At 39.3% G+C, this 72,089-nt stretch overlaps 1 protein-coding gene across 1 annotated transcript; it reads left to right on the forward strand.

The window, feature by feature from the left end:
- The first annotated feature begins 2,467 nt into the window (after nt 1-2,467).
- On the forward strand, nt 2,468-33,583 carry LOC135259664 (interferon-induced very large GTPase 1-like). Its single transcript, XM_064344264.1, has 2 exons — nt 2,468-2,732; nt 25,357-33,583. The coding sequence occupies exon 2, from the start codon at nt 25,612-25,614 to the stop codon at nt 32,320-32,322; it is 6,711 nt and encodes a 2,236-aa protein (XP_064200334.1). The 5' UTR covers nt 2,468-2,732; nt 25,357-25,611; the 3' UTR covers nt 32,323-33,583.
- Nucleotides 33,584-72,089: the final 38,506 nt, after the last annotated feature.

Consider the following 72,089-nt stretch of genomic DNA (forward strand, 5'->3'; position numbering starts at 1 on the left):
AATGGGAAGGAGGCTGGGTTGACAGGGCTTCATCCTGGTCTAGTGCACTGAAACGGTTTGAGAGGTGAAGTGGTCTTCCTGAGCACCTGTCTATCTGCTGCCAGGCAGATGGCTGAAGCGTGGAGTTGGTGGGGAGGCCAGGGTGAGGTGGGCTGCTACTAGGAGGAGGAGGTTTTCTGTGGGTGGAGGTGACGACACTGGGAGGTTCCTGGGCTGGAAGAGTGGTGGCAAATAGGTCAGAGTGGAGGGGGCCAAGCCCAGCAGCACCAATTAAGATAGTGGAGTTAAAATTGTCTTGTAATCTGGAGTGTTCCATTAAAAGTGCCGTTCGGTCAATGAGTGTTTTTATTTGTTTCATGAGTTCAATGACTTTGTCCTGTAAATCCATGATTTTAATACACTTGGCACATTTAAAAGCAATGTCCGTAAAATCCTCTTCAGAAACAATTAAGAACATGTCACAGAGCTCGCATTTCATGACTTTTTCATGACCTTGCTGATCAGCCAGCGAGGTGTGGGGAGTCATAATAGCAGTAAACGAAACATACTTATAAAAACAAAGTGAAAGATAAAATCAAAGAATAAATAAGATTAAAAATAGTTGTAAGCGAACCATTCATAAAAATAAAAATGGAATAATAATAATAATAACAACAATACACTTACATTAAAAATAAAAAAAATAAATGAAACTTACACGTAAAATGAGTAAATAAATAAGGAGTAAGATTTAAAAGACTTAAAGGACTAGAAACAACAAACAGAAGAAAACATACATGTCCAAGCAGAAGTCCAACAGATAATGGCTCTAGGCCACAATGCAGGGTATTGTGGCCCAAAGTTTCAGGTATATCCGGCGACAGTGAATAAAATCAGGTCTCACCAGTACTGTAGCTCCCTGCTGTAGGTAAATTTGAGGACTAGGCCTAGGCCTCACAGGTGATAAGGCTTCTGCTGGGAGGAGCTCCGGCAGCACTCATCCTAGCGGTGCAGTAGCAGTGCAGAGAGCTCCTCCCAGCAGCAGTGGTGCATGAGGCCAGACACAGCAGGAAAGCAGCAGACTGAGTGGTAAGGCCTACACTCAATTGCCACAGGGATCTGTGTTAAGGAGAAGGCCAAGGCTATTTTCCTAACTGCTGAAGAAATTCAGCTCAATCCATCCTCTGCTTACCAACCCACAAATACCTCTTTTCCACCAACGCGAACCTAGTTCTGGTTCTGGGCTGGTGCTAGTGCCGGTTCACAGTTGGTTCAACTTGCGAACCTTCTAAGAACCGGTTTGCTTTTCCACGGGTTAGAGAGCCACGTCATTAGGTCACTAATTTTGATATCAGTACTTTTAGTGGCAGGCCTAGATTTTTCAAGTGTGAATGACTTATTGACAATGCTTTGTGCGTATGAGTAACTTGGCATTTTTGTATGTTGAAAACGTTTTTCTTCAGATATAATTTCATTTGTACTCTGTTATGAGTAGTTGATAACAGCAATGCATATAAATTGGCAGGATGGCATACCTGCCATCCCAATCTATTTTGCTTGCTCATTTATCTAGTTCCTGTGGTCATTTTGTAGTTTGACCATGCATGCACGTACACACACACACACACACACACACACACACACACACGCAAACACAGTTGCTGTATACACGCACGCTCACAGGGGTCACTATGACCCTTTCAATTATGAATTTCACAGTTTTATCACAATGACACAGCAACTTATCACCCAGGCACCTACAGGGGGAGAAGGTTAAGCAGATAATATGAATCAGAAGATGCACAAAACTGTATGATCCATTCAATTTCAAGTCAGTAGCTACCCACTTCCATGTCATGAATTATCATTGAAAATAAAGAACCGTGATCTGCATAAGTGTGTGGGTGGCAGTCATAGCCCTTACTTATGTGATATTTTGCCTGTTGTAAATAGGCCGATTTTACTCTGTCAACAAATTACTCAGGACATCTGCAGTGCTGTGGTAATTTAAAAGTGCTTGGGGATGCGGATACATATCTTAAGGTATTACTTGCTGTTAGCAAGGAAGCAATAACAAGGAAATGGTAAAAAACTGAGCATCCTACTCAGGAACAGTGGTTTGATAATATGGAGGAAAGCTTTTTGATTGAGAAACTCACATATGTTTTAAGAATACAAAAATTTGAATTTGAAGATAGGTGGGAGAATGTATTGCTTTTAAATCACAACACACAAAGGGGAGACACCAACAATAGAAATGGAAATGTGACTGTAGAACAAGATTATTTCAAGAATATCTGTAGGTTGTGACGATGATGTGTTAACCCTGACAGATGTGTTACATTGCTTTATTATGTTATTATGCTTTTTATAAATTTGGAAAAATAAAATAGATATTTAGGTGCCAAAAAAAGAAATGGAATAATACTTCTGGCCACACTCACCAGTAGGCGTGGTCCTCTATTGCCCTGAATTCATCCTGCAAACTGAGCCCTGGCACACTTTGAAAGCAATAATACCAGGAAGTATGGCTATTCCCAGAAATGAGTCACCCCGCATCCAATGCAGGTAAACATGACCATATTTGGTATGTATTTTCAAAATAAAGCTTGCAAAAACAGAAAATGACAGTTAAGTGCTGAGTATTTAATCCCCAGACAGCTAGCATAACAGACAGGTCTGCTGGGATATGGACAACAGAACAGAGGAACCTTTGGCTCTGATTGTGGATTTCAGGCTCTGAGTTTCTGCAGGTTAGTGAAAATTTAACTTTTTTTTCTAAGCACTGTGACTAAACTTAAATGGCACACTGGGTTTATCTCACTTTCTTGAACTATGTGCTCATAATCTAAATTGCATGCTGACTTACAGTACCTACTTCTTGCTTATCGCTGATCTTACAATTGTGTACACAGACGAACATTCATGCATACTCATTCAAATATACATTACAAACACTTGATGTATACACACACACATGCTTACACATACATATGTATGGATTCATATGGCCTTTTATATGAATATGAATTTTGCTCACTTTGTCTCAGAAACATAGCTGCCTGAAGGTGGGTAATTAAAATCTGATGATACACTAAAGATATCAAATTTCCTGTCAGCAGCTGCCCTCTTCCACGCCACTAAATATTGTTGCAAACTAAGTAACATAGCTTACATAATTTGGTGGTAGGCTATCATGGCCCTCCTGTTATTTTTTTGCCTGTTATAAACATAAAATTTAATCGAATTTATGTGCATAGCGGTTTGTACAGAGACACGGTTGCTAAGACACTTTGGGGAAAAACAGCAAAAGGAAACAAAAACTAGGCTTGGATGCCCCAAAATGAGGAAATGACATTTAAAAAATAATAAAGAAATGTGTATGCCATATTTTGAAATAGAACTGTTTTTAATGGGCTATATTGTACATGATAGACCTACTAATTGTTTGTATGCCAGTAGAGGATTTATATGGCTAGCTTACATTCATTTAGAAATTTTTATTTATTTTTCCCATGGCGTGCAGTAACTGGCACCGTGGGCTATGTATGGCAAATTGTGGTCACTCACTCATTCACTCACTCACTAACGGACAACCTTTGAGGGACATTTAGTAGGACGCATGGGCAGGTGGTGCTTCTTTTAGTAGGAGTAGGCGAAACGGGATGCATGCGCCGGTGGCACTTCGTTTAGTCGGCGCAACGCGAACATGTTGGGGTTAGGTAGGAAATGTTAGGTGATAAAGCTGTGCTTAAAAATGTTGTGCCATTCCGCAGGTCCCTTGTGAAAAAATATCATGCTGAAGTATACTTAATTTAGTATATTGTATACATGTACATCAAGCATACTTGAGTGTGCTCTTTTGACCCACCTTAATTTGTATTTAAGTTGTAATAAATACATTAAATATGTGCTATATCACAATTTTAAGTACACCAAAGTATGTTAAATTGGACCAACCTATAGCATATAATGTATATATATGTACACTTCTGAGTGGTAAACATGAGCATATTAAATTTGTGTTATTAACACACTCTAAGTGTATTGCAAGTCACATTTCAGAGTATTGTCAAGTGGCAATAAGTATAAATTAAGTGTACTAAAAATGTGCTATTTGAATACTGAACTTATAGAAATATTTATAAGGTGGTATCAAGTCTCCAGTGAAAATATTGCCCTGGCTATCACGGTCGGAGTTCAAGTTGCGCCGTGGGTCTGGACGTTTTCGTTCTTGTTTATTTAACCTTTATTTATCCAAGGTAGGTTTGCTGAGCACAGATGCTCTTTTGCAGCAGCGCCCTGCTTCACACTCATACAAATTCACACCTGGGAGCTGCCCAGTACAACCACAATCCTCTATTGTTGGGCACTGAGCTGCTCCACTGGAGGAAGAGAACATTTTTTTCAGCCAATTACATCAGGGGATAATTAGGTGGCAAGTTTTTGTGAGAGTCACATCTGGGATTTTAGCCAGGACACCGAGGAACCCCCTACTCTTTGCGCATAGTGTCATGGGATCTTTAATGACCACAGTGAGTCAGGACCTCGGTTTAAGGTTTCATCCAAAAGACAGCATCTCCTACAGCAGTGTCCCCGTCACTGCGGCATTGGGGTTTATTTGACCAGAGGGAAGATTGCCCCCTGCTGGCCCACCAAAACCACTTCCAGCAGCAACTCAGTATTCCCTGGTGGTCTCCCATCCAAGTACTAACCAAGCTCACACTTACTTAGCTTCAGCTAGTCGGCAGGAGCAGAGTGCGTGGTGGTATGGCTGCTATGTAAATGTGGCAGTGCAGGGTAGCTACAGCAGTTTAAAAGTAGTTACCAGTACAGGCACAGAGGTGAATGTGAATCGTTTCGACTTAAATAAAATCAATATACCTGCCATGATGTCATTATTTTGTGTCAGTTTCTATATGACCGGTAATGTTACCTAATGTCAAACTCTCAGCGCTTTTTAGGTATGGGGCATGCCGACCCGCCAAGGCGTAACTATGCCATACCTATGTAGGTACTGTAGATGCTCACTTTCACTATATTTTATCTACGGCTCAGTAAAACTAAGAAAAGTAGGAGGTTAGCTGGCACTTGATTTGTGTAATATACATGTGTTTATCACACTCTCCAACACTGGCTCTTCTCTTCTGCAGTCATCCTCCTCTTCTTCTTTGGATTTTAGGTGCTTTCTCTTCCACATTCATCATGCAAGTTCCTGTGCGTGTCTCATCACAATAATGCTTGATGGGACTGTGGCACCCAATGGTACTAATGGGAAGTAATTCCAGAGCAATTCCAGAATGCAAATTTTGCTCCAAAAATGCCAGTGTGATAACATATTTTTATTATGAACAAATTAAGGATTGGCACTTAAACATTTAATTAAAAAATTGACAACAGTTTGCAACAGAAGTGGAAATGATTTTTGTGTTACATAACAGTGTAAATTAGGATGTCCAAAGACAAGCAACCTAATCCTAATCACAAAACCCTATCCCCAATCATAACTTTCACTCCAAACCTATGGATGGTATGTGGACTGTAGTTATATAGTGCTTTTTTCACTATAGAAAAACAAAGTACATTACAAAGTAATTTACAATTAATGCCTCACATTCACCCATTCACACATACACTCACGCACCAATGAAAGGTAAAAGGTAGCCATGTAAGGTGCCAGACAGCTTGTCAGGAGCAATTATGGGTTGTGTTTTTCTCAAGGACATTTCAACACTTTTCGCCCAAACTGTCTGATTGACAAAAGCCACACTACCTCCTGAGCTTCTGCCACCCCCTAACCCTATCCCACAATGCTAATCGTAGGCCTAAGTCATGCTCCTTACCATGAACCATAATCTCCTGGTCCTAAATTCTAATCCCAAATTTAAATTTTAACCGTAGTACAACTGTCCAGCCCAAATCAAATAGTCTCATAAATGCTTTATATAACATATCATCAAATCATACAAAAGCAAATGTCATGCTTCATAAAGAATGATATGAAAACTTCTTATGCAACATATGACAAATTTGCCATAATCAACAATGTCACCGGGCAAAAGGCCAAATATTATAAAGGGTGATATAGAACATGCTTATATAGAATGATAAGCTAACTGTGACGAAACTCATGCAACTTGAAGCATCATGTGACATGATGTCATGAAACAATTCAAATTAGCCATATTAAAAGTGTGCCACACAGCTGTGCACAATAGTTAATGGTACTTAGTGATAACCTTTAACACTAGAAAAGGCCAGAGTCGACGGCATCGGATGTTTGGAATTCAAAATGCAAATTACTCCAACACCACAAATGCAATTCCCTCCTCCTTCCACAACTTTTCCTAAATAGCTGGACATAAAATAACTGCGTTGTTAGAATAAAAAAAATAATTGACTCATTAAATAGATACAGGCATTTTGTGCCATTTTCTTTACAAAACCCCCCTGCCAGACAATAGGTAACTTGCTGATGTGTGAATGGGTTGATCTCTCCTCCGGCACACTATTAGGCTACTGAATGACCGACGCTTTGATAGAAATTACTGGGTCAAGCGCCATCGAAACTAATTTAGCAAATATAATCACAAAATTAACTGAAATCATTTGATGAAGATGATTTACGTTGATTATTGACTACAGCGTGGGTATGAATAATTGCAGGCATTGTAGTCACAGAAGTGATGGGTTTATGTATTCTACGTGGAGAATACGCCTCTGACATACTTTCAGTTTTTTCACTGAAATGGCGGCTTCGGATAGAGTACTCTGAATTGACTACAGGATGCCAAAATAACGCAAGCAAATGGGACCAGAGTAAGCACTGAAATTACTGATGAATGACTTCATCATGGACCTGGCATGCAATCTGCATGAAAATAACATGAAGTCGAAGGCAGAAGCGGAAGCCACCAAAGCAGCCATGGTTGCAGCATCTGTTCACACACCCATCACTCCTGGGAAAAAAAGCACTGCTAGGTCGGCAAATGCAGACAGAATAAGGCTAGTCAGCTGTGTGACATGCAATCGATTTGTGTGCAGTCCCTGCTCACACAAACAACAACAGCTGTGTGTTCCATTTGTTCCAACTGATGAGTAAGAGGAAACTGACAGGTACATTACATTACATTACATTACAGGCATTTAGCAGACGCTCTTATCCAGAGCGACTTACACAGCTTTTACATAGCATTTTTACATTGTATCCATTTATACAGCTGGATATATACTGAAGCAATTTCGGTTAAGTACCTTGCTCAAGGATACAACGGCAGTGTCCTTACCCGGGAATCGAACCTGCGACCTTTCGGTTACAAGCCCAGTTCCTTACCCACTGTGCTACGCCGCGACATACTGTATGTAAAAGCTCAAGCGAGGTAGCGGGAGCAAGGCAAGGGAGAAGCGAGCAGAATTTGTAATGACTGAAGAAATGACTTCTTATAAATATTGCACTTTGTATTTCTTTAACTATTTTCTCTGTTTTTTGTTTTACAGATTTTAATTATTTTCTTAATGTGCCTGTAATATGTCTTGGCACATTTTCCCTTACCTATATAACAAAACAGACAAATCAGCAATAAAAATGTTCAAATTGATGCATCCATCGCCTTTATTTCAAGAAAATAGTTTTGCAACATAATGTTTCTTTCATCTTAATGAAATTAGATCACTGTGGGTTCTGAAACCGATGCTGTACTGCTGGATGAGCCTGACACCACTTGAGCCAGGGTTGGTGGTTTAAGGTAGTCAAAAACGTGGCCTTTGTAATGTTAATGACTCTCACCTTTAGCTCACATGAACCTTCGATCCTTCTAGTGGACTCTGTGATGTCCCAGACTCTGCACTACTTATGCTTTTGTTCAAAATCATATTACTTTCCACCCAAATACCAGAGATATAACATATGCTGTACTTTCATTCATGAAGCATTAGCTATTACTATCAGTAGTATATTGTTGTACTGTGCAGAGTCATGAATCCTGTAAAGTGACAGCCTTTTCAGTTTCATTGTCCTTAAGCTGAGATATTGCTTTATAAATCATTCATAGATGCATTATGTAATATTCCAATGTATTTCCAACACCAGCTTCAGTATTCCTAAAGCTAAAGTATTGCCTTATGATACATAAATAGATGCATCATGTAGTGCTCTGCTGTATATCCTTTAACATTAATTAATTAACATTCACAAGTTTGTGGTATTGGTTTCAAAATAATTCAGGTGATTTAGATGCTTTATTATTATACTGTACATCCTTAAAAGTGAAACAATTTTCAGCATCCTAAATAATGAGGGATCTCTTTAAAAATTATTCATATATGCTTTATGAATGTTTTACTGTGCATCCTTTAAAGTTATATTTTTTTCAACATTTATAATGCTAAGGTTTAGCTTTATAGTCCACACACAAATGATTAACAAAGTGTTGTACTGTGCCTACATTAAAGTACTGAAGGTACCACAAGCATCTGTACAAACAATTGTATGAAAATATAAAAATGTTGGGACCACACAGACACTGCATCATTTAAGGAGGCACAAATTAACTCCCAGGGCTAAACAAACTTTGGTCCGAAAGGTTCAACTGAACCCCAAGACAACAACAAAGGAACTGGTGAAGGAGGCATCTGGTACCAGTATCTACATCCACCATTAAGAGAATCTTACATCCACCATGGCCTGAAAGGCTATCGTGCAAGGAAGAAGCCCCTACTCCAAGACCGACATAAAAAATCCAGAATGAAGTTTGCAGGTGATCACGAGGACAAAGCCTTTTGGAAGAGTGTTCTCTGGTCAGATTAAACAAAAATTGAACTGTTTGGCCATAATGATCAGTGCTACATATGGAGGGTGAGGATTTTAATCTGTAGAACACCATCTCAACTGTGAAGCATGCAGGTGGCAGCATCATTTTGTTGGGGTGTTTTGCTGGAAAAGGGACTGGTGCACTTCAGAAAATAGATGGCATCATGAGGAAGGAGGATTGGGATGGCAGGTATGCCATTCTGCCAAGTTACGCCTTGGCGGGGGCATGCCCCATACCTATACAGCACCGAGAGTTTGGCACTTTTCTGGGTTCGCCACAGAAATAACTACAACAGCCACAGACACTCAGCCCTTAAAAACATTAAATTCTGTACATTATGACCCCATTTCAACAGACAGATTTCATAAATAACTTCACATGTCCACACAATAAAGCCCCAAACTAAGGGGATTTTGTGTTTTCTCCTTCTTCTTCTCTTTCTTCTTCTTCTCATTCTTATTTTTCCTGCCGCCTATCCCACTAACAACATGTCTCCCCATTGGACATTTCACTGACACCAGCCAAATCTTCACCTACACGACCCAATCAAAAACGCGCATACACACGCAAAATACCTATACCTTTTTACTCTGAAACATTCCCAGGTTAAATAGCTAGTCCGCCTGTGGCCTAGTGGGCAAGGTTACAGTCTTGGGAACACGGGGTCCTAGATTCAAGCCCAGCTAGGAACACCTTTCTTTAAAGGAGTACCATGGTGACTTTCACACTTTCTCGGTTTTATGTGCTATTTCCACAAGAGGCATTGAAGAAACACAATGAGTAAAGTATTAAATATGTCCGTTCTGTATTTTTGGAGAAATATGCGTTTTAAATTTATCGTCCTATTTTCAACCGGTTGAGAAAGTTCTCAACTTGGTGCGTCATGAACACAGTAACCACTCCCCTTTTCACGCCCCGGAAACCCATGGATAACTCGAGACCCATAGTTTGCGCCGCTGGCTTACGGGCAAGACAATGCAAATATTTCACTAACGTTAGGTTCACTTAAATTAGAGTGCCCTTTAAGGACTATTAGATTATTTCTGGTTATATTCATTTAGCTAGCTAGCTAGCTAACGTTAGCTAACTAGGTAGTTCGCTTTCATAAGGCAATGTTATCGATAACGTTAGCTAGCTAGTTTGCTTTTATGAGGACGTTATAGTTGTGCTTTTCTCTTAACTTGGCTAGCTAGATATATCCAATTGTAATTTTTGCTAAGTCAACATCCTTATCTTAGCTATCTATCGATACTTCATATACTACTAAGCTAGCTAGCTTGTGAAAAGTCTCCCAAAAATAGCGCTTATCATGGGGGTAGCTATGGTAACGGGGCATGGTCTGTTAATCATAGCTAACTGACAGTTCTCATTACCACGCCCAGACGGTTCGGGTGAACTTTTATAGTGGGAAATTTATGCTTAGAAAAATACGTTTTCAAGTACATTGAAATGACTGAATAATAAAACAAATTATGCACATTTGTTTTGTTGTTGCCTAAAAACAACTGGGAAGTGTCACGTTCAATCACCATGTTACTCCTTTAACCTGCTTCGACCCTCACTAATAATTGTCTACTACTTATCAATTATTGCTTTCGCACCATATCTACCCGCCGTTCACCGTTCAGTTATTAACCGGCTACAATATTGCTAAGCCATATGCATTATGACGTACCGTCTGTACGTTCAGTTATTAACCGGCTACAATATTGCAAAGCCATATGGATTCGATGAGAGCTCTTCTGTGCTTACTGGCCTGTGTTCTTCTTTAAAACCACCGGCAGGTTTGCTAATGATATTTCACGCATTGCATAGCTATGGCATGGTGCTGCACTAACGAAGTCACAGACTGGTAAACCTCCGTTTTAAGGCTTGAATCCCACCTCGCCCTCAGTCAGATCATTTCCTCTTTTACACTAACGTTTTCTTACGCTTATATTTGCTTTACCAAAACTCACTCACGGCCACCCATATGCATTTCATGACGGCAAATGTATTCCTGTTATTAACAAGTTACACCAGTTCACCACTGTGCCATTTCTACTAACTATATTTCTTCACTTGGCTACCGTAGCCTACAAAACCTTCTCATCAGCAAACGCCACGTTTTTACATTCATGTTACCTCGCCCTGTTCTCTATCTAGCCACATACAAACAATTACTATGTATGTACGTTCTGCAACTCCGCATTAAAACATTACATTTAAAATCATGATTCACTCATAAATATAACTACTAGCACTGAACATGAGAAAAACACATTAGTGCAATGGATTGCACACGTTATTTAACCCTCCACTTCAACAACCAACATTTAATACAGACTGTTATATATACCGTTTGATAAGGAAACTAAGCTCGCTCATGGTCACTTCATTTACTTCACACTATAATCTGTGATCATGTCAACCTTCACCTACATGCCCATTCTGCTAAAAACATATTGTTTCAACTACGCAATTTAATCATTTCGCCTAATTTATCTCACACTGTTGTTATTTTCTCATATGCAAAGCCTGCTGGGACATATGCGTCTGCTCCTATTCTCCACTATCAACTTTTCCGGTTCTAGCTTAACAAAACAGCAAAGAGGATTCCTACCTGCAGATGAGCCTATCAAAATGCCTTATAAACCTTACAAACACTAAAAGTGCATTTTCACGAAATAACAGACAATGGAGCAGGACAGAAGGGTACACAAGTTGTGACCTAGGCAGCTCTAATTCTACAGGCTTACTGATTCTTTTGTCAATCAAGGCTCGTTGGATGCCCGTCAAATCCGTGAGTAGCCTACATACACTGGCCATATTTCACCTTTTCGGATGCGTTTTTACAATTACGCCACCGCACCAATTGTCACAGCCACTGTTTTACATATATAGCAAACCGAAACTGCTAAACGTACACGCTCATCAGACTGTACAAATTCACACAAGGATAGCCATAATCCACAACCGTTTCTTACAGGGTCACTTCGCATTTCTCACTCTCGTAATAAAACGCTTTGCAAAAAAAATGATATCTCATAAAAAACACGTTTTCAACGTACAAAAATGCCAAGTTACTCACACATACAAGACATACACCGTCAATAACTCATTCATTCAGACTGCCAAAATCCAGGCCTGCCATTAAAAGTACTGATATCAAAATGATGCCAAGTTACGGTACTACAAACAATATAGGCTATCTTGCCTCACCGAAATTTAATAACATGTATTCCAAAGCAATCCTACCCAATATTTCCTCAATTCTTTCAAGTCATTTGGCCCTGTGTTTTGTAATCTTACCATATTACAATGTCATGCAAACTTTGTGTCAGATGAAAGTGTCAAATATTTCGTATTGCCTCATGGAACACATTGAAATTCATGTACGGACGGAGGGGACGGAGTGTAGCACAGTGTGTAAAGAACTGGGCTTGTAACCGAAAGGTCGCAGGTTTGATTCCCGGGTAGGACACTGCCGTTGTACCCTTGAGCAAAGTACTTAACCGAAATTGCTTCAGTATATATCCAGTTGTATAAATGGATACAATGTAAAATGCTATGTAAAAGAAATGCTATGTCGCTAAGTCGCTCTGGATAAGAGCGTCTGCTAAATGCCTGTAATGTAAAAATGTAATGAAGAAAACTGCTGGTCAGTCACAACAGGAAGCATATTTCTCCAGAAAACATATGTTTATACTTGCTTCTGAACTGAAATTGAGTAAATGTACAAGTGATTGTATATTTGCAATGTACAATAAATACATGTAAAATACATATTGTAGCCTACATACATACATAGAGAACTTCTTTATCCCCATGGGGATATTTCCCTCGCAGCATGTTACATTCACATTTACGAACAGACATTTATACCAAGAAACATACAATCATTCACGCAACAGAAAGGCTGGGCACCAAAATACATACATACCAATACAAATTGGACATATAGATGCCTATTCAATCAAGCTTGATTGTGAGAAAGCCATCCACACATATGTTTGGCCTGTCCATGTACTGCACGCTTATATACACACAGGGCCAAGTGACTTGAAAGAATTGAGGAAATATTGGGTAGGATTGCTTTGGAATACATGTTATTCAATTTCGGTGAGGCAAGATAGCCTATATTGTTTGTAGTACTGTAACTTGGCGTCATTTTGATATCAATACTTTTAATGGCAGGCCTGGATTTTGGCAGTCTGAATGAATGAGTTATTGACGGTGTATGTCTTGTATGTGTGAGTAACTTGGCATTTTTGTACGTTGAAAACGTGTTTTTTTGAGATTATATATACCATTCCATAAGGAAGCTAAGCTCGCTCATGGTCACTTTATTTACTCTGCACTATAGTCTGTGATCATGTCAACCTTCACCTACATGCCCATTCTGCTAAAAACATATTGTTTCAATTACGCAATTTCATCATTTCGTCCTAATTTCTCTCACCCTGTTGTTATTTTCTCATATGCAAAGCCTGCTGGGACATATGCGTCTGCTCCTATTCTCCACTATCAAGTTTTCCGGTTCTAGCTTAGCAAAACAGCGAACAGGATTCCCACCTGCAGATAAGCCTATCAAAATGCCTTATAAACCTTACAAACACTAAAAGTGCATCTCCACGAAATAACAGACAACGAAGCAGGACAGCAGGGTACACAAGTTGCGACCTAGGCAGCTCTAATTCTACGGGCTTGCTCATTCTTTTCTCAATCAAGGCTTGTTTGATGGCCGTCTAATCCGTGAGTACATACACTGGCCATATTTCACCTGCGTTTATGTTGCGTTTACACTCATGCCACCACACCCTTTGTCACAGCCACTGTTTTACATATATAGCAAACCGAAACTGCTAAACAGTACACGCTCATCAGACTCTACAAATTCACACAAGAATAGCCATAATCCACAACCGTTTCTTACAGGGTCACTTCACATTTCTCACTCTCATAATAAAACGCTTTGAAAAAAGAAATGATATCTCATAAAAAAACACGTTTTCAACGTACAAAAATGCCAAGTTACTCAAAAGCATTGATATCAAAATGATGCCAAGTTACGGTACTACAAACAATATAGGCTATCTTGCCTCACCGAAATTACATGAGATGTATTTCAAAGCAATGCTACCCAATATTTCCTCAATTCTTTCAAGTCACTTGGCCCTTAGCCTATATTGTTTGTAGTACCGTAACTTGCCGTCATTTTGATATCAATACTTTTCAGTAACTTGGCATTTTTTTTACATTGAAAACGTGTTTTTTTATGAGATCTAGATATACTGAAGCAACACCTGAAGACATCAGCAAGAAAGTTAAAACTTTGTCGCAAGTGGGTCTTCAAGCAGGACAATGATCCTAAGCATACCTCCAAAGTTGTAACAAAATGGCTTAAAGACAACAAAGTGAAAGTATTGGAGTGGCCATCACAAAGCCCTGACCTGAATCCCATAGACAATTTGTGGACTGAACTGAAAAAGTGTGTCCAAGCAAGGAGGCCCACAAACCCGGCTGAGTTACAGCAGCTCTGTCAGGAGGATTGGGCAAACATTCCAGCAAAGTATTGTGAGAAGCTTGTGGAAGGCTACCCCAAACATTTGATCCAAGTTAAGTAATTAAAAGGCAATGCCACCAAATACTACCAAAAAAGTGTATGTAAACTTTTTACCCACTGATATAGTACATAAAATATTTTAAAAATCTGACATAAATCTGTCTTAAGCAAATATTTTGAAATGATCTCTTATGGAAAGAAAGTAGATACCCTAATTGACTTGACACAGGAAATGTATGAAACATGAAATGTGCGGAGTTGTGAAAAATTGATTTCACTGATTCCCAACTTTCATATCACCGGATCGTGCCAATTTCACTGGGTCTGGCTATTAACAAGAGCTGTTTCCAAACCCTTATCCCTAATTCCTTGAGCTCTGTCAACACAGTGTTGTTTGGTGTGATATCCATCTCAATTTCCACAATGCTGGGATAAAAACAGACATACTTTGAATGGTACTCTACAGCAGAATAACAACTTCCCCATCTGGTTTTTGCATGGTTCAGGAGGAGTTTTATTTACAGAGAATTTTATTTATATGGAGCCTATCCAGAGCCCTGTACACATTATGTAATAACACCCGCATTTTGTAATAAACAGCCTTATGTAATAACCAACCAAAATGGATGTCTTCATTCATAAAAATCGTTATAACATTATAACAACGTTTATTTAATGCATTCTAGCATATATATTTCCTTTATTTAAACAGGTAGTCTCATTGAGATCGAGATCTCTTTTTCAAGAGACCTGCATGTACATGTAAAAACACATATAAAACACATTCAACAGACAAGTGCATAAAAAAATAAAAAAACATTGGACAAGTACAGATCATATCATAGGTACAGGAGTCAAGCTGCAAACAAACATACCAATCAAAGGAAACAATCACAAGCAACATCCAACATATCAGAGGTCAATATTTTAAAATCCTCCAACGGAACGAGACATTCCAGATTTAAGGTAATGTAATTAATGTAATTTATTCCATTTGTATGGGGCATCGTATTTAAAACCGGTTTTGCCTAGTTCAGTTTTTACCTGTGGTACATCTAAAACTAAATAATCTTGTGACCTAGTGCCATATCTGCTGTGTTTAAATGCAATCAAGGAGCAGAGATAAAAGGGAAGCTTCGTAAGCAGGGCCTTATAGATAAATAAAATACAATGGCATTCCCCTCTCTTAGTTAAAGAGGGCCGACCCACTTTTTCATATAAAATATAATGATGAGTGAGAAATTTATCTCCAGTAATAAAACGCAGAACACTATGAAATACAGCATCGAGGGGCTTCAAAGTAGAAGGAGAGGCATGCATGTACAAAACGTCAGCATAGTCAAGCACAGACATAATTGTTGATTGTACAATGGTCTTCTGACTGACAGTAGAAAAGCAAGATTTGTTTCTGTACAAGAATCCAATCCTTACTTTCAATTATTTAGACAGGTGTTTCACGTGGGTGTGAAAAGAAGTCTACAATCTAACCAGATGCCTGAAATATTCATAAGATTCTACAATTTCAATTTGGGAACCCGGAAGTGTATGAATACCAATATTAGGAGTATTGCTCACGCGAGACCTTGAAAATAAAATACATTTTGTTTTGTCGAGATTTAAAATAAGTTTGTGGTTAATGAGGGATATTTGAAAGGCATCAAAAGCAGACTGTAAATTTGCAGTGGCCAGATTAAGCCAGCAGCATACAAGATTGTATCATCTGCATAATAATGTGCATCACAATGTGGAGACGAGGGTACCATATTATTCACATATACTGTAAATATGAATGGACCCAGAATAGACTCCTGTGGGACACATTTACTAATTTCAAGAGAGCTGGATTTAAAGTCATCAGCAACAACAGCTTGAGTTCTCCCTGAGAGATAATAATAACCAATGAACTGCGAGCTCATCCAATCCTATGGAGGATAGCTTGTTTATTAAAATATTATGATCAACCATACCAAATGCTTTTGATAAATCAATGAAAAGTGCGACATAATGTTGATGGTTATCAAGATACTTCATAATATTGTTCACTACAAGTGTTGTTGCTGTAATGGTACTAAACCCTGATTATTGTGGTTGTAGAATGTTACATGCCTCCAGGAAGGCCCGTAACTGAGAATTAACCAAGGATTCAAGGATTTTGACTAAGCAGCATAGTTTTGATATTGGACGATAGTTATTTAAATCACTGGAGTTACCACATTTATATAGGGGAACAACCTGTGCAGCTTTCCATACAGTCGGATTTTACCAGAGATAAATGTTAGATTGAATATGTGAGTGAGCGGAGTGGCAATTATATGAGCACTAAGACGCAGGAGGCAAGGATCTAGATCATCCTCAACCTTTGACTTCTTTGTATTTAAATGTGTAAGGCATTAAAAACTGTAACTTACGGGTCTAAACGAGAAACTGTTACCAGAGTGATAACAGTTGTATGAGTTCTCAGTTACCAGGCTAGGAGTGTGGATTATTGGAACCGTATCAGCAGACAGCCTATCAAATAAATGGCCAGAGGATGTGAAGTGATGGTTAAAAGCATCGCACATATCTGTTTTGTTTAAAATTAAATCATTTTCTCTGTCAATCTGAGAAGGGAGAGAGGAGGTGGGCTTGGTTTTTAGTGATTACATGATTTTCCAAAAGCTGGCTGCATCTCCATGGGAACTTGCCAGAGAGGACAAGTAGTGATCAGATTTAGCTTTTCTGATCATGCTAATACACCTATTCCGCAATTGCCTGAAGTGCAACCAATCTGTCGGACTATCAGTGTATCTGGCTTTTGACCAGGCTTTATCTCTAACATGAAGAGCTTCGGTAAGCTCTGTAGAAAACCAGGGGTTGGAACAATTTTTTATTCTAAAATACTTATAAGGGGCATGTTATTCAGTAAAAAATATAAAAACGTGAGAAAACTGATCAAAAGCTAAATCAGAATCAGGAATTGTGCAGATTGTCTCTAGATCTGCATGATGCAAATCATGTAAAAAACCCTGTTCTACAAAATCTTTAACATTTCATTTCCTGATAACCCATACTTTATATTTGTGGCCTTTGACAGTTCTGACCCATGCAGTTGGGCACTGATCAGTAATATCTTGTGCGAAAACTCCACTGGATGGGTATTTAAGTGGTCTGTTGGTTAATATAAGGTCAATTAAGGTGGATTTAGACTGATTTTTTGTATTTGGTCTCGTGGGATAAGAAATAAGCTGAGATAAATTTAACTCTAGGCACAGTTCTTTAAGCCAAGAGGAGTTCCCACATAACCAATCCAAGTTTAGGTCACCTAAAACAATTAACTCTGAAGAGGCATAAGTTGATAGCAGTTAGCCTGTTTCCTCCAAGGCCATAATTGTTGCGGAAGGGGGACGGTAAATACCAATGACAGTTAAGTGCTCATCACCCCCCAGGCAGATGTCCTACACAATATATTCAAATTTCTTAGTCACTGAGGAAACTGCAAGTTCACGTACAGACATTTAGATTTCCTATCCATTCTAAATAGCTTGTATCCATCAATAGCTACATCTGAGTTAGAAACTTTCCCCGTAAGCCAAGATTCTGTCAGGACAAAGATGGAGGAAGGCTTCATTAATCAACACATTAACAAAATCCAATTTAGGTCCTAATATTTAAGTGCAATCGTCTTAAACCATGATGTAATTGAAAGTCTTATGGTGATTTTAAGTCCGCTGTACTAATAATGGTAGGGGTAGACAAAGTCTCAGTTGAATATTGATTTGTACAAGACTATTTGTAGTGACACCATTCGGTCTGTATTTCTGACGAGGCAGACGTGCAATACGTGGTGTGATGACAGTAATACTATCACCATCTGCAGTATCCGTACTATATGTTGTGTTTAAATGTGTAAGTGCATTAAAAACTGTAGATGACAAGCGAGGAGAGCTCTCATGTTGAGAGACAGCATCGGGGGGTGGCAGCACAAGAGAGTGGCTTGAACCGGAACGGGAAGTGAAGTGGAATGTGGTAAACAGTCATGCACGTGGACTAGTGAGGATGCAGTGGAAAATGTTAGCGGAGAGCTTACGTGAAACCCATTCGGTTCAGGTGCAGACCATTTCGTTTAAAAAAGGCAGTACGCTCCCAGAAAAGGTTAAAATTATCAATAAAACCGAGGTTTTGTGCCTCACACTGCATCTGCAGCCAAGAGTTGAGGCTAAGAAGTCTACTAAAACGCCCAATCCCGCGACCCACTGTGGGGATGGGACTGGATATAAAAATATTTTTCCCACTGCTCTTTATAAAATTAAAAATATCCATAAAATACTGTTGAATTAGTTCGGATTGTTGCCGGGGGTTATCATTTGTGCCAACGTGTACGACGACTTTTTTAATCGTGGAATTCTGTGTCAGCAAGCCGGGGAGTTCAAACAACAAATCAGCGACTTTAGCGCCTGGATAACAGAGAGTCATTGCCGACTTCGACTTAATGTCCCTGGTAATAGAGTCACCGATAATGAGCGTTGGAGCAGGCGAGGATTGCGACCTAGGTTCCCACGATGGGGATGGACCCTGGGAGCTATCCGTAGCCCTAGCTTTGTGATCAGGAGGACGGGCTAGCGGCTCGGAGCGATGGGCCAAGGGCGGTGGGCAACGCTGGGCTAGGGGCCGGGTGCCTTTTGACAGATCGGAGCGATGAACTGTGGACAATGGAGATAGCCTGGCTACAGACAGATTAGCCCCAGGAGTGGAAGGAAATGAACATTGGGTCTGGCTAGCCAAAGAGGGGAAATCCTGCAAGTCCAATATGTTAAATCTGCTCGCCAGTGGGATGTGTTTTGGTGAAGATGGGCGAGAGAGGCGCTTATCAAGGCATGAATCATACTGACTCAAAATTCATTTTAAAAAGATACTATTAGTTCAGTAGATTATCTTTCATTGGTCAAAACTACATCAAGTGTCACTGTATTCCTTAGCTTAATAGAAACTGTACTTGAGGGTTCATAGAGACACAAAAACTGCATGACACTGAGTGTTATAGCCCTGTCAAAAGACCATTGAGGTAGTCAACCCTGGTAGAAATAAAAGCGTCAATGAGTTTTTCCAGGTCGGCTTTTGACATGAAGTCCCTGAGTTTGGCTGTATTTGTAAGATAAATATGATAAAAAGCTGATCTTGGGGGAAATTTATTACATATTGCGTTCAAGCTGTGTATTACAACATACGGAAGATTATTACAAAATGCAGGTGTTATTACATAATGAAGTGAAAATTTATTACATTTTGTCGAGTTATTAAATAATGCGTTGTTACAAGCCCAAGGTCGCTTAACAAAGTTAAAAGGGTAAAAAACAGTATGCACATAAATACAGAAGGCAGAAAAGATACATAGGACAGTAATACAGAAACAAAACGAGTACAAAATAAAGCATAAACACAAACAACAAATGTACAAACTGAGGAAATAGTGAAGCTAAAGTTAGCTCATGCTGAAGAGGTGGGTCTTCAGTAGGGATTTTAAAAACATTCAACACTCTGATTCCCTGATGTTCATTGGAAGAGCACACAGAGAGGGAGCAGCCGCAGAGAAAGCTCTGGTTTGGTAAGGTTCATTTAGGACAACCAAATCTGAATTCTGTACGTCTGCAGAGCCCGACTTTGTGAAATAACATAGATATAGTTACTTTGTGTTATGGGTTAGTGGCACACTACTCTGCAGTACCTGTTCAGTTTGTTTATTTAGTCTCAAAAAACTATGTTTTAACAATGTAAAACAATAAGGTCAAGAAATTTGCTATTACAGACCAACACACGCATAGCAAAACAAACACAACTACAAAACTGTCTTACCTTACTTATAATATGTGGTTTAAAGACTTGCACTAATATCAAAAGACACTTGGATGCACAATACAATCCTATTACAAACTTTTCCAAACTCCACCAGACTCCTTCCACTCTGGCTCTCTCCACCACAAGCAGGATGTGTGTCAAACACAAGCAATTGAGCGGCCAAGAGCCAGTACTAAAGTTGAAACACAAAAGTAAATCTGCCTCGTTAACTCATACAGTATAACTGTCTTCCTCACACAGACATGTGCTTCCTGCTATTCTATTTCAAATGCAGAACAGCCTATATGGTATGGCTGCCATCTTCTCTTCTTCATTTTTCCATCTCTCCCACATCTTTTACCTCACATTATTCCTGCCGCTCGCCCAATGCATGCTGGGATAGCATGCCGCGACCCTGCTCAGGATAAGCGGGTATAGATAATAGATGAATGGATGGAAGTTCAACATAACAGTGGTTTTATCGTTGGGACTTCTATTTTGAAAATTACCTTGTGAAAGTCCAGTCCTTGTTATTGCTAGCTTCACACCACAGGTAACATAAGCTACTTACAGGCCCAACAGAAAACAGACCAAATCTGTGTTGCTTTTCATCCCCTTGACAAACTTCAGCTCACACTATCAAGGAAAACACCACCAAGGAAAAGAATTCCAAGGTTAACCAGTTCATGAGCAAGCCCTGTTGGCTTTTTTCTTCACTGTATCGCTGTTGCCTCCACTGAAATTAAAACAAGAGAGGCCTATTAAGATATCATGCTAGATTAATCTGAATGGTTTGATTGAATTAAATTAGAACTGCCAGGATTTGTTGTATACCTAAAACCGCCAACAGGTAAACTTTACCTGCACATCTATTTTGCATTGATATTGCTAAAAAATGTATTCTATCACTGTAATAACACATTTGTTTCGCAAGGGGATGTCTAAAATCATGAAATAACTATATATGCTTAATCATCTGTTGTGTTTTAGTCCTATTGTTTTAGGCTATATTTAAGTGCAGCGAAGGCCGGATTGCATAATCAAGCATTAAAACGTGCACATGAACAAAGTCGCGTGTGAATAAACGAAAATCACTAAGAAATATCACAAAGAGTTAATCCATTCAACAAAGTTGTCTTTATTCATAAACACCATCGATCGCAACAATAAATCAACACTATCTATACAACGTTCACATAGGCTAGCAAACTGAATGAAATGGCCGAACAGGGGCAAAACATAGGCATCAGGCAAATTAGGCTAAATAGCCTACAATACAATATACTAAAACAATAAAACAAGCGGAACAAAGTCATGCACGAAAATAAATAAATAATTATTAGTTGTTATTATTAATAGCTAATCCATTCAACAAAGTTTTACATTTATTAATAAACATGGAATAGAAATACATAGAAATAACCTCAGTGAAATAGGCACCTTAGGCAAACTGAACGAAAAATATGAATTTGCCTTTTACGAACTAAATCATTGGTCTATTCACAGTTAGCACAAACACTCAAAACCATGACGGTACACTTTCCACATACTGCTTTCTGTAATTTCAGACACTTGGTGAAAGTTTTGTTCTGTTTTCACTGCACTTTCACCATACACGTCATTCTCTTCCGCTCCTCCGACTGTGCAATGTAAATGGGCACGTCCATGTGCGGTGCCTGTTTTGATGCCATGAACTCGCCACCAGCTCCTGTGCCAGCTGAAGTATAAAGTCCCTTCTGTGGATGTTGTCTTTGGTGCAGCTCCTGTACAGGACACAGGCATTGATGGCAGCCAGATCGAGGATGTTATAAAATACAGCAACGGGCCATCTGCGCGTGCTGCCTTTCACAGTTCTTCTGTGCCATTTTATCAAGTACCTCCACCCCGACTTTCGTGCTGTTATAGTAGGTGACCGTTTCAGGCTTCTTCTTGGTGTCGGTTGCGATGGCCACATGTTGATGCTGAGTGCTGAGGATGCTCACATTTCTCCTTGGCTTGCACTGGTACACAGTCAGTGTGGCCCTCTCACTCCTTGGTGCTGAACAGCTCTGCTCTCCCCTGCACAGACAGCGGCAGGTCCCGCTTGTTACAGTTGATGGTGCCCACCAGGCTGGTGCTCTTGGAAAGGAGTTTGTTGGCGAGTGGGGGAGAGGTAAAAAAATTGTCTGTGGTGATGTTCCTCCCCTTTCCCATATAGGGCTCCACTAGCTTGAGCACCACGTTCTCTCCCAGGCGTTGCGTGGCAGGTCTGCTGTCATCCTTCCCCAGATATGGGAACTCATTCACCATGTATTTGGTCTCAACATCTGCTGACAGCCAAACTTGACACCAAATTTATCGGGCTTGTTTGGCATGTATTGAGTGAAGCGGCACCGTGCTTTCGCCGGGAACAGCTGTTCATCCACCGTGATGTCTGGGCCCGGTTTGTAGCATGTGATGCTGTTGCGCACAAATCTCTCCCACACCAACATCAATGCGAACTTGTCTGTAGTCAGACGGCACCGCCTGCTCTCTTTCCGGTCAAAGTGTACGAAGCGCATTGTCTCTCGAAATCGGTTCCTTGATGTGGTCGAGATGAAGAATGCGTTCCCCCATTGCTCGGACCAGAAACTCTCATATGTCAATGTTCTTGCCACAGTATGCTCCCCTTACATAGAGAAGTGCGATAAAGGCCTTCAATTTAGCCACTGAAACATCCCGGGAGGCTTTATCTTCATTTTCCGTGCGTGCTTCGGCCACTGTGCGTTCTCGGATGTGCTGAGGCATAACCCCATCACACAGACACAAGAACGCACTCAGTTTGTCTTCAATGTTTTGCCTTGCGTGTGCTGTAGGGCCAGTGGACTTCATCAGCACATTCTGGGACTGCTGTCTCCCTACGCCAGAGTCGATAATCATCCACGCTGTCCCATCTTTCCCAATCTCTTGCCTCTGGACTGCAGAATATTTCTAATCATAATTAGGATTGTGCAAAGCATAGCCTAGCCTACTACTTACAGTTTGCTGTAGCCTACACTACACTTCTCATGTGATGAAATGAGCGTGTATTGCACAATATCCATACCTGGCAATTCTCTCTCTGTGGAATGCTGGGGCTGCGATGATGGTGAAGCTGGCACAGTGGAGGATGGTTGCACTGTTGATGAGAAACCTAATGAGACTGTTGTAAGTAGGCATGTAGTCTAAGCCCTAACCTAGACAAGGGCGTAACACTTTGTCATTGGAAGGAAAAAGTTCGCAACACTGATATATGTTCCCACAGTCTAAATTTGTTAACGCCACAATGTAGTATAATGTGGCTCCTTGCTCGAAACATTACATTGTAATGCAAAGCTCCTTGCTCGAAACGTTACATTGTGGTTAGATAGGCACTGTGTAATCTTGTGAAATGGAAAAATACAAGCGCTCTTTGGAATTCAGGAACAACTGATAGCAACAAAAGGGGAAATATTTCAGCTTGAAAATAGGAAGAAAAATTGTACAAAATGAAAAATAGAGGTAGCTAGCTAGTGCAGATGTAGTAGGTTGGAAATGCTATATGTTTCGTTTTTATTGAAAACAGACACCCCCCCCCCCCCCCCCCCCCCTATTTTTTGTTAATAATGGAACTATTCTTTATAGTCTTTACATCAAGGTAATACACTTTCACATCAGTAGATGGTACTCTGGCGCTGCTGTGGATCCACTAGGGAGACCGTAGCTACAAGCTTAGCCCATGCGCAGCTCAGAAATAAACAAGCTCTGGCTTGAGCAAGACGCTAACTTTGGTCATCTCTCTATCAATCCACAGGTACTGCAAAACTCATTTTTCTACCTTTAGCTTGGTTCAGGATCTAATGTGAATGCAGTATTAGTTGTTTTGTAATGTTTTAATATGATTTTGAGAGTGTGTAGCAAGCTTCGTTTTGTAGCTAATTGTTCCGATGGGCGTTGTCATGCTGAATTGTTATTTCCATGAACTTCAATTTTACACAGTAGTTTTATAAACTGTTTATATATACGCTACACAGTGCTTCCTAGCCTGTGTAACCCTTGCGCCGGTCTTGATTTACTCTCGGTCTGGTGCCAGTAACACAGACATCAATGAAATTGAGTTATTGAGATTTGCCTTATCGATAACTAGCTAGCTAGGTACAATGAGAGTGAATGTGTTTATGCCTACCTTGCAAAAGTACTGTACATATGCCCTTAGTTGACACTGCAGGCATAACTTGATCCGACCGTCTCAACGATACTTTGCTCCTCTGAGGCTTTGGCTCGTTGTCAGATGATCCATCCGATGCATCTTCCTCACCGACCCACGACACATCGCTCAACCCGGAGACCTCCCCATCACTCAAAGCATTCAGCAATGCTAATGCCTCATTGACATCCATGAATCTTTTTTGTCGATCCATTTTGTCTATCGGTTTTTTTTATTTTATAATGAATGTCACAAAAAACGCGCAATTCCTAAATAGGCTACACAACTTTGTTATACCACTCAAAGGCACGAGAACAATGGAATGGGATATACAAAAAAAAAAATGTTGCGTGGCAACTGAAATTCACGAACACAAACCGTGCGAAAAGAAATGCCGTTATATGTTAATAGGCTACGCCAAAAATAAATACTTTCTACGGTGGGTAAATTTTACCTGCTGGCGCTTATAGGTATAAATGCCTCAAACCTTTTTCTGTTTTTATCTATAACTTTCTTACATTAGGAGGTGCTTAACTCAATTTTAGGAAAAGTCAAGAACTGGGAGACATGAATTTTTTTTTGAAACAGAGGCTACATATACTTGAAAAACAGAAACGGGTAAATTTTACCCCGTGGTGGTTTTAGTGTTAAATGGTATTATTAAAGTTATCTTTAGGTTGCAATAAATTTCATTATACATGTGATTTAGAAAGTGCTTGTGAGGAATGGGTTTCAGTCTGTCACATTTGGCTAACATTTCCATGTTTTTTCTCTGGCAATACACACAGGCTGTAGGCAAAGAGATTTTTTAAAAATTATTTTTAATTGGGAGAAATATCCCTTTGCATACTTGGTTCTAAGGCACATGACTAAAAGGAATTCATTAAAGACATGGGTACTCAATGAACCCCATCATTTGAAAGGAATTATTTCAATATAAATAATTGTATACTGTTTAATCAGTGCCTTTAAATTGTAGGTAAAACATGTTACATTTCAATAACATTGGATTTATTTTGTTTCTCTAGGCATGTTTTGTGGGAAAGAAAATTATTGTGGATGAAAAATTGTTGAATGAACTTTGGACAGACTTGAGTATTTGATTGACATCCGAAACGACTGGAATACTTCGCAGCACAGAATAGGAAGCCGACATGTTCCCCAGTCATGGAGCAAAATACTTGGAGAATGGAAAATACATGGGATAATTCTCTGTCACCAGCAGAGGAAAATAATTCAGAGAAGTGTCTATAGAATAGAAGAAGCCGCAGATACATGAGAGAATGGATCTACAAAAGCTGTTGAGACAGGAGCTTACTGAACTTCAAAATTTGTATAAGGATGGCAAGGATCGAAATGACAATCCTGTCAAAATTATAGAGGACAAGATCCGCATCGCTTTGAATGTACCACAGGGATGCTGGTTTCCTGCTAGTCATTCTCTAAAGGGTCTCATAGAGGACATCAGTGGACAGTTAGACACACTACAGAATCTCTCGCTCTCAGTCAAAATTATTTCAGATGAAGATGTTTTAAGGAATGCATCTGGAGGTCTAGCTTTAGAAGGGATTTACAAAACCAGCAATCCACAGGACTTGCTGGCAAAAAGAGAGCAGCTCATTGAGGTTCCAGATTCATTTTCAATTACTGGTCCGCAACAAAGTGCCATTTATGGGCAGAAAGAGTTTTCATCCCAAAAGTCCCGAACTGTTTATCAGGAAGTCATGGAGAAACTGGGCTTAAGCTTCAGCGACTTGGTAAAGGCAGGATCCCTGGGCATTGAAGAGGAAATCAAATTAAGCGAGATAGAGGAAAACAGTGCTCATTTAAATGAAGAGACATACATCTGCAACACAAAGTACAGCTACATCCCACTAGCTTCCAGCATTATTGAGAAAAATCAAGTCAAACTTTCCTCTAGAGCACTACATGCACTTAAAGACATTGAAGCAGACATTATGCATAGTAAAGACAGTGAAACAGTAATTTCTAGAATTGCCAAATTCTATGACAGATTTGGTTCACATGTGAACCAGGGCCCTATACACTTTGGAGGGATTTTCTGGTGGAGAGCTTCTGCTGCAGTCCTCAGTAGTGATGACCTGTCAGATATTAGGAGGTTGACATCAGAGGCTCTGAATGATTTTGTCAGTTCTGTATATAATGGGCTTTCTCAAAAATCTTCAAGCAGAGGAATAGCATCCTCTCCACAGCTGAAAGGGTCTTCCACTGGAAGATCCGATGAAGCACTGATGAGTCAAGTTGGACTGTCAATCAGTAAAACTGGTGGTCCTGCTGAAGTTGATGATCACTTGCAGTGGAAGTCCCATCTTGTGACCAGTAACAGAACCTGGAGTGTTATTGATAGAGGAACAACAATGATTCCTGTCTGGGAAATACTCATAGCAGCTCATAAAGATGACTTCAAAGACGTTTTGAATTTAAGAAATATATTAATGGAAGCATACACAAATATCACAAAGATAAATGTGGAAAAGGTGTTGGAAAAGGATACAAACAGAGTCATTTCTGCTGCCACCAGGCCTCAGGCCAACCTGATACAAACAGAATTGACAACATCCATGGATGAAGACAGAAAGGTATCATCAAAAGTAAAAGGAAAAGGACTGCAGCTCATAAAAGAAAATACAAACAGAGTCATTTATGTTACTGAATTCTCAGGGCTAACCAGTATTCTGGAGTGTGCCAAAGAAGAAGTGTTATACTGCAGAAACACCCTCAGTTCTTCTGAAAAATTACAAAGTGCCAAAATAGAAGCCACACAGACTATAACCTTATCACTGAATTCACTCTGTAAGACGTGGAGAGACAATGATCAAGATGAAGCTGAACTGTTGGTGCTTTCCATAATCACTGTCTTAGGATACAGTATGGAAACTAATACATTTGATCATGCTCTGAATTGGAAAGAAATAAACTTCTTGCAGACTAAATTGCAGCATGCATATAGCATGTACTCTTCTCTGAAAGATCAGTGTGCCACCAGGGCTCAGGCCTACCTGTTACAAACAGCACTGACAACATCCATAGATGAAGACAGCAAGGTACCATCAAAAGAAAAAGGAAAACGATTGCAGCTCATTAAGTCACATTTGCAGGACAAACTTTCAGTTGCCATTCAATCAGCAATTGAAAACAGCCATGGTGATTGGCAATGGCTAGAGAGTGCACTACAAGCTATAGTCATGGGGACGCAGATGAATGACAGAAGAGCAGAGCCAAAGGATACAGTCTACAAGCAGGCTAATTTACTACTGAAGCAAGTGCCATCCTTATCTCAGATTCAGATAACAGATGAGGAAAATACACCAGAAAATGACACTGTATGTAAAAAAAGAGACAGCTTCATGAATTTGCTTCAAAAGCTTGGTCTGATTGACTCTTACCCCAAAAAGATGTCACAAGCAAATGTTCTTCTCATTGACACTTTATCTCTTAGTGTAAATCAACCTAGTTCGGAGAAAGAGCTAAGCTCCCACTATCTCTACAAGCTCACGATGTTGGATTACAGAGCCAGGTACATGTTTATAAAGCATAACACAAGTAGCATGGATTTAGAGGATGCTGGAGCCACTGTTGACAATGATGATTTTTTTGATTTTAGTGACAACAGTTTCCTGGATGTGAGCTGCACAGAGACACAGATTCATCCAATGGATGTTCACATGGCAGTTTTCCATTGTGCCAATGACTTCTTGCGACAGTACATTGTCAAAAAGCTCTCTACTTGCCAATTTGCAATTCCCTTCCTAGTACCTGACCCCTGTACGGAGGAGGTTGAATTCCCCTTCTGGGTCCTGCAATACATCAGTAAATCATGGCAAAGTAACACAAATTCTACAGCTGACAGTCCTGGAAAGTACAAGAGCAGAAAAATGTCCTGCACACCAGTCCCAGTTGTTTCCTTTATTAGACTAGGTGAGTCAAATTACAACTCCAAGTCCCAAATAATGAATGGTGTCATTAGCAAACAGAAGCACAGTGTATTTTTTCACCGCCATTGCAAGGGAAGCACCAAAGACAGCTTGCTCATGAATGGAGTTGTGGAGATTGCATGGTACTGTCCAGGAGGGAAGGAAGATGACATATTCGATGACTGTGTGGCCTTTCTGAACCTTCATGGTGATGCAGCAAAGCATCAAAAACAGCTTGAGTTTCTTCAGGCAGTAAGTACTGTCAATGTGCTTCTACTTTCAGAGCATCCTTTGGATGAAGCCGAAAAAGCGATTTCCCAGAAAATCTCTAAGTCTCCAGTCCCCTTGATATGCATGTTCTCAGGCAAAGAACTCATTCAGCGGTCAAACAATCCTACCAGAGTTAGGCTAGCCGCAAAGAACAGGAATCATGCTGAATTTACAGAAGAACTGATTTTAAGTATCAGACAGTGCATTGGTGAAAATAAACAGACAACAAGCATTGACATGTGCCGTCAAATTGCAATTAAGCAACAGTTCAAAGTGAATGAAGTTCACAAAACATATCAAGAAGGTTATGAACAGGCTCAGACATTAATTAGTCTTTTGAAGGAGAACTCATTCACTCTGAGAGAGAAGCTTTTGCCCCTTCAGGGTGATTTGTGGCATGAATGGTGTAGGAAAAACAAAGAGCAGTTTCGCTTGCAGTGCAAAGAAAAGGAAAGCATTGAACAGCAGCTGAGTGAAATCTCAGCTAATATGGAAGCAATCAGACAGAGACAGCTATACAAGGCCACACCTCTCAACGACTTTGTAAGATCATTCATAGATTGCTTAAATACACCTAATACTTCCCAAGACACAAAACTGTACACATTGAAGTGGCTCACAATCTTCCTGGATGATCTTACCACTGATGTACTTGCAGAGCTTGAAGTGGACTATAAATCAACCTGGAGAAAAATGAGAGAAGTACCAAAGGACAAGGAAAAAACATCTCATGTCAATCAAATGCAATCAAACCTCAACAACATATCTGACAAAATGGCTGCAACAACCATTAGCCTCCAGCATCTTATGAGAGAGGTTGGTCAACTGTATGAAGCCAGTCAAACAACACCAAAAGCACCAGGACCAACAAAACAGTTCTCCACTATTCTGCCTAAAATTGGGGCAGATATGCTGGTTTATGGGTGTCCACTTGAGCTTATGGATGGAGATGCTGCCCATGTGCCTTTAACATGGATTGAAGCGGTTTTGGATGAACTTGTTAATATTCTTGGAGACACAAAATTATTTGTTCTGTCCATTCTAGGGCTTCAAAGCTCTGGGAAATCCACACTGCTGAACACCATGTTTGGTGTTCAGTTTTCTGTGAGCGCAGGAAGGTGCACCCGTGGAGCCTTCATGCAGCTCATACCGGTGGACTCCAGCATCAGAAATCAACTTGGATATGACTTTGTCCTCATTGTGGACACAGAAGGTCTCCGATCACCAGAGCTTGGTACAAAGATATCAGTGAGCCATGACAATGAGCTTGCCACATTCATCATTGGACTTGGTGATTTAACTGTAATTAACATTATGGGGGAAAACCCATCTGAAATGCAGGACATCCTTCAGATTTGTGTACAGGCTTTTTTGCGAATGAAACAGGTCAAAATTGAACCAAGTTGCATTTTTGTACATCAGAATGTTGCCGATGCATCGGCTGAAGAAAAGAACATGGAAGGGAGAAGACATCTCCTGCAGAAACTTGATAATATGGCTACCATAGCAGCAAAGGAAGAGAACATTGATGGCATTAATGAATTCAGTGATGTAATACAGTTTGACATTGAATCCCAAGTATTCTACTTCAAGAATCTTCTGGAGGGGGATCCTCCCATGGCCCCACCAAACCCTTCCTACAGTCAGAATGTGCAAGAGCTGAAGACCAAGCTGCTAACAATTGCAGAGTGGAAACCAGAGCATACATTTTCCTCATTTTCAGAATTCAGATCACGGGTTGGTGACATTTGGAAAGCACTTTTACAAGAGAACTTTGTTTTCAGTTTTAGAAACACAGTTGAAATGATGGTGTACACTTCTCTGGAAGAAAAGTATGCAGCATGGACATGGGAGCTGAGAAAATGTGCTCTGGAGATGCAGAGCAATCTGTGCAACCAAATTGACAGCAATTTGATTCAGGACGTGAATGTACCAGACCTGATGGAAGATTTTAACAATCAAGTCTACAATCAACTGCAACAAGAGATACAGAAGTATTTCACAGAAGACAAACATCGAGAAACTCTAATAACATGGAGGGCGAACATTGACACACGTTTCAGCAACCTAAGAACTGAGCTCATTGGTGGGACAGTAAAGAAATGCAAAGAACTAGTTATCTTCAAGAAAAACAAATCAGCACTAGACCAGAAAAAAACTGAATATACAGCACAGTTAACCAAGCAGAGCAAAACCATAGCATCCAATCTAAAAACACAACGCCTTGATGACATGCAGGTGACTAAAGAATTTGACAAACTCTGGCAGAACTGGACAGCTGAAGTGGCCAAAGCATACATCCCCAATGAGTGTGTGAATGTAAAGGCTGTAGTGGAGACAATCCTCCTTAAACACTTTGAAAAACAGCCAAATGTCATGCATAAAATAAAAGGTGAAACAGGAAAGTTTGAGTTTGAAAAGAAAATACATTCTAAGTGGACAACATCATGGAGGCAAGTTCTACAAGACGTGAATTATGCTGTCACAAAATATGTTGATGCAAAAGAAAAGAGCAAGGAAGATTTTAATGAAAGCTTCATCTATGAGATATTAAAAACTATTGAGATGACCATTGCTGACCATTGCTCCACAGGCATGCTTAAGTTCATAAATGAATTCAGGGCAGACCTGTCTATTCATATTTGCCTGAAATATGTTTCAAGCTTTCAGAGGATGCAGGAAACCTTTAAGACATCAAACCATCCACTGACATATCTGGAAAGCCAAAGAGACAACTATCTCCAAGCATTCAGAAACTATTGCAAAGGAGCAAATTCTGTAACAATATTTGTTGATTTTCTCTGTAAACACATCAAGCCAGGAGTTCTGGATGGAGTGAATGATAAAACCAGTCAGCACATTGCAGGTGAAATGAAATCCAACAATCCAGCATTCAACAGCAATAGGTCAAATCTTGAGAATCACATAATGAAACATCTGGCAACTAAGACGGACTTCAGCTCATTTGCTGAATACATTGACTTCCCAAAGATATATTTTGAAAGATTTATCCAAGAAAAGACGGATAACTTTTGCAGTGATACTGGAAAACTGCGTATGATGCATGAGGAAAATCTTGGAAACCTCAAAAATCTGATTTTATCAGCAAGCACAGAAGCAACCAGAGAAGTGGAAGATAAGAAAGGAAATGCATCCATGTGGCTTGACTGCTTCTGTAAAACATTGGGGGAGCACATGGTAATAAACAGAAATGATTTGCATACCATTGAAAATGAAGACATTGAAGACTGGCAGTTTTTCAAAGATGTGATGGCCAAGTCTCTCGATGAAATTCTGAAGGATGAAAAAGCAATTGACATGGAAACTTTGAGAAAGAAACCAACTGAATACCTCTTCAACCAGCTGCAGGGGTGCTGGGCTCAGTGTCCTTTCTGCAAAGCCATCTGCACAAACACCATCCCTAACCATGATGGAGAACACAGTGTAACGATCCACCGTTGTGATGCACTTGCTGGCTGGCACTACAAGGACACAGATCATTTTTCAGTCAATTTCTGCGCCACAGCAGTCAGCAGTGATCAAAAATTCACTCCTCGTTGGAATGAGAATGAGATTATCCCCTACAAGACTTACAGAAAAGCTGGAGACCCTTACAATAAATGGAACATTACTCCAGATGGCAGTGTGCAGCGCTACTGGAAATGGTTCATCTGTCAATTTCAGGAACAATTAGAGAATAAATATAAATTTAAATTTGTGGGTGCTGGTGCAATCCCAAATGAATGGAAAACATTCACAAAAGAATCTGCTTTGGAAGAGTTAGAATAATTGAGGATGAGCACACATGCACCCAGTTTGCATAACGTCATTTAGTCTGCCATTGAAATTTAACTACATGTTATGCAGAGTTACTTAAGTTAATGTTTTTATATACTGCAGAACAATCTGCTAATCTAACTGTTTTACTGGAGGTGAAAGGAGTATGAAAAGTCCTGCTAAAATGAGGTCCTGAACATTTTGACTGTTTTTTTTGTGCATACAATTAGATAAACCTGAGAGAAAAAAACAAAAACTTTATTTTTGACATAATATAACACTTCTTTCTTCATATTTTAGAGTGAATTTTTACAAAATCACCAATACCACAGAAAGAACAGTAATCAAACAGCTAGCCTAGCATAGCAGCAGATACAAAAAACAAGGTAAGCGACAGTTTGCAGGACAAAAAAGGTCAGCCAGGGAGGGACTTTCTGAAGGAGGGACTAAAAACAAAAATTGAGGACATTCATCAACAAAATAGAGAGCAGAGATTGAATAGGGTGGAGAAGCTTCTGTGGTTGGGACGAGTGCAAACCAATCACCCGGATGGCAGGAAGTGCAAGTCGCCTATTGTCCTGTTGGCTGCAGAGTGTAGGACTTTGAACCTGACTCTGGCAGAAACCACAGACAACCACAGAAAGCAGACAACAGAACCACAGAAAACAGACATTTGACTATTTTGATATATCAGAATGACTCAGAAATTTTGCAAAAATAATGTGATCACATCAATAATCTTCAATGTTCATTGTGCATGTATATGTTAATTCTTTTTTAAAATCTATATTTGAGGAATATAAAACATTTTATCAAAATGTGGCAGCCCTACCATAGGTCATTCTATTTTTTTTATTTTTTTTTTTACATTTAATTAACAAAGTGTAATTCTCTTTTCAATATATATCAAAGTGTGATTTTCTTAGATTTGTTGAGTTTTCTATATTAATGAATGCAATTGTATATTAATTAGAACCTGTTCTACATTATGACATAACCATATATAACCAGCAAACATGCAAAGGAACCTCCCTATCAAAGACATTAGGGATGAATAAATGCTTGCAAAGATGAACAAGATTCATAGATGATTGGGAGTAGAAATAACGAAAATGTCTTATGATTTACTTTTTATTATTTTTAAGTATTCAGTAGTTTGACTTGTATTATCCATAAGGGTTTTATGTAATTTTAGATACCTTTATTGAACTGTCAAAGTGTTCATAGAAAATGTATGTATGAATTACAATTAAATTAAATGATATTCCAACTTCCTGTGTCTCATGCCATTATGAAATATGCAATACGCTATATGGGTAACAATAAAAAGGCAGGTCTTCCTCCTCCACAGTGAAAGCAGAATCATCAGTCTCAATATATACAGTACGTAGTTAATTCTGTCAAGACTGTCAATATAGATTTAGTTTTAAGATCAAATAGTTAGTAGCCAATACACAAAACATGAGCACATGTGCTCATAATTATTTCATCACATACGCACCTTCATTGTGATTAATATTATTGCTAATTTGGGAAGTTGTGGGGGGTATTTTTGAGATGATATTACACTGTATATTCAATTTTATAGTATTTAACACTAGTTCCAATAATTGATTTCTTGTATGTTTGTAGGTTCTGCTACACAGTGTTGCTCTTACCTCAGTCATGTATAAGTATTTGCTTTTTTTTTCAGAAACAACACCAAAAACTTCAAAAAGATCAAAGCAAAATGAATTGACAGGGTAGTTGGAACGATAGTCTGTCTTCATCCCCATTATACTTATTGCATATATTAGTTGTACCCCATGCATGCATTGCTTCTCTTCAAGGCTCTATGTGTAGAACTTTGGTTTAAGGGTCTTGTAATCTCCAATTCCCAACTGGAATTGGGAAATAGGATAATTTCTAATCGATTGGCCAGACACAGCTGTTCATCAAATGTCCTTCTGCTATCCAGGGGAGGGCCCACTGAAGCCACACTTCTTGAGAGTAAAACTGTCAAAATAAAGGTTTGTACTCATGTCATTTAGAGCAATAAATGAGCACTGAAGAACTGATTCAAACTTTTCTAGAGAAGCAAAAGCCAAATTTAATTTAAATTTCAGTGTGATTTGCTTCAACCAGGGGCAGACATGGTTGGACAGAAGACAAAAACAATCTGGGCTCACCTTCCAAAACATCTTGGCAAATTACTGTTAATAAATATGCCACTGTTTTTGTATAACTGTGAGGCATGTATGTGCTTTCATTGCATTGTTGTGTGGAGTTTATTAGGATTTAGCCTGCATGCAGGTTACAATATACTGGTTGCATGAAACTCAGTACGGTACATTGAAACAATTTTCTACCAATCATTCTAAAGACTTAAGGCTTGTAACAGATTTTGTCCAGTAGATGGAGTGTGTGAGGAAGTCCGGCGGCTGTTAGAGCAGCAAAATAGTGGCAGGAGACAAAAACTTCTGTTCACCCAGGTTTATTTACAGAAGACGTGCTTCAAACCCAGAACCAGTACAAAATATGTACAGGTGACAACACGACAAAATATATATACAACAAATACCATAAACAAAACAAAAAGGAACAAACAAAACACAGTAGGCCATGCCTAATAGGCCCTACTTGTTGGAATAAGCTGCGTGTCTAGCATGACCACTCAGCACACACAGAAAAAAAAAATCCCCGCCCAGGAGGACTTTTCCTCTGGCTTACATAGCCCAAGCCCCTCCCCTAGAAATCCTATTACAAAAAAAATGAAGTTTCTTCCCTTTATCATTATGTCTTATTTTACATTTACATTTCAAGGACAAACAATAAATAATTACTGTGAATAAACAAATGAATGTGAATAATGAATTGCCCATTGCGGAAAACAAAAGCAAATGCATACATTCTCTCCCCTTGTGATTTCACACACGATGTGTCCCAAACATCCCCATGGTATGGCCCGCGCTTCCTTGGAAGGCTTCCAGAAAAACCAACTGTATGTTTGGTTGGTGTTTGCTAACTTTTAATATAATGCAAAATAAAACAATGTTTGACATGAATGTTACGAATTTCATTTAACAGAAATTGCGATCGTTCAAAAAAAAAGTATTTTAAATTCACGGCAAAACGAACATTGTTCCTTTTCCGTTTTTGCCATATTTTCTCATTCTCATTCATTTACAATTCACCTTCAGGACACACACAAACAATGGTAAGTACATTTTTCCCTCCTTCCTTCACATTACTTTATATGGTTGTTAAGTTGCACGAAATTAAAAGAACACGAACAGGGGTTTAAATGCATTCACTCATGTGCGCATGCTTAAAACTGTAAATGTCCACAGGTCATGGTTTCACTCCACGACAGAGTGATTTGGCCGTTTCATTCTACTGTCACTCTGAAAAATAAAACACATCTTTAGTTTTACCCCATCATTTGAGAAGTACTGATAATGGGTAGGGGTCTCTACAGAGCACTTCTGGCCTACTGTTATAGGGCTCCCAGAGTTAAAATTCAAGCTATTAGTTCCGTTTCTTCTGTTTAGGTTGGGATTATGTTTATAATGTTGGGACATTTATTTATTATTGCTGGTGAGACAAGGTTGCGCAGCTCTGAGTGGATGCATTGTTTACCCGGCATACATTGTGTACCCAATTTGTTTGGTAGTATACTTGCACCTCAGCCCTGGCCCCAGCTACCTTCTCTTGGGCCCTGGTGTGAGAGGTTAGGGAGTTGTTTTTAACTTGTGAGAAACTTGTTGTGGGTACGGATATCATAGGTCCAGGGACTCCCACATCTCAGAGACTCAGAAGTCCTGTGGCATGATACCTTCCACCAATCTCAGAGGTCTAGACTTGGGTTCCACATGTGGCAGATTCCAGACGGTCTCCAAACCTCTCATCGGGCTGGAGACTTGTATCTGCCGTGTAACCATGGGTCCTGTTAACATTACATCGGGCTTGGTATTCAGAGGTCCAGTGATCACTGGCACAGGCCTCGATCTCTGGGACTTATAGGTATGGACAAATTCCAGATGGTCTAAAGACTTGTTACAGCCTGTGTCTGCACTCTCAGGGGACTCACACCAGATCCAGTATCAGTGGTCATTAAACTTAGTCTCTGGTGCCAGAGCCTGAAGTCCTAGGCTATGCATCTAACCCCATACTCAGGAGTTAAATGACTTAAATTCTACTACTAGGAACTCAGAGGTCTGAAACAAGTCATTTAGTACACAGAAGTTTCTTATAAATGACTTAGATCTAGTATTAGAACTTAGAGGCCTCTTCTAAATTGCATCCAGCCCTGGGTGAACAGCCGGGCTCTGACTCAGACCACAGTGACCAGAACACTGCACCTCAGTCTGTATGCACTGGCTCTAGTGGGTCTGCATTTAATCAGGAACCACAATATCTTGTCGTTCTGCAAACCGTTTTCAAGGAAGTCCACTTGATTTGATACTGAAAATAATCTACTTGCCAAATGGACAATAGAAACTTGAAAAAGAAATCTAATATGATCATATGATCTAATATGATCATAATAGAATGTTCTGGTTGATGGGGAGAGGGTGGCCTTTCAAATATTTTCACGTGAACAATGTTGGACATCACCTGCATCAACCTTTTTTGGTCCAGCCTCCCAAGGACGAGATGTCTCAAATGCCAAGCACTAATGCAGTGGTCTCCAACCCTGGTCCTGGAGAGCTACAGGGTCTGCTGGTTTTCATAGTGACTCTGCACTTCATAAATCAATTAGAGCAGTTGATTACTCAATTAACTCAACTCACCTGGAGTCTTGGGTCTCAACTGGGTGTTGATTTTAAGGTGAAAACAAAAACCAGCAGACCCTGTAGCTCTTCAGGATCAGGGTTGGAGACCACTGCACTAATGAAATGGCAGATTGTGTCATGAATTCCGTGTCTACAAACTGAAATGATGAGTGCAGGGAGTTCAAAATGACATAAAAAGAAATATGTCCATTTTTTCTTCTTCACAAAATACATTCTCTGGCCACCGAGAGTTTTGGTTATAATATGTTAAATAAAATTGCAACAATAAAAATGGTGGATAAGTGTAGGCTGCCTGACGTGGAAAAAGAGGACCACTTCTTTTAGAAAATAATATTTTTTTATTATCGAATTAAATATTACGTAGCATGGATCAATGTATCTTGAAATGTCAGTTCACAGACCCAGCGGTGATTGGTATGCTGAAAATTAGTGGGGCAGAAAACTGTCCTTTAAAGTGATAATTGGTCTAAACCTGTGTTCATTCATTTTCCTTGATTAACAAGCTTGTCAATGATAGGCTAATTTGATCCTATAGAAGCATCTATTCAACGAAACCTGCCTACACTATTTGCATAGTATTGCCCATTAAATGCTTGGGGGTCCAGCATATCATCATGTGTCCTCACCAGATTCAGTGAGAACAGAGCATGAGACCAAAACCAGCATGCACAGTGTGTCCCTAGAGCTGGGGTTGGGAATGACTGGCTCAGTAGGACTGCTGCTTTCACATCCAGCTGTCATTTACACACACTGACCAGCAGAGGGCACTTTTGTTTAAACATCATGCTCCAGCAGGAATGAGACTGCTGACATCACTGCAACGCCTCACAATTTAACTTTTTTTTTTGTCTCCCCATTCATTATAAAGTGACTTTTGTTCTGAGCTCTGTGTGCTCTCAGCTTTCCTTTCAGCCTAATCCCATTGAGGTTATACAGATAAACAAGTTTAAGTAGTAAACAAGATAAACAAGTTATTATAGTTTGATTGTTCTGACTGTTCAGCAACTATTTAGTCCTCTTTCATATAGCTGGCTTGAAGCGCATCTGGCGCATCTTCTTTTAGTTTTTTGTTAGGACACTTCTCCTCTCTGTATCAACTTTCAACTTCCCCACAGCATCGCCCACTTTCTTTCAGAAAAAAGAAACTGTGCTTTTCACTCGCACATTTCGACCACAGTAAATGTTTCATGTGCACACACAATGTCTTCAGATGTCATTCATGAGATTATCAGTAAAATGCAGCTAAAATGCAGAAGTTGGCATGAAGCAACAAATATTGCCAGATGGAACCCACAAACCCTACACTGAACATAGATGTATTTACAAAGGCTGTTTCCTGGATTACCAGAATTTATTTTGCTGAACATTTTACAGTGAAGCAGGTTTACTGGTTTGTTCGAGGCCTGCTTTGTGTTTTGGCAACATAAATTCTCCATCAAATTGGTAAGAAATAATTAGACCTGTAAATCACAGCCCTGCTGATTTAAGTACTTGTGACAAACAGCACAAACAGGGCTCTTTAGCAAGGTATCAGTATGAGGATGAATAACACGGTTGTGAGCCAATGTTTCCTTTGGGAAGAAATGGGAGTTTCATATCACAGGTGCACCAGGTTTCCTCTGTCCCTGTATTGATTTTGAGGTCACATTCCTTTTCCATTATCAGTCCCAGTGCCCTCTCTGTGCTCGATTGTACCTGCCTGAAGGTCAATTTGCATGATTGTGCATCCCAATGAAGATCACCAAACAAGAGGGAAGAAAGACAAGACCTGTGTGTGTGTGTGTGTGTGTGTAGCATACAGTATGCTCCAGAATTATTGGCACCCACAATTAACATGAGCAAAAATGTCTATGTTCTTTCATGAGTTTCCATTTAATTTATTCAATTTGAATTAATTTTCATCAGTGGACTGAATTGAATTGAAATTATTCCAACTCTGGTCTGGTCAAGTCTGGGAGTCCAGGACACATTTACTGTAAGGACTTCACAGTAGTTCATATTTTTTATCCATAATGATTGGGTACAGTGTTTAGTTGGAAATTGTAAAAATAGCCTGCAAATGGTTTCTGACTTAATGAGCACTCAGTATATGCAATTAAATTATGCCCAAAATTTTAACAGAAAAGCAAATCCTTTGGTTACCCTCCTAGACATCTACAATTTAAATGGTGCATTAATATCTCCATATGAATATTATATACAATTAAATGCTCAATGTTAGCCTAAATAAACTCAGATTGGGGACAGTTTTCTCTCATAAAACTGGATGCAAGTATTAGATGCATGCAGTTGCTATTAGAAATTAAACACATTTTAACAAAACTCTGTGGGTACACTGTTTTTCTTCCCCCAGCTCCCCATAATCAGTGATTGGTTAAACCCACCACTTCTCAAAAACTGGAATAGGAGGCTTTCAATAGTTAAGCATTCAAAACATTGTGACAGAAATAATGTAATACGTACACAAATTAATTGTGCAATAGGTACGTTCATTTTCATTTATTATAATTTTTATTCTTAACAGCAATTATTATGCTTATCCTAAGCAGACTGTTAGCTTTTGGTTTGGGTAGATCTTGTACATCAGAACAATAATGTGTTTAATTAACTTGTGATTAAACTTCCTTTCCAAATGACACCTCTGAGACAGCTACCCAAGGTAACTACCCAAGTCAAATAAGAGCCATAGACTGTGCACGCGGTCACATGTTCCCATGCTTTTTCCCAGGTAATGATAAAGTATGTTAAGCAATCTGTGATCATGAATGCAGACTTTGTGGAATATTTAAAGTGCAGAGGCAATATACAAGAAGCACAAATTAGTGAGTTAATTTAATGTGGGTTTGAAATGTAGAGCCATTTTAATGCTGATCTTTGATATGCATATAAAGTGGAGTGTGGGCAAACAGGGCTTGGATCAATGGAGAGGCAAGGTCTAATAAAGATGACCCTGTGGCTCATCAGCATGTGTTCTATCAATTAACAGACTCTTATCAGTCCATTAATTAAACACAAACTGTACACACCACACATGACATGCACTTGCACATTCCCTCAAGCCTCAAACACACACACGCACATGCACACACATCATGATATACACACACCACATGATTTTGCACATCACAGAATCAAAAACACAATTTTCTGTTATGATAATGCAAGTAATTTGATTCAAGGCTAATTTGGTTCATATGGGTCCGGTTTCACAGACATAGATTAATCTCAGTCCTGGACTAAAATGAGTTTTGTGTGGAGAATCTCCTTTGAAAACAGAATTTAATCTAGGACTTGGATTAATCTGTGTCTGTGAAACAGGCCCATTGATTTTGATACACATTACATTTGATTTTGGAAAAAAAAAATACAGACTGAAATCTTTGTTTCAGTGCTAATTGATATATCTTAACAACAGAGAAACTATTCACTCCTTTACCCAAGCACATAAAAACACTCCAAAGCACACATAAATTTGAGGTCAACCTCCCTTCCCCCTATCAGTATGCTGCTGAGATCAGATATTGGTCATTTGGTATTGGACCTCCTCCCGTAACATCCCAGACTGAAACCACCCATCAGGCTAGGCACAGATAACTAGGCTTAAATAAGGTTACTTGGCTGGACACTGACAATGTATAAGATGATTCCCTAATAATGTTCATTATTCAATGTTATTTATCACACATCATGTACTGCACGTCAATTTTTAAATTGTTTTTCATTTCAAATTTTTATCATAAAAAAGCAACAAGAATGTTCTAATAGCACCTAAAAAGCAACTAAATCTGCAAATCTAAATTTGAGTAATAATAGCCTGCTTAGTAATCTGACAGGTATTGGTTGTGTGGCATCTGTTTCCCTGAAAATGGTTGAAACAGTAGGCTACTAATCACAAAATCACTTATCCAATGCGGGTGTAAAAATAAATATCTTGATGTGCTGTTGGAATTGTAGAAAACCAAGTGTCCCTGAAGAATTTATTTTAGTTCCACAAAATTGATTGGCTTTAAAAAAACAACATTTGTATGCTATCGTTATGTTAATAAAACCCCTTGTGATTTCCATGAGTAAGAAAGGCTATTGTTTTCTGTATTGGCGGCTGTGGCTCATAAATTGAGATGCACAACCTTGCTGTTCTTTTGTAGTTACTTGTTTAATGGATGCGGATTCAGATTTGGGCTTCAGATGCATCTTTTCTATGGGGAAAAAACTCATATTTGCTCAGTGTTTAATATAGTTCATCACTTTGACCACACTGCATACAGTATGTTATGTTTATAATTCAGGCATTATTGCAGTATCAGTAACATTGACAGTAGCATAATTTCTGGGGGCTCATGCATTAATGGGCATCTGGTAGACTGGTCAAGTGTTAGTATTGAGTTGATTACAGAATCTTTTATATGTAATATGAGAATATATGTCAGATTTTAGTACAGAGGAATTAAATAATAAGAGTGACTACTTCACAGGATGAGGCACAGGCAAAAAAACGTTCTTCTTCTTGTATAGTACCATTGGTCACAAGAAAGGTAGCCTGACTGATGATAAGCCATTTGTGCCACTTTAGGCCACGAAAGGAGAGCGAGCTGCTTGGACAGCATTGACAACAGCATCTGTGTTTGCTCTGAGATTGCCAGAACCCCGGTGACTGCTCTAATGGATACCATCTCCACTATTAGTTTAATTCAAACAGGGCTGTTAGCACATAAACATGCTTAGCCATGGACATTAAACTAGGCACCGTGACAGGGCAGTCAGCTAACTGGCACGGTCGCTTCAGGCTACAGCTGCGGTTGGGCCTAGTCATTGTCAAGCAGGAACTCTTTCAAACAGACATTATTTAGCCCTGCCTCCTTGGCCTGGGTGCCCTAGCTAGCGCCGGGGTGGCCATCGACATAGCTAAGTAGCACGCCCTTCTCAACGACCAGTGCCTGTCCCAACTGCCCTCTGAAGGCCATGATGAGTGCACAGAAACCCACACACATCAGGCACTGACCCTGGTGCCTCCCGGATTCCCAGCGAACAGGGGTGGAGGCAGAGATTTGGGAGGTGGCAGCAGTGAGGGGGAGGAAGAAAAATGGCTCCAGGCATCATTGTGGCAAGAAGGGGTGAGTGGTGAGTCAAAGGCAGTTGTCATCATTGTCGTCAGTGGCCTCTAGCTCCGGTCAGCAGCAGCTGCTGCACCCCAGTAACAGGTGTCCGCAGCCACCGCACCTGAGCAGCAATAGTCCTCAGCCACCACACCTGAGCAGCAACAGTCCTCAGCCACCGCACTTGAGCAGCAACAGTCCTCAGCCACCGCACTTGAGCAGCAACAGTCCTCAGCCACCGCACCTGAGCAGCAACAGTCCTCAGCCACCACACCTGAGCAGCAACAGTCCTCAGCCACCACACCTGAGCAGCAACAGTCCTTAGCCACCGCACCTGAGCAGCAACAGTCCTTAGCCACCGCACCTGAGCAGCAACAGTCCTCAGCCACCACACCTGAGCAGCAACAGTCCTCAGCCACCGCACTTGAGCAGCAACAGTCCTCAGCCACCGCACCTGAGCAGCAACAGTCCTCAGCCACCGCACCTGAGCAGCAACAGTCCTCAGCCACCGCACCTGAGCAGCAACAGTTCTCAGCCACCGCACCTGAGCAGCAACAGTCCTCAGCCACCGCACCTGAGTGGCAGCAGTCTGCAGCCCCCACCCCTGAGCGGCAAAGTCATGTCACTCTCTTGGTCGGCTTGAGACCTGAGTTAAGGCAAGCCTGGTCATAGCCCATTTTTTTAAGGCGGGGTAGTCTAGTGGCAGCTGGCTAGTTAGTTTGCAGCTCACGGTCTGTTCCTTTTTTAAGGTGGGGTAGTCTCATGGCAGCTGGCTAGTTAGTTGGCAGCTCGCAGTCTGTTCCAAGGTACAAGGTTAATTTCCTGGTTTCAGTCCAGGTAGTGCAGGTACCACTCTTACAGTATTTCTATAGCTGATTTGTATAATGTCACATGTTTTGCACTTAAGGAGTGCAAGGTCAGCACTAAGTTTCTAAAGCCCTAGTTCAGACAGTTCTGCTCTTCCTGAGCTTGTGCTTAAAGCTGGATTCTTTTGACATTAATACAACTGAGCGCAATGTGCAATCCACCTGGCTTGTTTCTTGCAGATACATAAAACACAGGTGATAATGAAGCTTATAAATACCCTCTCATCCTTTTTATCAATACGATTTTATCATTATTCAATGTAAACAACTGATGATTGACATTTCAGCTACAACCAAAGTGCATAATCTGTATACTCACAAAGATTTCAATCTGGAACAAAACCTTTTTAAATTTAAGCATATTAACAGCTTGTTCAATGGGTCCAGTTAAACATATTAATCTCGTCTGGATAATGGTTTTGTATGGAGTTAAGTTTACATTCTAATGCATTTTTTTATTTGTTAATTGTGATTAAAATACAAGAAACTGCATTGTTCATATTTGTCCAAATCAAATTTTAATCACATCTGGTGGTTATCTGGGACCTATTCTGCTATTATACGGTCTGAATGTACAAACTCCAGTATGCCAGTGTGTTTCTGTCATCAACGTCCTGCTAAAAAAAAGAATAAGCCATAATTATCTTGTGGAAAACACAAGATGTCCTGTTGCAGATCTGGTCATCAGATTGGATGAAACACTTGATAAATCTTAGTTTAAATCTAAACAAATGAAATTGGATACTCAATGCATTAAAAATCACACACGCTCGCACGCAGACATGCATGCATATATACATACACACACAACCAATATGAATAGGGCCAGTGAGGCTGCTGTGATTGAGTGCATATTTGGATACAGCTTTCAGAGATGACAGCATTATTGCCTGCGATGTGGGAGAGCTGAGCTACAGCCCTGATAGGTTTGCTCATCCTCTTGTATGATTACAGTAATGACTGTTATTACCTCCCTTGTTTGCTGCAGTAGTAGAGTCACATTAACCATTTTATGCTTCATGAATTCACCCATGAAGTGACACCAAGGCATAATGATAATAAGTGACAGGATGTGTAAAGTCGCAAAACAGGCAAAGTATTTATTGGATTATCATAAGACGCATAGTACAGAGATATAAATTGCAGAGGCAGAATTTACATTTTGCCTGGGTGTATTGCTACACATGGAAAAAGAGGTGGAGAGATTCACCCTTTGCGGTTTAACAGCTCATGGTAATAGCGAGGTGTGAGATATTTCAGGTAATGGAAATAACACAAATTATCCAATGTATCATGTCATTTGCAAGCAAATGGAATGCAGGCTCCTACTACCTCCCAACACATTAGCTTCTTTGGCAGAAGCAGAATGTAACATGCTCAAAATCAATCAAAGTAAATAGCAATCATTTTGCTAAAAAAAAAAAAAAAAAATGAATAAAGTGAGTTTAATTTCTTGTGCATAAGTTATTTTGTATTCTGCCTGCAGAATTTCATAAATAAATATGAAATATTATGCCATGGCACACACATGGCTACATGTGCATTTAATAAAAAATGACCTGTTATGGGCCTCTTCCCTCATATTTTGTCTTTTTTGGGTAGTATCGTATGTCTGCGCACAACTCCCCAGGAGTGCTGTTCTACCTGAAATACCTGTGCTTAGCTTCCTATCTTTTCAGATGCGATATTGCTGAATTGCAGTCCATTTGGAGGTAAGTGCTTCTGGCATGACATAGTGAACATTTGATTTGGGATGGCTTAGCACAGCAGTTCTTGTGAAATTGAGAGGCTGAGAAGAGATCAAACTTTTTCCTGTTTTCCTGCTACTTGTTTGACACTTTCATCTCATAATAATTTTCATTTTCTCCTTCCACTTCCTCCAGCTTGTTTTCTGTCAAAAATGCTGGCCAAAATGTATAGGCAGCATGTGATCTTGAGCTTACTTTTCATCTTTGACTCAAGTAATTGTAAGTTGCAAAAATTGCTTTGTAAACCTGGAACTTGTTTCGCCACAACCTGGTGTCTGTGGTTGCATCAATAAAGTCAACTCACTTTGTAGCCTCAAAAGTCAATTTCTGATGTCAGTCACTGAATAGTATCAAATAGTATTAGAGAATATATTATAGACTGTAGAGTGTACATTACTATGATCTCTTAAGTATATGAATCTCATTTTCAACTCATACCTCACATAGTCACAGGTCACATAGTTACTACATCATTACATCATAATCGTCAAAATAGTAGTCCTATAGCATTGCGCTAACAACGCAAATGTACTAGTGAGTTCGAACAGGGGACTGTATATACTGAAAAATATTTGCATTCATATACTGCATGTTGCTCTGGATAAAAGTGTCTAATAAGAAGTGAGTATATATATATATATACACCGATCAGCCACAACATTAAAACCACCTGCGTAGTGTTATGTAGGTCCCCCTCGTGCCGCCAAAACAGCTCTGACCCATCAAGTGTTTTTAAAATCATGTGGAAATAATTCACCCTCTAAGAATATCTTAGCTTTTTATAGCCCTGTAGCAACTAATGATGTAATAAACTACCAATAGTGTAATAATTCCCAATAATGTAATCCATTTCAATTTTTTTATGTAATAAAAACCAATTATGTAATAAGTAGTAGTAGTAGTAGTAGTAGTAGTAGTGTATTTTATTGATCCGGGGGGGAATTTGCACTGTTGTAGCATCAAAGACAATGAAGTAACACAATCAAATACAAATTTGCAGTAGATACAAAATATCAGATACAAATATACAATACATACAAATATATACAGAAATCCAAATATACCAGAGGACACCTTCACAGGTGGAGTCCAGGCCTCGACGGGTCAGAGCTGTTTTGGTGGCACATGGGGGACCTACACAATATTAGGTAGGTGGTTTTCATGTTGTGGCTGATCGGTCTATATATACAATATGTACATACACAATATTTCCAAAAGTATGTGGACACCCCTTCTAATTAGTGGTTTCAGCTATTTCAGCCACACCCATTGCTAACAGGTGCATGAAATCAAGCATACAACCATGCAATCTCCATTGACAAGCATTGGCAATAGAACGGGTTGAATGACAAATGGTGGCACTGTAATAGGATGCCAGCTTTCTAGCAAGTCAGTTTGTCAAATTTATGCCCTGCTAGAGCTGACCCAATCAACTGTAAATGCTGTTATTGTGAAGTGGAAATGCATAGACACAACAACAACTCAGTCACGAAGCAAAGTGGTAGGCCACACAAGCTCAAAGAACAGGACCGCCAAGTGCTGAAGCGCATAAAAATCATCTGTCCTTCAGTTGCAACACTCACAAAGTTCCAAACTACCTCTGGAAACAGCACAAGAACTGTTTGTTAAGAGCTTCATGAAATGGGTTTCCATTGTCAAGCAGCCGTACACAGGCCTAAGATCACCATGCACAATGGCAAACGTCGGCTGGAGTGATGTAAAGCACACCACTATTGGACTCTGGAGCAGTCTAAATGTGTTCTCTGGAGTGATGAATCACGTTTCACTATCTGGCAACTGTACTGGCCTGAATAGTGCCAATTGTAAAGTTTGGTGGAGGAGGAATAATAGACTGGGGCTGTTTTTAGTGGTTTGGGCTAGGCCCCCTAGATCCAGTGAAGGGAAACCTCAATGCTATAGCATACAATGGCATTTTAGGGAAGAGTCGCTTCCAACTTTGTGGCAACAGTTTGGGGAAGGCCCTTTCCTTTCAATATGACAGTTCCCCCCTGCAGAAATCAAGGTCGATAAAGAAATGGTTTGCTGAGTTTGGTGGGGAAGAACTTGGCTGGCCTACACAGAGCCCTGACCTCTCCCCTAAGTTAAGCATTGTCTCCCCATGTTAAGTCTATGGACAGTTCAGCGTCCAAATTTTGAGTTTGTCTGATGTCTGATAGAATGAGGGGTCTTGTGTCAAGATCCATTGCGTTTATATTGAGTTATGTTTGTTAAAATTTTTAATGCAATTTTTTTTTCTTTGAGATTGCTTTTGAAAAAATGGCAGAAATATTGAGGTAAAAAATTTGCTGTTTTACATGGGAGAGCTGACCAACACAAACATACGGTGTAATTATTGAAATACAGATGTTTGCTCTAACCTGTATTTCAATTACTTGCTGTGCTGTTTCTGTCTGCTAGCTGCTCTTACATTGCTCAGTTTTTTTAGATTTGGTTTTGTCTGACAAGCAGTGCACTGCTCTTTGAGTATCTCTTTAGAATGCCATGATACACTATTTCATTGAAGTTCTCCAAGAAGGGAGATGAGTTTAAATTATATGATATTCCCAAAAATATTGTCCACGTTTCAGTTCTGGTGCCCTGTAAAAAGAGCAACTCAAAATAAATTACTAAATAAATATGATTGGAGAAAAATGGACATAAAAAAAATAAGTCAAATTTTCTGCCACTGGAGAAAGATTTTGTCTTTGATAAGATTTATCAACTATGATTTTAAGTATGGTTTTCAAATATGGTTTTATTTTTTGCAAATGCCAGTCAGACTCAGAATGCTAATTTAGATTAAGATCTTGCTAGTGGAAAGATTTGTATTGCTTTTTGGATCACTGGAGATGATGTTTGAATGAAAAATATACATTAATGAAGTAATTAAGGACATGTTACCTCATATGTATTAACATAAACATTGTTAATTTGTTAATTATATCACACAAACTTGTTGCCACTAATTAAATGTAAATTAAATGAGGCTTCCAGAAGTGTTAAAATTACAAAATTCCGAGGCTGTCTGTGTAGAAATTTGTTGGGTAGAAGTTTGTAAAACATAATTCCTCATATTTTTCATGCTGGTTTAATAATTGACTGTAAAATATGTTTATGTGAAACATTACATTATGGAATTTTGTTTTTCTTGAAAATAATGGACATAGTATCAAACCTGTTTTTTTCAGTTACCGGTTTACTTGTCCTGGTGTATGCACATAGTGCAATTTTACTCCATTCTGAGGCAGACAAATGATCTGTTCAAAATAACCATGACATTTGACATTTGTGACCTATCGTGACCCATCTGTGTGGCCTTGCTTGAGCTGTCACACAGGGATTCAGAGAGAGGAGACAGACTGGCATTACAGATATAGGGATAAATGGAAGGGATAAACGGAACAGAGAACTCGGGAAAGGCATTTAGTTGCACAAAGCCCCATTTCCCAGGTAAATGAACTGAAACGAATGGAACCCGGCCCATATTTCTGTTCTGAAGGCAGGCACAAGCTCTCCTTCAGATACACCCACTGATCTGTTATGGAGAATGAAACTGGATGGGGAATGAAACTGGGGAACGTTAACACAGGGCCTGGTGATATCAGTCCAGAATGGATCTGCAGCATATATTGATGGCAGACAATGTAGCTTATTGGCATGACACTGTCACAGGTCAAACATTCTACCCTTTGCGACCGTTCTGAGCATCCTTTCAGGAACCAAATCAATTCATGGGAAAGTTTATTTATCTCAGACTTCATTAACCAACTGACCAATTCATCAATCAATCAATCAGGCTTTATTTACAAAACACATTTCATACATATTTGCAACACAATGTGCTGAACACACAGGAGAATATATCAGGCATACTAAAAGGTGATAAAAGTACAATGAAATGAAAAAGTAAGGAACATAAAAATCCAGTGATTAATAAAAGTCAGATAAATAATAAAGACTAAAATGAGCAAAAAATAAAAACAGTATGACGGCACTGAGCAAAAGCAATGCTAAAAAGTCTTGAGATTCTTTTTAAAAATGGCTAGCGCCGTGGAAGCTGAAGGCCCCTTCACTTCTCTTAGCCTCAACCCTTGGAACAATTACAGTAGGTTCCAGAAGACCTCCGGGATCTGCCGGGCACGTACCATAAAAAACATATCTGCTAAATATGGAGGTGCACTACCATTAAGTGATTTAAAAACCAATAAGAGAATTTTAAAGTCTATTCTAAAACACACAGGGGCCCAGCGCAGGGGTCATAGTATAGGGGTGATATGGATCTTGTTTCTTTGATTTGGTTAAAATTCTAGCAGCAGCATTTAATATCAGTTGAAGTCTGTTGATTTGTTTTTTGGGTAGGCCAGTTAAACGTGCTTTACAATGGTCTAGTTGGCTGAAAATAAAACAATGTACCAGCCTCCCTGCATCTTGCTGCATAAAGAAAAGTATCACCATGGCTATATTTTCTAGGTGGAAAAAGACAGACTTTGTGATCATGGTAATCTAAAAAAACACATAATGAGCTCAATAATGTAATCCAACCATTCAAATGTGGTGAAAGTGCAATTATCAGGTTTAATAAAAAAGGTATTTTTATACATGTTAGTTTGACCGTATAGAATTTACTGAACTTTTTATGCATATCTGCCCATTTATATATATGTATATATATATGTATGTATCAGAAGATACAGCATTGTGCTATATTTTGTGTTGTAACAAAATTTGATAGGGCATCACTAAATAACTCAGAGGTCTCCCAAATATAAACCCTCTTAAAAAAAGGATATTAACCACCCCAAACATGACATTAACCTTCATGGCTGCCCTGCCAATTTGCACATCCTAGTCCATTATCCTGTGATGGCAGCTGTGATATGTGGGGCAGACAACATGTTTATCAGGTCAACATTTAATGTGGTGATAGATGGTTTAGACTCTGGCATGTCTCTAAGTGACAGGTTTCAGGCAGCAGCCACAGTTGCAGGCAATCAATCTCTTGGCATTAGAGCACAGGGTGCAGTTTGCAAGGTGGGGGCCTGCACCTCCACTTAATCAATATTCACCCCGTTATCCTGCCCACCCCACAAGTGCATCAACGTGTTATTCATGTGCAACATTCACAAGCGCCACAGTGTCAAGAGATTACACTGCACTGGAGTGGTCCTTGGGTCCCAGCATACTGTATGTACAGAACCTTTGATGTGACACGGAACGTTTAACAAGACCCTCGGGTTGGATCAAAGGCAGGTTGTGTAATATGGCTGGAATGGGTTGTAATGGGTTTAGTGCTGCTGATGGCGTACATTGCTAAAACAATGGGTTTTACCGTGATGATGGGCTTAGTAATCTGCAATAGATTCTTGTCTGTGCCTTTGCTCTGAAGCGAGGAGCCCTGTTGTGTGGTGTATACTAGGCTGAGAAAGTACCAATGTCCTTACGATTGCTGAAGATCAAGCAAACTGCAACTGTTGAAATGGTCATTTGTTTCACACCACTGCACTGAGCAGGCACTGCCATAACATGGGCTGCTGTTTTCATTGTTGTCATTGCTGTTTTTGCTGTTGTTTTTCATTTCCATATAGATTCCAAATTGGTGAATTTGTGAGAAAATATATTGAAAACCATGGTTACTGTCATTCATTTTCGGAATTGGGATGGCTGTACCTATACAGCACCAAGAGCTTGGCACTATTCAGGGTTTCCTACAGAAATAAGAACACTGACCACAGATTATCAGCTCTTAAGAACATTAACTTTTTTAGCGTCTGACCTCATGTAAACACAGGGAATTCAGATACAACTTCACATGTCCACACAATAACGCACCGAACTTGGGTTATTTTGTTTATTTACCTTTTGTGTATTTTCCTGACAATTTCGTCATCACAATGGATCCAGTCCCACAATCAGTAATTCTCCCCATTAGACATGTAGCTACATCTGCCAATAAGAACATCTGGACTTGAAAGTAGCCAATTGCAAGATGCTTGGCACAGGCAAGGGCGATACCTGGGGAGAGACACAGGAGGAAACAGAAAAAAAGAAAAACACACACAGTCGGGTATCCTTTATATTTTGACAATGCCCACGTTTAACGTTAGATAGCTTGCCAATGAAACCTGTTGTCACCGAGTTGACAGAACAAGTGCAATAACGTTAATGAAGGTGGCACAGAAATGAAGCACCAAAATCAGTTTTGAAATTTGGTCTAGTAGGTAAGCCTACTGGTCATATGGGAATTAGTACCATAGTGCTACCGGGTTTTGCTATGACTCAGACAGCTACATGACTACAAAGTAGGCCCTAAAACCTTTGACTACTATTGCAGGCTTTGCCCAGCCAGGGGCTTGTTCTGTGGAACTGCAGCTGGGTACTATTATAGTCACAACAACGTTACACACTATAATAATCATAATGATCTAAATGATCAAGCATGCCAGAAAATTCAAGTCCGGTGAATGACTTAAAGCTCCTCTGCGGCTTTAGCAGTACGCTTGGGATCAATGTTTCGCTGTAGGATGAAGCGCGATCCAATGAGTTTGGAGGCATTTGCCTGAACTTCAGGAGATAAGATGTTTCTGTACACTTCAGAATTCATTCTACTGCTGCTGGTATCAGCAGTTACATCATAACTGAAGACAAGTTAGGCAGTACCTGTGGCAACCATTCACGCCCAAACGGTGACACCCCCACCACCATGAGGGAGGTGCTTTGGATCTTTGGCTGTTCCTTTTTGGACTGCGCACTTTGCTCTGGACATCACTCTGACACAAGTGAAGCTTGGTCTCATCTGTCACGAGACCTTTTTCCAGAGCTCTGAAGGCCCTTTCAAGTAGTTCTGTACTTCTGTCCATGAAGTCTTCTGCAGACAATTGTCATTGACACATCCATGACTGCCTCCTGAAGAGTGTTTCTGTGTCACAATGGGGTTTTGGCTTGGACCCAAGTGAAAAAAGAACTCAGAGGTATAATACAACAGACCATTACTCAAATGTTTGGCAAAAATACATACAACGCAGGTGGCAGAAACACAGGAGATGAAACTAGGAAACAAAACTGGGAAGTTGGGGGAAACGGGGAACTAAATACGCAGGAGAATACCTCAGGACAATCGCAGGCACAAGAAACTTAAGAACACGTTATTCGATAATCACACACGATGAACCCAGACGAGACAGGGAACACAGGGAAACAGGCATCCTCTGGTGGTAGTGTGGAGGAACTCGTGACACTCTGATTTGTTGGACAGGTGTTTGGGGGTTTTTCTTCATTATGGTGAGAATTATTCGGTCATCAACTGTAGAGTTCTTTCTTTGTGATTACTGTGCTCTCCAGTGCTCTCTTTTTCTTGACAATGTTCCAAACAGTTAATTTTGGTAAGCTTATGGTTTGGTCTATTCCTCTTGATTATTTATTTTTTCTTATTTCTCAGCCTCAATAATGGCTTCTTTGATTTGAACGTTGGACTGGTTATTTTTACACTCTACATGCTTCAACACTCAGTGGTCGCTTTCTGTGAGCTTGTGTGGCCTTCCGCTTCGTGGCTGAGCTGTTGTTGCTCCTATACGTTTCCACTTCACACTAACAGCATTTACAGTTGACTGAGGCAGCTCTAGCAGGGCAGAAATTTGACAAACTGACTTGTTGGAATGGTGGCATCCAATGACAGTGCCACATTGAAAGTCATTGAGCTCTTCAGTCCGACCCACTGCCAATGCTTGTCAATGGAGATTGCATGGCTGTATGCTTGATTTTATGGACCTGTTAGCAATGGGTGTGGTAATTTCAAGGTAAACGACAGATCTAATATCAATGTATTATTTTAAATTTTTCAGAAAAACAAGCCTGGGTTTCCTATGAATTACAGTGACCAAACAAAAATAGAGATGAGAGCATTTCATTACGGCAAGATTAATGACTTTGCTTAAAAAGGTAATTTGGTTATTTATTGCATGTGAGAGCGTAGCCCTGTAAGGGCTAATTGCTGTCCTGATTTGCATATTCCAGGAGCCAATCTTGATTTTCCACATCTCAGACAAAAGAAAATACCTTCACCTAACAAATACATTTTTTATTTATTTCACAAGAGGTTATCCTTTTGGTGAAAATGTAGCTATTTTCAGAGCAATATCTCAATTAGTATAAAACCATGTTGTCCCAATCCATTTTGTCCCTGTTTTCTTTCCTTCTACTTGCTGATCTCTTTTTCTGGAATGCTTTAAAACGCCAAAATCCATCACCAAAAGCCGTTTGCATGGACAGAACCATGATGCTTTATGGTTTCGAAACTGGAAAAAAAAACAACTATGCAGAGTTATTTCTTTTTGCGTGCTCCAGTTGCAAGTGAAGTGTTGAGAGTGAAGAGGTGGTGGCTGGCACACTTTTTGGAGGACATCATGCATTTGTCTGTGGTTTCCCAAACTGTGAATATAACTCCAAATATGGAGAAAATGAAAAATTCATGATGAAAATTGGTCCATAAAGAAGTTGTACCAATTCAAGCAACAGTGAAGTTTGTATGTTCAGCGAAATCAGAGTACCTCCATCCTTACCTCCCATTTAATAACTGACACAAATGACATCTCTTCCCTAAAAAGCCCTTGCTAGAAGGCATGCATTGCATTCTAATGAAGTCAATTTACTCTTCTTCCATTTCTTGCCTGCATTTAAAATAGTTTTATTCAAATCATGCAAATCAAAATTAGCATAAAGTGTTCATTCTGTTCTCATCTTTGTGCTTGTCAATGTTTTCGAAGTTTGATGAATGACCTCTACACAATATAAGAATTTTGAAGTGCCTCTGCTGTTTCCCCATCAACTTCAGCTAATTCCTTCTTTCCTTTTTACCTAATAAACAACTTCTTAAGTTTTCTGAGTCACTAGCTCTAATATTACAACACCTTTTATCTGATTCACTGCTTTGAAGTCAATTCCAGGAAATGTTTGGTTTGCAGATACCAAGATTTTACAGTCTTGTGCCATGTACTTTGAGAGAGCGTAGTGCATCCAACATTAAATATTACTTTGCTTTTTATTCAAATATTTGCTGTGAGCGACAAATACCATTATTGCACAAACATGGCACATCTCTAATTGTGCTTTAATCCAGCAACATTGTGATTGCTTCCTCATTCTCCCACCAGAGGGCGCCCATGTTTTGTTCTTATTCTTTGCCCTGTTTTGCCCCGTGCTGCTACATTGTGTCATTATTAGCTCTCATTTTCATTCTCATGTGTGTCTTGATTTAGTTTAGTGTCTGCACCTGTTAGTCTATATATTTACATTCCTGAGTTTGTGTCATTCTTCATTTGGCCTTTGGTGCAATTTTGCCCCTGAGTTTATCTCTCATGTGTTTGTTATGTTCCATGTTTGTTTGTTATTTTGTAATTTTAAAGTAAAAGTTTATTTTGGTCAGTTTACCTGATCTCAAGTTCTTTGAGCCCAGCCTAATAATTCTCATGATAAATATCTTCCCACTGTCACACAGACTTGACCTTTTTGTTTAGTAGGAAGATTATTACATTTTTCAAATGACACCAGATTTCAATTAATACATAATAGTCTTCAGCATTACCCTAATAGAATTTTGCTGCTATATCCAGAAATAGGTTAAAAGGTTCTCATAAATTAAAAGCCACAAACTGCAGAGATAATACAAGCTCATGAAGTGGCAATTTACAGAATCTTCTGTTAATCAAACAAACTTTTCAGGAAGAAAAATAAATAAATAAATAAATAACTACTTGTATTCCTATTCACAGATTCACTAAATCAACAGGCTCCTGAATGATCTAAGTCCTTAAATTGTTTGTTTCTTCTCATTGCAGTGATGTAAAAATACAATTTTTGCTTTTTCTTTTTTCATACTTTTCACACTTTTTCTGAAGCACACTGGGCTCACAACACAGCCTATTGGCAGTTTTGATGACTTCAATGTTTTGTATTTTCTTTTGCATTTATTTTTTTATTCAGTCCTAAAACCAACAGACATAATATCGCCCTTTTGTAAAGATAAATGACAATGCAGCACAATGCAGCAGCCTCTCACTCTTGCAAACTCACAAATGCATCACAAATCGTCCTTCTTCAAAGCCTACTGCCATTGCATTCATTCAACCAGCAGTGTATTATGAGCTAAAGATATGGGAAATAGTGAACGATGTTCCATTTTAAATAAGGAGCAGAAATTATATAATGTATACTTATCAATTCATTTTATTTCAATAAAAATTGTGAGATTCAGAGTAACCAATTATGCCTTACATAATTAGATTGCAAGATATCAGCTTCAAATGGTTGATCAGTATTAAGATTTGCTTAATTTTCAAAGATTGTATGCTTTGAATAATGAAACACAGGTTCAGGACCCTCCATTGTCTGTATCTGAAAAAATCTATTTTAAGCAACGCCATTTTGAAATTATTTATGTCACAATCAAACACTTAACAGAAAGTTTCAAATCTTGTTTCATCAGCCAGATTTGAGATTCATGCTTTAAAAGGACACACTTATACCTGGGTGGCATCACTGTTTGGGTTAGCATTCTGTACATTTTTTACTGTAGGCTAAAGAAAGAACTCATATCAGAGTGATGTATCAAAACCAAAAAAATGAGGCAACTTCAAGCAGTTCTTTCATGCAAAGGCTATGCAACAAAGTACTAAACATGGCTTATTTTATTTACATTGCATTAATACTGAAAAAAAATCCTTTGTTGCATTATCAGTATGCTTGTCTTGCTGTAGAATAAAGCACCATCCAATAAGTTTGGAGGCATTTGCTTGAGCTTAAGCAGATTAGCTTCTGTACACTTCAGAATTCATTCTGTTGCAGCTATCAGCAGCCGGTACCTGTGGCAGCCATACATATCAAAAAACACCACCATGTTTCACAAATAAGTTCTTTTGAACCAGTTCCTTTAGGCTCTGCACTTTGTTCTTGTTATCACTCTTATAAAAGTGAATCTTGGTCTCATCTATCCACAAAACATGTTTCCAGAACTCTATAAGGCTATTTTAGGTACTTCTTTGCAAATTATAACCTGGCCGTCCTGTTTTTGTGGCTAACTAATGGTTTGCATCTAGCAGTGTAGCTTCTGTAGTTCTGTTTGTGAAGTCCCCTGTGGACAGTAGTCACTGACACATCTCTGCATGCCTCCTCAAGAATGTTTCTGATTTGTCCGACAGGTTTTTGGGGTTTTTCATTATGGTGAGAATGATATGTTTATCAACTTTAGGTTTTGAGGACTTCCTTGGCCTACCAGGCCCTTTGTGATTATTGTGCTCTCCGGTGCTCTCTTTTTCTTTATGATGGCTTCCTTGATTTTTATTGGCACAACTCCGGTCCTCATGTTGACAAATGCCAATAACAGAATCCAAAGGCAACTAAAAGCCTAGAATTAAGGCTAGATGGTGAAAACTTTTCTATACCTGTACTAAGGAGCAATTGGAAAACACCTGACTATAATTACTGTAATTTCTAAATGGTGAAACCAAATGTACATAAATGGCCTTTAATAAAAGCTGAGAATCTGCCATTTAATCACATGTGAATTGAGGACAGAGCCAAATCAAGAACAAAATATATCTTTGTCCTAAATGTCTTTGGACTTCACTGTATAAACTAGTATGATGTGTGCTTGACAAATAGAAGTAAATTAGACTTTGTGGATGTCTTTATTCTTCTAGCTTTAGAAAAGAGAGTGAATTTTTTAACCTTGTATCATTTGCTATGTTTTTTTTTCTTATGGTGTGTTTTTCCCCAGGCAAAAGCAAAATGATTTCCTTCTTTCTTAAAACATTTCTTGATTTTTAAAGCATTATTTGAAACATCTGATGCCCCCTCTCACTTCATTCTTTCTCAATTTACATTGCTTTTGCTCAAAGCTCATAAGAGAATGGCAAGAGGGGTGAGGGAGGAACAGAGAAGTCCTAGCGGTCATTTTTTTCATTGGTCAGTGGCATCCTTGCCTACAGGCATGTACAGCTGAGATTAATTGGTAACTAGCCTCACTGTTGTACATTGTTTTCATCAGGCCTGTTTATAAATGTTGAGCTTGCTAAATCCCCCCCCCCCCCCCCCTTGGGACCGTGACCAGATAGGCGGGTATAGATGATAGATGGATGTACTTCATATCTGTATGGTAAGAGTTTGGGCTCTTTTTAAATAAATCTTAATACATTATCTTAATCTGTTTGGAATGCACAACTGTATTTGAGACCCACTTAAGAATTCATGCACAGCCAGTTTTGCAGTCAGGATGAAGACATTCAATTAACCAGAGGTGCCACTTTTTTGTGACGAGAAAAGGAAAACCATGTTGATCCTATTCCTCCCTCTCTGGGCAATGTTAAAATTAAGAGTTGCCCCAATAGTTATACAGGTGTGGCCAGGATATAGACAATATTAATGCTTTTGTTCCATTGAAAATTAGTGTTTTATCAGAAGAGGCCATCTGACAATTATAAAGACTGTCTAAAAATGCCTGCCAGTGGGTTAAAGATGATATATCCAATTCTTCTTTATCCTCTATATCAATATGCGCTAAGACATTCTGAGTACTGAATATGCACTTAAGTCTATTAGTAACCTCCTCTCTAGTAAAACTCTCAACAAAGTAACTATTTAAGGCATCAGCAATATCGTCATTATTAGAAAGCAATTCTCCTTATTTATTCCTGCTGCACCTTAAAATCCTACTTCACTTTCCTTTTCCTATTACAGTATTAAGAGAAACATTTAGGATTACTTTTTGCATCTTGGGCAATATACAATTCAGAGAGCCTCTTACCTTCCTGTAGTTCTTTAGAACACATATTACAATAGTCAGCCTTATTACTCTCAGTTCTGTTGTTTTTATATATTTTATACCGTTTTTTATTTTTATTGTTATCCACTGGGGAGACTGCTTCTTCAACGTACTTTTCCTTACCTTTGAAATGATTTTACATTGTGCCTCTAGAATAACACTTTTGAACCTGTCCCACTCTTCATTCACAGCCTTTCAAGAAGTCACAACCCATCTATATTACTTAAATCTGCTCACATTTTGTTAAAATTGGCTTGCCTAAAATTCTGGCCTTAGAGAAGGCCCTGTTAATTTGCAAAGATATATCAAATCTAACTGCAGAATAATCACAATGTACCAAGTGACTCAATTATCTCTATGCTGCAAATACATAGCACCGGATCCAGAATTGATTTCCCAGTGGGAAATAAACCAGCTTGGTTTATTTTGTGGGCAGTGGCAGGCCAACTCAGCCAGGTCCTCAGTGAGGTGTTGGGAAGTTGGGAAGTGCAGCAAGGTCCTGCAATGTCCTTAAGGAGATGTGCCTGGTCGGTTAGACAATGCCTTACCTCAGAGCAAATTTGTTAGGTTTTTGATGAGTTTTCATTCTAAAAAAGTCTCAGATGCAAAGGAATCCCATGTGTGAGCACTGTAGCATGATTGTTGTATTATTTTAGTTGCACAAACATTTTATTGGCTTGTGGTATTGGAGCGGTCAATAAAACATGGATAAATAAACCAATGATTACTGCTTTAATGTTTAAGAAAGCATATTAAATCGGGCTCCCCATTGCCTCTTAAAAGGGGGAATTCCTGCCCCAAGCTGGTGCTTTAATTGATCAAGCATTGAGTTTATTGCAGGGTCACAAGAGGAACAGGACAGGCATTTAATTATTCCTTGGTTGACCAAAAACGTTTAATGGGGAACGTGACTCGGCAGAGGGTCAGTCCTGAGGTCAGGGAGCCAGAGACCCCACGTGGTTCCATGTATAGTTATACTGTTACACCCTCTTTCCTACAAGATTCACGTGATAACCCTCCAAATAAGACTTTGCCTTCCTCTGCTTGCACGTGGTACCAGTAGCATTCCAGAAAAAATTACCATGGAGGTTCTGATCCTAATCTTTTCTGCTAGCTCCACAAACCTACCCTTAACTATGTCATTGGTTCCTACGTGAACCATGACCACTGGATCCCTCCCCACTCTGGCCAGTAGCTCGTCAGAACACTCCAGGAGATCACCTACCTGGGCATCAGGCAGGCAACACATCATACGGGATTCCTTTTTTTGCTATGCAGTCCACCCCTCGAATAACTACCACCAACTCCCTTTTCTGGGAGGATATGGCCATTTGTCCTCCCACTCTCAGGGTCGAGGGCCATGTCCAATTCCTACAAGGGCTGGAATTGGCTGGACACCACAACCTCTGGAAATGCTGCCCCTGTGTGGTGTGCATGCAAGAAGGTAGCCAAATTAGCTAACAGGCTAGTTTGCTAGCCCAGTGCTTAATGCTTAATGTATGAAAACATTGGAAAATTTCCTGGCTGTCCAGAAAGATTTTCATCATAGGAGCAAAACTGTCTTACCTTACTTATATATGGGTTTTAAAAACTAACACGATCAAGCTATGATATGACTGCTGCAGATATCTACTTTGATCAGATGTGTGTATGCATATGAAAGAAAATAATGAACTGGGACATGTGGAAGGCTTGATCCATGAAGCAAATCATGGAACTGACATGTAGCTTTCATAATTGTATACACAGAGCAATGCTTAAAAAATAAAAAATAAATGTTATATAATTTAAATTGTTTAAAGCTTTAATCAGCATTGCCAAATACATTGCTACGGCAAAGGTGACACATGCAATGTATTGTAAGCATTTTCTTGGTGATACTTCAGGCTCAGAGCTGACCTTTTGTTGTGTATGAAAGACACTTGTTGATCATTGCATGAGATGGCCACCTGTGTCACATCCCGAGGCACAAGCACCTGCACACTAGCAAAGATCCATCTGCTGAGTTCTCAGTTCTTTGCTGACAACAGGGTAATTAAGTCTGCATCCTGGAGGAGAGTTTCGATTATTCCCAAGTCTCGACAATCTCCAAGAGTGGAGCATAGCATAGAAAAAGCCTAAATGTTTGCTCCAGGGCACCAATCTGTCAAAACAGCATCACGGCAGGCTCGCAAATCTGCCTAATCTCACACCGGTACAAAGCAAGCCATTTTCAAACCAAGGTTTTGTGAAATTACTTTTAATTGGGTCTATTTGTGCAGCAAGGTCCACAACAAAAGAGGAGAAAAAAAAATCTTGGTGAAAGTACTTGAATTAATGAGGTCTAATTTAAGTACCCCTGAAGTAAAAAACTAAATCAACCAGACGGTATGGAATAAATCGGATAACCAAAGAACTGTCGATGCCATTCTCAGGTGCGTCCTTAAAATTCTTTCTTCTTGATTGCCATTTTGTGCCCCTGCAGCACTAATGGGAAAACAGATATGTCAGCAGGACGTGTTCAGTACCATAGACAACTACACACGACAGACAACAACTTCTCTTGTTTCGCTCCTCCCAGCAAGATTAAACAAAGGATACTTGCAACAGTTTACATGGGCTCAATATGAACATACGCCTGAGTTTTAGTTATACCTGAGGTAGGTCTATATGAGACATTTCATCATCCCACAAGTATTCCTGGGAGAACTGCTTTTTTAATACACCAAAATCTGGCTTCACTTTAGCATTTCACATGAGATTTTAAAATCTCTGTGTTGTCCAAACACTATATCTTTAATGGGATTTAGCATGATACACTACCCAGGAGCCCGTGAGCCTACATTCATGAATGGACAACACAGAACACTAGCTCTCTTGAATTTGGACATTGTCTCTGAGAGAAAACAAACCCAAAAAGAAGAGCTCTGCTTACTGATGCATATTTAGAGATGTTCTACATTAATTCTACTTATTGATGTTTATTACTGTTTGCCAGAATTGCATTTGCATATGACTTTTCAAATTCATGTTTCAACAGTTGGTGCTTGTTCTGTTATTTCGAAACACTGAATAATGATTTTTTTTTTGGTTTGTTTGTTTTGCATTTTGTTTCATTTATTTTTTCTCATTTATTTAAACATTTTGGACAGCGTCAACCTATAAGCAGCAATTACCACTGTTGACACAAGGAAGCAGAGCTCGCAGCATTTGGACATTTTTAATTTGCTGGATGGGGAAACAAACAACAAGTCTCCTCGTCACGAGAAAAAAATAACTTATTCTATTTCAAACGCAAACAGAGTGCAGATATGCAGCTTCTTGCATTGAATCGAGGAATTTGGCATTGGGAGATGGCAAGGAAAGCATTTGGTTACATTTATCGAGCATTTATCAATCTTTCTTTTAACGCACGTTTACAGTATTGTAAGCAACTTGAAACCCTTTACTACTTGGATTATTGTCCAATTCGTATGGATAGTGTATTAACAAATGTATATTTTGCAGACTAAAGCTGTAGACATCTTTAACAGGACAGGACACGACTGTACATACTGCCGGCATTTAAGTCACTTACACTGGCATTCCAAGTGTGTGCTTCTTTCTCCTGTATTTTCCGAACAGATCTTTTAGCTTAGCTGCTTAGGGCCAGGCTGGTTGTCCGATCTGTTTGGGCCCCAGCAGCCAACTGCAGCTCTTATGTCCTCTTATTCTCCGGTGATGAAATGACCTTCAGCACTCAATCAGGGAAACAGAGCTGGATATATTTTCCACAAGAGGCTAAAAAGCCACTTTCAGTCCATACTTCAATCAAAGTTTCATTATTAAAAAAAAAAAAAAAAAAAACTTGATTGTCACAGAAGACATTTTTCATTTAAAATTGAGTTTATCTACAGTATCTAAAGACTGTCAGTTGTGGCCACCGTGCTATAGAAGCCTCTTCAAAAGTACATTGCCTCTTAATGCACTACATTATACATGGCAGCTGACCATTACCCTGATAATTCTAATTCAAGTGCACTCTCAAAATGGGCTGTAGTCTAATAGCAGGTTTCAAAAATAACTGATTAGATTACATTTGAAAAAAAAACTGCCAAGTCCTTTTTAGCAATATTTTCCTAGTGAGACTATCCTCTCTCTTACCACATATAAATCTATTTTTCCCTCTTTCATATCCCCTGAATCAAAAAAATAAATAAAATAAATAAATAACCCAGCGACACATAAAAATAGTTACTTAAAAATACTATTTCATAATTATGTTTACTGCAGTGCTGTAGTCACATAATCAAACCTGTCTTTTGGTGCACCAAAGTGTGGTGGACTTCAAGGGGGTAAGCAAAAGTCTTGCAAGAATGTGTTTGTACCTTCGACATACACACTCTGAGGCTCTGTTTCCTGCCATTAAGAGAGCCAGTGCTGGTTTCCCATTTCTTTTTAGTTTCAAAGACCATGGACCTGAAAGCTGGTTACATCACACACTTTTCGGTCTTTTTTTTCATCTCACCGAAGCACGTGTCTTTCTGAAAGTGAATGTGCCTTTTTAGTTATGGTCAGTGCAGTCACTTTGTCTGCTGTGGATCACAATGACACCATATAAGGAATGCATATGGTTTGCCAAAATATACTGCATGTTTTAGAAAATATATAATTTCAAATATCATTTATGTAAATATGTATATGGACCAATGATGGTTTGAAAAGGCAAAAAAAAATGTTTTACTTTATTGTTGTTTTTTTATAATTCAATGTACTGGTTATATCATGTGAATACCAGAATACCAATGCCTGTTTGTGTGTACAGTGAGGTAAAGTGCACAGGCAATAGACTGTCAGGCAGTGGAGAAATGTCATGTGGTCAGATGTGACATCCTTGTCATGTTCTTGACAAAGGGACAAGTGCTTCTATGATGCGCAGCACAGAGTGCTTGGTTCAATGTTCCAACAGCGGTTCTGTAATGAGTGTGGAGCATCTTCTTGTAATGGTTTTTGCGTCCATCATTTTAGAAGGCAAGGTCTATGCTCATATCTGCTTACTGATTTCAAATGATAACCGTCATCCCATCTTACATTAAATTACATTACAGGCATTTGGCAGACGCTCTTATCCAGAGCGACGTACAACAAAGTGTGTAACCATAACCAGGAACAAGTATGACGAAACCCCTAGAGAGAAGTACCGGTCCAAGTACAGGGAACAACCGCATAGTTCAACTTGGACCCTGAAGGTTAAACTGATTAACACTAACACCATCTTGTAGCCTTTATTTCCTTGCAAGACGGGGGTCTTCCAGGATTACAATGGTCTTATCCAGTCAGCCGTACTGTCATCCAGTGAGTTTGATGAACACGACAATGTTACCATAAGCCATGACCTTCTCAGTCCCCAGATATGTATGCAGTTGAGCATTATGGAAGATTATGTGTTGTGATAGTATTCTCCTCCGTCATCAAACAGACATGAGTTAATTGACTTTCTTGTGGAAAAATGATGGTACATCCCTCCTGCAAAAATCCAGACAGTAGTAGATTCTGTGCCATGGTGGATATTCGCTGTTCTGCCTGCACATGGTGGCCAAGCACCCTATTAAGTTATTAAGTGACTACACACACACAACACACAGACACAGGAGATATATATATATATATATATATATATATATAAAAGCTATTTATTCGCACAGATTAAAATTTTATTTTTGAATTTTGTTGTATATTACCTCTTAAAAAAGGGTAAGCCCTGATTTAACAACAGTCTGTGAGAATCAAATGCCTGCGAGGTTCTCAAAATCATTAGATAAATAATCCCTAGCCCAAAAAGCATTATTTGCATGGACTTCCCTTGTCAGGCGTTTAATGGCTGTCTGCCTGCTGCCCGGCAGAAGGAGAGCAGATATTATGTTTTGAGGAGAAAGCATAGGGAGGTGGGGGGGGTGGGGGTTAAGCAATTAACTTTTCCAGAACAACAAAAAGCCTAGCAGCCACGGCAGAAATCGCTGTGTCCATCTCTCGGCAGAAAAAAGGAGATAAGAGCCAGACTGCAACGCCCGTTTCCACATTTTACATTTGAATCAGTGGTGCTACTCTCAAGCAGAAGGTATGGCTACACTTGCACACACTGTATATGTGTGTGACCAACACATAAAGTACTCTTAACTGCAGTGGATGAAGTACAATTGTGATGGACCGAGTGCGTACTTTGCACACTAAATGACTCGGCTTGAATAAATAAGTGAACTTTTTAATCATAATTTGTAACAGCGTCTCAATCTCACTCATTGTAGATTGATTTTAATTATCATGCTGTTTTGTAGTTTCGACATTTTAGGAGGTTGAACAAATGCAATGTTTTATCGGATTCCTCAAGCAAACTTCACATTAACGTGTTGAAGGCATTTTTATTTGAAAATATTATAAAATTACTATGCAAAGACGTATCTATGATGCACTGGAAACCTCACTCTTTACGCACTTTAGCTGAATTCATGTACCTTTTACCTGTATTTGTCTTTCTAAAATGTGGACGAAGACAGATGAGGAAAGACACCAAATAGCTGCACCAGCTACTGTACGATGTTCCCATGCGCTATGGGATGCACTCAGTGTAAAGATTGTTATAACACTGCATGATTACTGTTACCATGTATATGGAATCATTTGTGTTGCTAAAAATTATATTTTCAATATGATCACCTCACCTCTTCGCTTGACATTATGCTTGTAGCGCTCAAGGGTGTGTCCTCAACGGACATGTGGGTGGGGTTGAGGACTAAGGAGGCGTGTGTGGGCTTTACAAACACAGAGTCTACAAGGGCTGCAAAATACTACGTAGTATACCCTTAAGAATGTTTTAAGCTAATTTCACCTGTGGGACATGCTGGTGTGAGTGGGGTTTACAAACACATAGTCTACAAGGGCTACAAAATAATACATACAGTTGTATACCCTTTATAATTTTTTATGCGAATTTAACCTGTGGGACATGCTAGGGAAGATGCCTTTGTAGGTTACCCTGGATGTGATGAGTAGGTTTATTGATGTGCCTGCTGGGTGTTCAGATTGTAACGTACTGTTTGGAAGGCTACACAAATGGAATCTGCAGCATTTATGCATTTGAATTCTCGTTTATAATACGTCTCTATAATGTTGTGGGTCTGTTCCTAGTTCTCTTACTGTACACTAGATGACAACAGACATTTTAATACGAACCTGAAAGGTCAAGCCTTTCTCTTTTTGCATTAACCACAAAGAAAATAAATACAGAATTCAAACCTTATATGGAAAGTTAACATTCCCTATCAGATTATGAGGGGGACCTAGGAATATGTTGAAACTGCATAACAGAAATTCTGATGAAATGAGGTAGAAATAAAAGCACTGAGCACACACACGTTTGTGTATGCATGTGCGTGTGTGTGTCCATTGCTGCATGCTCTGTGACGCAAATTTGGCTGTGAGAAAGGTGCTTTATTAATAAAAGTTATTATTGTCATTGTTGTTATTAAAACGTATTATATAGTTGGGGGGCGGTGGCTAATTTGACACACAAATGCATGACAGAATGTTAGATGTAGACACTTATTAGATGTAGTTGCGGGAATTGATAATTCTCAATATGTTTATATATTTGTGTATGGAATGCAACCAAACTGTAACAGAATGAATTGACAGAATGATAGACAAAACCATGTTCATGGGGACAAGATGGGGACAAGATTAAATACACTCTAGAGAAATATGAGGATTTGCAAAATTGACTTTTAAAAGAAATGATGCTGCTTGTAATGTCGCCAACATAGTTATTGGAGCACTTTGTAATTTATTTTGTAATGAATGTTAACATAACAACAATTACCAATTTGTTTACAGAATTTATGTACATCCATTTTGTCTCACTCAGGACCAAAAAACAAAACAAATGTAGCCCTTTGGAAAAGCACTGTAGAAGAGCATAAGAGGTATGAAATAAATGGAACTGATGCAAATGCATTTATTGTGATGGGGATGACCCAGGTGAAAATTGGCAATACATGCAGAAATCCAAGTAACTCCAAAGGTTCACAAATTTTTTCTTACAACTGTATTTAGGACAATTGTCCCTTTTTACCTCTTTTGGTCTATTGACTGGGCTAGCCTCTACCTGGTTATGGTGCAGTCATAGTGGAGGAATGTGGGCTGAGTCTATGTGTTTGAGTACATTTAGCAACACTCCACCCTACTGAAGAAACCTAGACTCACCTTGGCCTATCTAAGATCTGTGACCAGTTGCATGGTGCCTCTGTTGGCACTGCTCAGTTTCATAGGTTATTCACTCCTGGTCATGAAAAAATACACCAACATTCTCATACATATTCAATTACAATTACATTTTCTCGGATGCTAAATAATGCTCTAATATTAATTCTACTTTGTCATTGAAATGTTTGTAATTGCAGCGGGTACACTTAAAGCACTGCAACACAATAATAAGGTTCAATTACACTAGACTCAGTTGTGCAATTGTATGATCACCTTTCATATTATTGTCCCAGAGTTTCTGACCCTTAATCTTCCTCTTTAATTAATCCCTTTAAGCATTTTTGTGAAAAATATCTAGGTCAATCCCTTCAGCTCATATTTATTCAGTTTTGCTGTAAGTTTTATGAAATTCAAAATAAATTATGCAAAGAAGTATCAAATATTATGAGAGACCTTCAGGCTCAACATGGTCCCATATCACTTTGCAAGGAGGCACAATTGTGTGAAGTAATCAGAATGAAAAATATTTTAGAGGGATTCATTTTTTTTCTTGCTGAAAAAAACCTGTATATGACCAGGCTACATTATTGTAGCTCCATTTGAACTGAACCTATCAATGTCCAATCCATGAGCCAGTGCTAAATGCTATCTGTACCAAAGATGTGCTTTTGGGCATTTGAGGACACACAATGTTCATAATGTTTCCAGGAAACAAAATCATTTTGTTACATCTATTGTTGAAACTAAATTATTACTTTGATCGTGACCGGTTAAGTACAGGAAGGACATACAAAAATGTGAAATTAACATTGTTAATATATTGATTACATTTGCAAAGGAGCTCCACCAATTAGAATTGAATTATTTACGATTTTCATGCATCTACATAAACCTCTTATTGGAAACAGACACACACAAAAAAATATTGATTGCCACCCCATCAGCTTAAAAATGGGAAGAACCATAAGCATTCATTTTCTCTCACCTGGGATGAAATAAATATTTCTTCAGGTAAACAGTCAAATTTTATCAAAAAAAAAAAACCCTACCAACGCTAACCAGTTATCATGCAGACCACATCACAGCTAATGACACCTCTGGTTCTTTGTTCCTTCTCCATCTTATTGCAACATGTCTGCTTCAGAAAAATAGGTTTATATAAAAAACAGCTGAAGACAACTTAGATAAAAACACATAGAGTGGGTTTTATTTATCAGGAAAAAAACCATTAACAATTATACATCTCTTTTGGCAGCCACTTCAGCTTTGACATAGTCTGTATTGTTAAAGGTTCCAGTCTAGAGCAGCTGCAGATTGGGATGGTTTATGGCCCAGAGCTGTGAGTTTTATGTGGGACGAAGTTAATGAAGCGTTTGACCTTACGTTATGGGAAGAAAACTGAGGGCTAGGGAGAGCAGGACAGATAGATAGGTTGGGTCTTTTACTAAAAAACACAGATAAAGATATAGAGGGCATGGCATCGGTGGGCATGGCGCCAACCTTCAAGTGACAACAAGCTAATCGGGCGGTAAACTTTAGGCCGAAGTGACTTTACTGGCCCAGGTGGGCACATTAGTTGTCTCAAAGCATATCTGGTGCTGAAGCCACATTATTGCACTTAGAATTTATCACCTCCAGACAGGTTACATGCACTATACAATTTCATAATCTTCTCATTCATTCAGAGCACTGTGGGTAATCAATCCCACATCCTTCCATCCAAACTCACAATGTCCCAGTTTTTCCCATGGAAAGATTTCCACCTTCAGAAGCCAAGTCCCCTGATCATGTATATGGCTACCAGCTATTCGTGTGGCCAAGGAGCATTTATAGCATTAGCACACCATATTCACTTTACTTTTCATTAAAAGTTGTTTGCTGTAGTTTCACGTTCACTGATAATAAAAGCAAACAAAAGCACTTACGGATGACAATAAAAGCAGACAAAGCACTTCACAAATTTGCACATTTACATGAGATATCCTGCTTATCCTGACAATTCATGTAAATTGCCTCCTGGCATTCAATTGCTACCTTCTAGACGTTCTGCTCAATGCTATCATTGAATACAATAAATGCAAACAGCTGAGGATGCAGTTTAAAAGCAATTAAGTTGCACATGTAAACTGGGTTACCCTACGAATAATGTTTACAGGTTCACAGCAGGAGGCCGTTTAATCACTTAAAAGTGGATGAGTAAGATGTTTATTTCATTTTATGAATCAGGTGGCACTTGTTATGGTTGGTTTTACAAGTGCAATTAGAGGTGAGCTACAAAAATGCTGTCAGTACCTATGAAGCAATTACTGCAGAGGTAAAGTAGATTAAGTCAAACGTTTTGAACTTTTTTTTGCCTTGTTGCACTCCCACAAAACATTTTGTTGAGATAAGTAAGATCTGGAAAAAATCTTCAGTCACAAGACCATCTGGCTTGGTAACTTGAATTTCAGCATTTGTCCTCCAGAAATCCGTGTTGACACTCAAATGTTTAGAGATTCTTTGGCAATCAACATAGATATGTTACTAATTATACAATTAGGGACTTATGAGGTGATCATCAGTACTAAACAAAATAATGCTGTTCGAGAAAAGGGTGGAGTATTGAAGCATAGACACACCAAAAAATGCCAATACCAAATACAGTACACTGGTACTGCTACAGGTACATTGCATACTGACAATGTTGATTTATATATATAGGTATTTGAATGTGTCTTTAGACCACAGTAAGGGCATAATTTATTGTGGGATAGGGGATTAAAACCCTCCCAATATTACAAACCAGACCAACCAAATTTATTGCATGATGATGAGAAAAAATCATTTCATACAATAAAGCAGCAGGAAGAAATAATCAATTTCCCCATAGATTTCACAAGAAATGATCATTTCACAGCTGTTATTTTCAAAAATTTATTCTGCGGGGGTAAACCCATAGACCGCATAGGGTTGCAGTTCTCAGGCTCTATGCATTTCAACACCACCCCCACCCACCCCCCAACTAAATTTTCAAACTAGAGTCATACCGTTGGACCGCAGGACCAAGATCACAAAAGACTGTGATTTAAAGATATGAAAAGACCTGGAACCTACATGAGGGAGGGTGAAACGGGTAGTTGATCTGAGTCATTCATGCAGACACAGTTTATCCATACACTGCAAATTGCTCTTCAGTGGCTTTGTTGAACATATAATTGCATTTGGCTTCGATTGTAAGAAACCGATTGTGTTATATTGGACAATGCAATCTACATTATCAAAGCTTAGAATGACGTTCCTTTGGTCTGAGAGTCAGAAACACTGAATTTACCGAAGTTGCAATAACCTTGAGCACCTGAGGAATACGTTCAATATTGAGCAGCAGGTGTACAGCATAGAAAATCAACGACTGTATAGAAATATTCAAAGTATCAGGGAACACAAGATATTACTACCCTGATAAACTGAAAAGAAGAAAAAAAAAAAAAACGTGTTTCTGCCAAACAGTTCGTTTTTGAAGACCATCAGGTTTTTTGCCCTGCAATTTCTAGTTTGTAGTCTGAAAACCCCCCTCTTTTTATCCAGGCTGGCGATACATGGGCTGGCATTCTGAACTTCAGGTAAAATTGCTCTAACCAAAGCCTGAAAAATGTGCAATAAATAAATAAGTAAATAAAAACTGCCTGTCTGTATCCTGGCTCCTGCAAAACTGTCTGTAACCTGACTTGCTTGCCTATGCTTGCTGCATGAAGTAGACTTGATGTTCATGGTTATGGATAACTGATTCTTAATGAGAATTGCATCTTATCGGGCCTGTGTTCTGTAGTTGTTGCAATGACCTTCCGCATGCACTTATTGCATGTCGCTTTGGATAAAAGCGTCTGCCAAATAAAATGTAACGCAATCTGCAGTACAAACTCTAACCGAAAGAAGATGGGAAGACCCGTGTGGAAACGAGATGGACAGGTAATCAGCTCTCAGATGGGGACAGGCTGCTTTATTCCTGGAATACTGGAATGCAGGTTTGTCAAGATGTACTTCACTGGTTAATTAGGCACCCCCAGCTCCACCTACAGGCACACGCAGACATACTCCAAAAGAAATACAAGGCTGGCAGGCAAAGGTAGGGAGCATAACAGTACAGATTAGATTTTATGTTTTAATGACAGAGACCATGGCTATTTATAATTCAGTAGTGATGGTGACATTCACATATGCTGGACTAACAGAGATAATTTAATAGAGTACATTTAATAGAGTAATTACTTGACACATGGCTTGAAAGAGATGCTCCACTGGCCCCTTGGAGGTGGGGGACTGAAATACATTTCAGATCACAACTTACATTTTCTCTGGGCCCTATGTATGTTACAAAGTGTGTAATACACTCTAGCACATGCAATATAAGAGGATCCATATTTGCATTTCTAATTTTGTCTTTAAGCTGATTCTCTCATTCATAGCATTTTACACAGATTAAATTTTTATTTTATGCAGCTGTACCATTTGCACACTAATGGAGTTAAAAGTGCTCTATCAGAGATGATTTTACACCGAATACTGCTATATGATTGATGTAGCTTTTGTCAAGACTTTCTCTTGAATAGCTAGGATTAACCAAAATATAAAAATATAATCTGAATGGAAATGGTCGGGCAAGTAATACCATACACCTTATTCTTGTATGCACTGTTTTCTTGTAAAATTTCATTAGCTGAGTTATTTCGAGAGAGGTTATCTTAGCTTGCCCTGAAAATCTTTGTGTGCGGTTTGATTTCTATAAACCACATGCTCTGCATTGCCCCGGCCATATCTTTGAAACAAATCTGCCTCTTTTAGCTGTTTTCAAGATTGCTGTCTCTTTAAGGTTGAACCTAATCTCTATTTTTAGAGGTCACATTTGTCCCCCAGTGATGGTATCACCGAAGGATAAGACCGATCAAGTGAGGGGTGTAATTAACAGTGAACCTAATCAAGGGAGATAGGCGTGTGCGACCCCCACCGCCTCCTCTTGCACTGAGGCTGCTGTATGTTAATGCTGCTATATCTGCTATCTCAGGGCTTTTGCACGTGATGACATTATCAGGGCATTCAGGAGCTGGCTCTCTGTGACAGAAGGACAGGACTGGCAGTGAAAGACAGCAGGGCATGACAAATCTGAAGCAGCCAGTTCTCATAACCGCAAGCCATTTTCACTCCAACTGAGGTGTTGGAAAAATTACTGCAGTTCATTACGCTAGGTACATCTTATTGGTGGGGAAAAAGAACACGCACGCACACACACACACACACACACTGCATGGAGCTGACAGACTTTCTCATTTGTTATTTTCATCATAGGCAATATGACTGCTGAAGGTGAGCTAGAGGTAAGCCTGTGAAAGGCTTCATTGTATTCGCATTGACCACAAGAGTTCCACTTCCTGATCAGAATCTACAAGCCCTAGGCAATACATCACCCTCTGTGTTACAGCAAGTGTTGTGGCTCGATTTCTACAGCACACACAGGCCTGCCAACACCTGACTTTGAATGATAGATGCTGGTGTTAAATTGGTCTCAGTCCTGAACAAATGACCAAAATACATATTAAGGCCATGTCAATAGTCAAAAATTTAAAAAAGAATGGAAATTCTTTTTTCTGAAATCCTAGGTATAAAGAAAGAAATACGATTCATTGTATAGGTTGTAAAAATGAAAAAAGACAAGACGAATCATCATCTATAACTGGTAAGTATTTAATCACCCATCTGGATCCAGGTGCTCTTTTCATCAGTGGCTAAATTGGGAAATTTCATTCACACTCACACTGTCCCTCAGGTGTTCTGCCAATCAAATGTACCCCTCCTCTTATGACTCCACCTGCATCTGGCTTCAGTCCAACGGGGGGTGGGGGCCTGGGGACACTCAGAGACCCGCTCCTTAACTCTCCTGATTGATTCTAGGTGTGTTCTTGTGTACAGTAGCATTGTGCTCAATTTCTCCCGACTGATACTCATACAAATCTGCATTGAAAGGGGTTGGGGGGGGGGTTGAAATGCATAGAACATTAGAACTGCATGCCCCCCTCCCCAGAAGACATTTTCTAAAAGAACAGCTGATGATAATTTCTTTAGAAATCTATGGGTAAACTTACTATTTCTTCCCATTGCTTTACTGTATGAAATCATTTTTTCATCATCATGCTATATTATACACTGTATATAAATTAACGTTGTCAGTATGCAATGTACAATGTAGCAGTAACAATGTACTGTCTTTGGTCTTGGTGTTTTGTGTGTGTCCATGCTTC

This window comes from Anguilla rostrata, chromosome 7 (genome assembly GCF_018555375.3).
Source record: "Anguilla rostrata isolate EN2019 chromosome 7, ASM1855537v3, whole genome shotgun sequence".
NCBI lineage: Eukaryota > Metazoa > Chordata > Actinopteri > Anguilliformes > Anguillidae > Anguilla > Anguilla rostrata.

Excerpts from the sequence above, each read along its gene's own strand:
- LOC135259664 (XM_064344264.1), top strand. The coding sequence starts at position 25,612 with ATGGATCTACAAAAGCTGTTGAGACAGGAGCTTACTGAACTTCAAAAT.